Source organism: Danio aesculapii, chromosome 23 (assembly GCF_903798145.1).
Source record: "Danio aesculapii chromosome 23, fDanAes4.1, whole genome shotgun sequence".
In the NCBI taxonomy this organism is placed as follows: domain Eukaryota; kingdom Metazoa; phylum Chordata; class Actinopteri; order Cypriniformes; family Danionidae; genus Danio; species Danio aesculapii.
Genome location: NC_079457.1, coordinates 8,289,099 through 8,361,187, shown reverse-complemented (window position 1 = coordinate 8,361,187; position 72,089 = coordinate 8,289,099). Strand labels below are relative to the sequence as shown.

General features: G+C 34.3%; 3 protein-coding genes across 6 annotated transcripts; 2 read left to right on the top strand and 1 right to left on the bottom strand.

Annotated features, from left to right (window-relative positions):
* The first annotated feature begins 9,469 nt into the window (after nucleotides 1-9,469).
* g0s2 (G0/G1 switch 2) lies at nucleotides 9,470-11,166 on the top strand. The gene is given in 3 exon segments (XM_056449399.1): nucleotides 9,470-9,514; nucleotides 9,517-9,605; nucleotides 10,543-11,166. Coding segments are annotated over 3 exon segments (486 nt in total). The 3' UTR covers nucleotides 10,895-11,166.
* Nucleotides 11,167-12,362: 1,196 nt separating this feature from the next.
* Nucleotides 12,363-24,607, top strand: otud3 (OTU deubiquitinase 3). Of its 3 annotated transcripts, none has more exons than XM_056449964.1 (8): nucleotides 12,363-12,476; nucleotides 15,533-15,810; nucleotides 17,473-17,621; nucleotides 19,966-20,078; nucleotides 20,167-20,289; nucleotides 22,246-22,363; nucleotides 22,753-22,946; nucleotides 24,084-24,607. In XM_056449964.1, the coding sequence occupies exons 2-8, from the start codon at nucleotides 15,608-15,610 to the stop codon at nucleotides 24,255-24,257; spliced, it is 1,074 nt and encodes a 357-aa protein (XP_056305939.1). In that variant the 5' UTR covers nucleotides 12,363-12,476; nucleotides 15,533-15,607; the 3' UTR covers nucleotides 24,258-24,607. The 3 variants fall into 3 exon arrangements, with proteins under 3 accessions (XP_056305939.1, XP_056305940.1, XP_056305938.1); XM_056449965.1 differs by lacking the exon at nucleotides 12,363-12,476 and adding an exon at nucleotides 12,487-12,566; XM_056449963.1 differs by lacking the exon at nucleotides 12,363-12,476 and adding an exon at nucleotides 12,487-12,571.
* Nucleotides 24,608-30,795: 6,188 nt separating this feature from the next.
* On the bottom strand, nucleotides 30,796-58,376 carry vwa1 (von Willebrand factor A domain containing 1). Of its 2 annotated transcripts, none has more exons than XM_056449337.1 (6): nucleotides 57,993-58,376; nucleotides 42,730-43,287; nucleotides 38,943-39,263; nucleotides 36,802-37,095; nucleotides 34,301-34,558; nucleotides 30,796-31,283 (listed from the first exon to the last, which is right to left on the bottom strand). In XM_056449337.1, exons 1-5 carry the CDS (start codon nucleotides 58,078-58,080, stop codon nucleotides 34,305-34,307), a joined length of 1,515 nt encoding a protein of 504 aa, XP_056305312.1. In that variant the 5' UTR covers nucleotides 58,081-58,376; the 3' UTR covers nucleotides 30,796-31,283; nucleotides 34,301-34,304. The 2 variants fall into 2 exon arrangements, with proteins under 2 accessions (XP_056305312.1, XP_056305313.1); XM_056449338.1 differs by having other exon boundaries at nucleotides 30,796-31,280.
* Nucleotides 58,377-72,089: the final 13,713 nt, after the last annotated feature.

Below are 72,089 nucleotides of genomic sequence, written 5' to 3'. Positions count from 1 at the left end.
TGACTGTCTTTTTGGGAAGGTCAGTGGGGAGTCTATTAAAGTAATCCACCCTGCTGCTGATAAAAGCATGAACAAGTTTCTCGAAGTCCACACTGGAAACGAAGCATCTAATTCTTGCAATGTTTTTGAGATGATAGTATGCTGATTTACTAACTGCTTTGACATGATGCTGAAATTCAGATCTGACTCCATTTTAGGATATGCCTACTTGTTTATTTATTTTTTTAAAGATTGTCCCAGTTAACAAATTCTGACCGGCTGACCTGAATACAGCATCTGACCTGGACTGATGACCGGCGAGTGGACGCTATGCAGGTCAGTCACCTGAGCTCAGATTAACACCAGACTTATTAGTCATCATCACTACTGAGTGCTAATGCCTAAAGGATGTGGCTGATGATGTCATCATGAGAGTCACTTCCTGTTTACTCATCTTCTGACTCGTATCAATCATTATTGGTAAAGTCTAGAAGAAAGACATTTAACGACAGTTAAAGAGACATTATTGATATTATTACAACAATACACTTACTATACAACAATACGTTTTTCCATTACTGCGAGGGTTGGGTTTAGGGCTAGGGTAGGGGTAGATGGTAATAAAATACAATTAAAGGGTAATTAATTAAATAATATCAATAATCCTCTGTATAAGTCTTTTAAATTACTGTGATGGTTGGTTTAGGGTTGGGGTTAGGGTTAATAAAATACAATTAATGGGTAATTTAATAAATAATATCAATAATACTCTGTATAATTACTGTTTTTACATTACTGTGATGCTTGGTTTAGGGTTGAGGTATGGGGTAGATGTTAATAAAATACAAGTAGTGGGTAATTTATTAAATAATATCAATAATCCTCTGTATAAGTCTTTTACATTACTGTGATGGTTGGTTTAGGGTTGGGGTAGGGGTTAGAATTAATGAAATTGGGTTTATGGGTTAATGGGTTAAGTTAATGGGTAATTTAATAAATAATATGTATAATACTCTGTATAATTACTGTTTTTACATTACTGTGATGGTTGGTTTAGGGTTGGGGTTGACGTTAATAAAATCCAATTTAATGGGTAATTTATTAAATAATATCAATAATCCTCTGTATAATTACTGTTTTTACTACACTGTGAGGGTTGGTTTAGGGTTGGAGTAGGGGTTAGGATTAATAAAATACAGTTAATTGGTTATTTAATAAATAATATGATTAATACTCTGTATAATTACTGTTTTCATATTACTGTAAGGGTACTGTTGGGGTAGCGGTAGACATTAAAAAATACAATGAATTGGTGATTTTATAAATAATATCAATGATACTCAGTATAATAACTGTTTTTGCATTACTGCGAAGGTTGGATTTAGGGTTGGGGTGGGGTTAGGCATTAATAAAACACTGATGTTAATGGGTAATTTAATAAACAATATAAAGAATTCTTGTTAACTTCAGGCCACATCTGTATCCCTTCTAGCAACAACCCATATTATTTTGTGTTTGAATTCAAGTCTGGTTCAACACTAGCAAATGTTTAGGGTCTGTAAGATTTTGAACACTTCTGAGAGGAATTATTTTGCTCAAAACAGGCTGCATTTATTTGATAAAAAACAAATACAATAAAACATTTAAATTTCATATTTTAAGCTTTAATTTGTTGTAGCAAACAAAACAATTTTTAATATGAAATATTAAAAAAACAATAACAAAAAAGAAACGCATGAATAAAGTTGTTTCTGTTTTAAAATATTCCTGTGATGGAAAACTGTATTTTCAGCATCATTTCTCAGGTATACAGCCTGAGAACAAGTGTAAAATCATCATTGTAATACAATAATTTGAAATATTTCTTATTTTATTAATGTAAAACAATTGCATTTCAGAATGCTTTGAATATAGAGAGAGCTCAAAAGAACAGTGGGGAACATAATAAAAGTCTTCTTTGGATCACATTCAGAACATCCTTTACTGAATACTACAGACTAATACTAACATTATTGGCACAAAACACTTAGACAGACAGCAATTTAGCATTACACTTTTGTAGATTAAAGTCACCATTAAACGATATGTACTGATAATCTGCGATGTGACAAGTGTGTGTTATTGTTTAATGAGCTTCTTCCTGTGTACACAGTGAACTGTCATGTCTGATGCTCCAGACATAAACAATCCTTTATATACACGTTTGAAGACAGAATGATCCCTCATATGAACTCTTGTCTTTGCCATGATGTCAGTGCATAATATTTTATTTAATATTTATTTTTCAAAACACTAGTATTCGTGTTAAAGTGCAATGTAAAGACTTAATTGGGTTAATTAGGTTAGGCAAGGCATTGGAAAACAGTGGTTTGTTCTGTAGACAATTAAAACAAAATAATTCATAATAAATAATATAGACCTAAGCAGTTTTTATTATTTTTTAATGTAAAAAAAAAGGATTTTCTCCAAATGAAAAAGATAATAGTGAAAAACGTCCTTAATCTGTTAAACAGCACTTGCTATAATAATAATAATAATAATAATAATAATAATAATAATAATAATAATAATAATAATAATAATAATAATAATAATGTTTTCAACTGAATATATGTGTGAGTGTGTGTTTATGCATATTTTTTTGTGCAGGTGTTTTTTAATTTTTTTAAATCTTTTTTTATTATGATAATATGCAATACGATGAGAAATGTTACATATATCAATTAGGAAATTTTGCTTATGGTAATATCATTGCATATATATATATATATGTATATGTATATGTATATGTATGTGTATGTGTATATGTATATATATATATATATATATATATATATATATATATATATATATATATATATATATAAATGTGTGTGTGTGTGTGTGTGTGTGTGTATGAGCAATGTCACATGAGTAGCAGTGCGATATGGCTGTATATCAGCACTGGTGGGAGGCGTGCGTTGGCACAAGGCCGCAGGCTGAGTGCCTTAGTGTCCCACTAGTGCTTATATACAGCCACATTGCACTGCTACGAGTGTGATATTGTGTTTATACAACAGTTTGACGGCATAATCGTGTATATAAAAAAGAAAATCAAACACGGAGAGTCTAAAAACCCTTCTGAATTAGGAACACATCTGCAGCTGATGTCAGAACAGCAGAAACAGTTACTAATTTATCAACGTCACTTTAGAGCTAGTATTTGAATGATTCTCTAGCGTAATGTCTAAAGTGATGAAAAAAAACTGTGATTTTGCTCACATTTCAAGATTAACAGGCTGAACGTGACATGAAATGTCAGTCTACAGTATTTCTCTGTTGCAATCGGGAGATCACAATAATTAACCCTGAAAAAAAGCAGCGCAATCACTACCAGATTGCTGTTGTGTTTGCGATAAGGAAAAACGCTAATCACATGCGGGCATTTCTTCCTTTCTGCCAACACAACACACATTCCTGATATGCGAGTCCCATCTCAAACTCCATACACTACAATTATATGGTATAAATACAGCACTACAACACACAAAAGAGAGAGATCAACATAGAATATCACTTACCTGTTTTAAAATGATTTAATCAGCTGTTGTTTACACTGTTTTAATCTTCTAAGGGCTTATTATGCGGTCCTGTCGCCATCTTGTGGATGGACAACGCCAACCGTCTTTGGTCAGCTCAGTATGGCAGGCTAACGGTAGCCTAATATTTTAAAATAGGCACTATCCTAATAAATAAACTGCATAGTTGGAATCTAAACAATTACACTCTCACCTAAAAAAGCCTCAAAAGTACATTATGTTGCCCAAAAGGAGGAATATTTGTCAAACTGTAGAGTGTGCTCTGCTTGTTGCTGCATGTGGGCGGAGTAATAAACAAGGGTGAAGGGTTAAGAGGCTGGACCAGTGCTGTTATTGCAGAATATCCCACGGCTTTTTGCCAATCAGATTCAAGAACCAGACAGAACTGTTGTAAAATGATTCCTGACTCGCTCCTCCAAAACACCCCAAAGTGGCTTAATAATATTTAGAGCTGGTGACTGTTGAGGCCTTAGATGTTCAACTTCACTTTCATGTTCATCAAACCACTCTGTCACCAGTCTTGCTGTGTGTGTTAGTGCATTATCTTCCTGATACACAGCACCACCTTCAGAATACAATGTTTGAACCATTGGGCACGTGATCCTCCAGAACAGTTTGGTAGTCCTTGGCAGTAATGCGCCCATCTAGTACAAGTGTTGGGCCTAGGGAATGCCATGATATTGCAGCCCAAACATTACTGATCTACCCCATACTTCACTCTGGTCATGCAACAGTCTGGGTGATGCTCTTCATAGGGGCTTCTCCACACCATAACTCTCACAGGTGTGGGAAAGACAGTGAAGGTGCTCATCAGAGAACAATACATGTGTCACATTGTCCACAGCCCAAGATTTTTGCTGAAACCGACGTTTGCACAAGTGACCAAAGGTTTGGCTATAGCAGCCTGGCCATGTACTGTGTATTGACCCTGTGGAGAGCCTTGTGGAAACATTATTTATAATATTATTTGTAAATAATATAATTATATTATTATATAATTGGAAATATAATAGTCCTTTTTAAACTTTTGAATCTGAAAAAAACTTTGTATGAAATAAAACAATATTAATAAAATAATCACCAAAAAAAAAACTAGAAAAACACCTAAAAACAAACCATTTATTTATTAATTTTAGCTTATATATCATTATTAATATTATGTTATTGCATATTATATAATTATATTATTATGTCCTTGGAAAAAAATCCAAATAAAACTAATTAATTTACAAACAAAGCCAAAACAAGTCACCTAAGCTGTCTGGTGAGTATCTAGAGAGCAGTGCTAATGTGCAGTGTGCAGTTTATGTGATGACTGTGTGTGGTGTTCTTGTCTAATGAGAGTGTTCTGTGTACAGTGTGAACGGTCACGTCTGCTGCTCCAGCAGGCTTTCTCAACACTGTCTGTGCATGTAGAGAAAAGAGCATGAGGACTCACATCAGAGCAAAGCGGGTCAGAAGTCCTCAATCAGCAGCACTACAGCCTGTGAGTCTACAGTGAGTCCTTTAGCCAACATTCACCCGGCCTCTCACCTCATACGCAAACAGCCTCTCCAGAGATGCCGCAATCAGCCTTTTTACTCCAGATGAAGGATGTGCTGCTGCTGAATGGCTGCTAAAAGTGAAAGGTCAGCATGTTTGCTGTTTACAAACTCATTTAATGCACAATCACTGACTCATGCAATGCTTTTAACCTGCTGATGAAAAAGCGTCATATTGTCGATCATATTTTAGCATATACAGTCGAAGTCAGATTTATTAGCCCCTCTTTGAATTTTTTTTTTCTTTTTTTAAATATTTCTTAAATGATGTTTAACAGAGCAAGGAAATTTTCACAGTATGTCTGATAATATTTTTTATTCTAGAGAAAGTCTTATTTGGTTTATTTCAGCTAGAATAAAAAAAAGTTTTTAATTAAAAAATACAAATTTTAAGGTCAAAATTATTAGCCCCTTTAAGCTATATATTTTTTCAATAGTCGACAGAACAAACCATCGTTATACAATAACTTGCCTAATTACCCTAACCTGCCTAGTTAACCTAATTAACCTAGTTAAGCCTTTAAATGTCACTTTAAGCTGTATAGAAGTGTCTTGAAAAATATCTAGTCAAATATTATTTACTGTCATCATGACAAAGATAAAATAAATCAGTTATTAGAAATGAGTTTTTAAAACTATTATGTTTAGAAATGTGTTGAAAACAATCTTCTCTCCGTTAAACAGAAATTGGGGGGGAAATGAATAATTCATATTATTTTTCAAAGCTAATAATTCAGGGGGGCTAGTAATTCTAACTTCAACAGTATATGTACATTTAATTTTAAATATTTCATATAAGTTATACTTAAATTTATTACTTTATTAATATAATAAAATATTAATTAAATTATTATTTTTATTTGAAAGACTTATTTAATGTGAATGTGGTTAAATCCTTCTTGATGCAATGCTTTAATAGAATAATAAAATAATAATAATATAATATAAAATGTGTGTGTGTGCGTGTTTCATTTTTAAATGTATATTTTATATTATTATTATTATTACTATTATTATTATCATTATTATTATTATTATTATTATTATTATTATTATTATTATTATTATTATTATCATTAAGATTATTATTATTATTATTATTATTATTATTATTGTTTTTATTATTATTATTATCATTAAGATTATTATTAATATTATTATTATTATTATTATTATTATTATTATCATTAAGATTATTATTATTATTATTATAATCATTAAGATTATTATTATTATTATTAATATTATTATTATTATTATCATTAAGATTATTATTATTATTATTATTATTATTATTATTATTATTATTATTATCATTAAGATTATTATTATTATTATTATTATTATCATTAAGATTATTATTATTATTATTATTATTATTATTATTATTATTATTATTATTATCATTAAGATTATTATTATTATTATTATTATTATCATTAAGATTATTATTATTATTATTATTATTATTATTATTATTATTATAAATGTATGTGTAAGTGTACAAAAAGTCATCAACTTCTTTATTTGTAAGAGATACAAATATTTTAACGGTGATTAATATCTTAATGACAATTAATATAACATTAATATTGTATATAATACCAATTTTTGTTTTACTAACATTTTAAATTACCTTGAAGTATTATTATTTTTATTGTTATTATTAATTTTAATGTAAAAATGTACAGAACGTCATAAACTCCGTTTGTAAGAGATTTAGTATTCTTAAGTATAAAAATGGCAAATAATATAACATCATTCATTGATTTTTTTTTTCAGCTTAGTCCCTTTATTAATCTGGGGTCGCCACAGCAGAATGAACCGCCAACTTATCCACCATATGTTTTACGCAGTGGATGCCCATCCAGCTGCAACCCATCACTGGGAAACATCCACACACACTCATTCACACACATAAACAACGGACAATTTTAGCTTACCCAGTTCACCTGTCTTTTGACTTGTGGGGGAAACCGGAGCACCCGGAGGAAACCCACACGAACACGGGGAGAACATGCAAACTCCACACAGCCAACTGACCCAGCCGAGGCTCAAACCAGTGACCTTCTTGCTCTGAGGCAACAGCGCTACCGACTGCACCACCGCGTTGCCCATAATGTAACAATATTTTATATAATACCCAAAATATTTTTTTATTTTACTTACATTTTATATTAGCTTATAGTATTATTATTTATCATTATTATATCATTTTATATATTATTATTATTATCATTATTATTATTATTTATCATTATTATTATATAACATTATCTATTATTATATATTTTAATATAAACATTTACAAAAAGTCAAACTTCATTTGTGAGAGATTTAGTATTTATAAATCTAAAAATGGCAAATAATATAAAGTAAATATTTTATAATGCCAAATTGTATTTATTTTTTTATTTTATTAAAATGTAAAATGATCTCATTTTTTATTATTAATATTATTATTTATTTTTTAATAATATTTCACTTTACTTTTCACTGCTTTAGAGTAGAACAAACCTACAAAATGACATAATATTTGACGAGTGTTTTACATAATGTTTACTTTTTAAAAATATATTTTTAATTAAATATCTATTTAAGGAGTAAATAAAGTGCAGTAAAGATCTGCGGTGTGATTGGGTTTCTAATTCAGCAGGTTGATGATGAGCAGAGGCCAGTGGAGGAAAGGTCATCACAGCCAGTGATGTGGCAGAGTCTCCTGTCAGAGTCTCATTTCCTGTCTAAACAAAACAAACACTGGGAATTTCCCATACCGTAAAAAGAATATATATGTATATGTGTATGTATATATGTGTATGTATATATGTGTATGTATATATATATATATATATATATATATATATATATATATATATATATATATATATATATATATATATATATATATATATATATATACATACACACATAGATAATAAAAGAAAAATACAGTTAAAGTAAAAATTATTTGCCCTCCTGTGAATTTTCTTTTCTTTTTCAGATATTTCCCAAATAATGTTTAGCAGAACAAGGAATTTTTCACAGTATTTCTAGTAATATTGTTTCTTCTGGAGAAAATCTTATTTGTTTTATTTCGGCTAGAATAAAAGTAGATATTATTTTTTTTAAAAACATTTTAAGGTATTACAATTTTTAGCCCCTTAAGCTATTTTTTGACTGTCTACAGAACAAACCATCATTATATAATGATTTGACTAACTACCCTAACTTGCGTAATTAACCTAGTTAAGCCTTTAAATTGCACTTTAAGCTGATGTATGTACGTGTGTGATAAATATACATATTTTTCAAACTGTGAGATGCAATAACATATATAATTTAAAGCAAAAATATATTTGATTTCAACTCTTTTATACCAAAATATACTTTAAAATGTATTTCGGGGTAAATATATATTCATTTTCATTCAGCTTAGTCCCTTTATTCATCAGGGGTCGCCACAGCGGAATGAAGCGCCAACTTATCCAGCATATGTTTTACACAGCAGATGCCCTTCCAGCTGCAACCCAGCACTGGGAAACACCCGTACACTGACATATACTACAGCCAATTTAGTTTATTCAATTCACCTGTACCACATGTCTTTGGACTCTGGGGGAAACCGGAGCACCCGGAGGAAGCCCACGCCAACACGGGGAGAACATGCAAACTCCACACATAAATGCCAACTGACCCAGCCGGGACTCGAACCAGCGACCTTCTTGCTGTGAGGCAACAGTGCTAACCACTTAGCCACCATGTCACCCTAGGTAAATATATATAATCAATTTTATTTTAATAATACAATGTACCACAGTGTTGCTAATTTTATTTGACTATTAGCCTACACAATTGTGATTTTCTTTTGTTCTTCAACACCATGGTATTATTCTTTGAACTAGCCTAAGTCAACACTATGTACAGTATGTGGTTTATGAACACCATAGTACCACGACAGTATATTACTTCAGATGTTCCTCACGTCTTGTTTACATTTCATATCATATCATATCTGAATAAATCAGCATTTGTTGTTAAACACGGCACTGTAAAGTGTTTTACCTCTCCTCATCACGCCATAAAACTGATCGGTGAACTTTGAAGCTCTAGATTTAGTATTAACTATGTCGACTGTGTCATCGCGTCCTCAATAATAATAAAAATAATTATAATACACGCTCCTCACGTACGGTGCGTTTATGAAGTCACGTGATCATAACACTGATTTCTTCGGATTGTTGTTTTTTTTTTTTTTTTTTTTTGGCTGACAGAGATTTTAATTTCGCCAGCAGCCCTAAAACTGATCACTCGACGTTCACATGAAGCAAAAGGGACAAAAGTTGCGTCTGCTTTCCAGCCTCATTAATATTCATGAGGTATGGGCGGAGTCAGAAAATCTTCGCCTTTAAATAAGCAGAGAGTCTGAACGTTCGATACCCACAGAAACTCTGAGGATATCCGACAAACAAGGAATTATCATCCGAGCGGGTTCTTTAACCTTCAACAAGTGAGTATATATATTTTTTATATGTATATAAATGTGTCTATTAAACGTTTATGCTATTATGCTGTCTGACATTGTGCTTGACTTTCTTTATTCAAAGGTAAAATGATAGACTATAGGCTATTAGAAAGGGATTGATATTAAATTCTAACGTCTTTATTGTTATAAATAGGCCTCTTTTACTGTGACAGTTTATTATTTTTATTTTATTATTTTAGCCAGTATTTAATTCAAGGCTGAAAAAGGTTTCCCTGACGGATATATATTAATATTTATATCTTATCTTATGCATGGAGAGCCTTTTCTGTGTTTATGTTGAATTAATTTTCCACATAAACATATTTGCATGTGTTTAAAAAGAAAATTAATGATCAGATCTTCTCTATGTACTCAAATACAATATATAATATATAAATATAAATATATAATAACAAAGCGTAATACCGAAAACAGTTATTATACAAATAGATTATTATTATGATTCATAATATTTTTATGAATCATTTAATTATTTTAATTATCAAATTCTTTTTGTTATTAGTCTGATTATGTTGATTATTTCTGCTCATGTAAAGTAATAAGTGTTTAGTATTAATAATAATAATAAAAAAAAGTTTTAAGTATGTTACGTTATAAGTTATATATCCAAGTTTAAGTAATAAGTCATGAAATTCAGTTTTTCAAGTCAGGTTTTTGATCAAAAGCATTTGCTAAATGAATAAATGTAAAATCTAAAACATTGTTCATTATATAAATAAACATATAAATAAAGATAAATAAAATAAAATAATTCCGTTTCACTCAGAAACATGAAAATAAAGTTTTCTGAAAAGCACATAATTTTTGACTTCCTTTTATTTTTTTGCATCATACCAGAATAAATACGTGTACCTAATTTAGCTTTATCTATATCCTAATCTTTCCTTGCTTTCTCCCTCAGACGAAACTCCAGAATGGACACCATGCATGAGCTCATCCCTTTCGCCAAGGAAATGCTGAGCGCAGGTCCCTCAAAAGGCTCTCTGAAGGTCTACTTGGTGGGCGGCACGTTTGCGGTCCTGGGAATGGTGAGCGGAGTGGTCCAGGTGGCATCTTCCCTCTTCCCAGACCACGAGGAACCAGACTTTGACATGCTGAAGGTGCAGGAGGTCCTGCCGGTGAAGCAGCCGGTCCAGGAACCGCAGACCAGCATCCCTGAAGACGAAGAAATGGATGCTGTGATGGAAGCAAAAGCCAAGGAGCTTCCCTCAAACAGACAGCGGAGGATGAGCTTCAGAGCTCACGCTTCATAAAGCTGCTGTTCATGCATTTCTGAAGAAAGTTGAGCGCGAATGAAGGTCTGCTTGTGCACTGACTGGTGAAGCACGTCACTGAGGAACAGCTGATGAACTGAGATAAATGACTTGATCGATTAGGACTGTTACGTATGTCTGTTCTGATGGTGTAATGATGTATTTTTTGTATGATAATAAAACAGATGATGTATTATTTATAAAGGATGTATAGAGTCGTGTGTAGAGTGTGCTATCTTTCACTGCTGTGAAATAAAGTCATATTTGCTTGATCTGTGCGGTCTGGGGTGGTCGTTTACAATTTTTCTCAGTGGCTTTGGTGCATTTCTCACAACACAATTTACATTTGCACAACAGTTAATGCATTTCTCAAAACAATTAGTCATTTGTGCACATCATAGTAGCAGTTTCTCATTCCTTCCAACAAATTGTGAATGCTTTTGGACTATATCAACTGCTTTCATACATCTCTCTGCTGTTTTATAACATTATCATTTGCTCATGTCAAAATTAACCAAACTTGTGACTGCTGAATAGTCATTCCATATAAAACTAATAGTCCTCATTTCATTACCTGAGTCACTACATACAAAAATCTTGAACTGGTTGTCAAAATCTGTCAAGCAAATTTTGTTTAAAAAATCTTTATTGTTTTCCTGAAAATGTCTTCTAAATTGAACAATTTCATGACTGATTTACAGACCTGTGTATGTTGTAGGTTCAGTTCCAATATGTGCTGTAATATTTTTTACAGTTGTGCACAGCTCTACACAAAGATAGTTTATGTTTGTTGTAAAGGGTGTATTTACAGTTTTTCTAAGTCACTTTGGTGCATTTCTCACAACAATATTTACATTTGCACATATGCAATATATACATATGCATTTCTCAAAACAATTAGTACAAACTGCAAAACCTAGTTGATAACCTGCAAAAGTGTGTCACTTGCTCAAAATGAATAGCTCATTCCTCAAAAGTATTGAGTATTGATGTCAATGAAAGTGTCAGTGCCATCAAGATGAAAAGTCCTGACATCATTGTTTATGAACATGATAGTCAAATGGCTTTGTCCTGTTTTCAATATGTCAGTTAACTGTATACATCTTTTCCAATGCAAAAAGGTCAGATTTTGGTGACACGTTTTGAAACTGCTCAAGACAGCACTATATACTGTTTGCACAGCCATTTGAAAACTACAGTAAAGTTAGACATCACTGCATTTAGTGAGGTATCTAAGTATAAGACACTGATTATATGTGTTTCACATTTTTTACGGCATATGCTCTTTACAATTCTAATTTATTCACAGCATTGTGCAAAAGAATACAGTTTTTCTCAGTCACTTTGGTAACTAACTAACATTTTCTAAAAGAAAACCACTAATTTCAAACGTTCTCAACCTGACTGCGCGCGGCCGTGACTTTTATTTTGAACTCAACGCCGGAAGAGGAACTGTGGGCCGGGTTCTTTAGGGAAGTAAACAAACCCTGTCGAGTTTCTCAGACTGAATGAGACTCACCAGAGTGTGTGCTCAGATTGGCGTAACATACATTGTTCGTGTTTCTTACCGTCAGCAGAGAATGTGAGCTGACAGATTTGACAAACAGTTTATGACGAGGTTTCTGACACATCACGCAGCTGTTTTCTTATCACCGTCTGTCGGATGTTTACGGTAAGGTACGTTACTTTCAACCACGCACTTTTTATTACTGTATTTAAAAAGTGACCGACTGAAAGCAAACAGCGAGTTCACATTTGAAAACCTGATTCTATCTATCTATCTATCTATCTATCTATCTATCTATCTATCTATCTATCTATCTATCTATCTATCTATCTATCTATCTATCAAATTGGCTGAAAGGTGGGTGAAATATTGCTCGTTTGACATTAAGTTTAACTTGTGTTTCTGTAAAAACAAATATTGTAAATCATGAACCAGTTCATTTATTTACTTCTAAAGCACAAATAAACATTAATAGTTGGCCACTATATGATATACATGTATGGTAGAAACAGAAATGTATGTAAAATTAACATTATTATAAACAAATATTTATTGTCAGACCATGCTTATGATATATGCAGGTTTGTGAATGATCACAACCAAATTCTTCAGTGAATTTATAAAGTAATTAAGTTATTACTATAGTTGTCTGTTTACTGTGATTATCATTAGCAATAAAAAAGAATTGAAGACAAAAGCTATTCAAGTTACTTGGCTGATGGTATATTCACTGATCTTGCACTATGATCACAGATTTAACTGTATTAATTTTTAACCGTAATAATTGTAGGTTTATTATTTTGTTTGTTTTATTTGATTACTTTACAGAAATAGTAAGTAATACTATTATACAAATTTTTACCTTTTTTAATTTTATTTATTTATTTTTTTTTTCTGACTTGCTGCTTTTGTAATTAATTTTGTCAACTTTTTTGCCATACAGTAAACACTTATTTTAGTATAAAATGCTTGAATTGTCTGCACCCGTGAATTTTTGTCTTTGCTTCTATTTTATTTGTTTTTTCAAACATAAGTGCCCTTAAGATTTAATTTTTTTTGCCGTAGAGCTCTTGAGTTGCATGTGTATCAGTATATTAGGTCTGTGAAGCAACATCTCTTGAATACACACTACTAACGCCTAATTGACCGTTGGGTATTAATTGTGTAATTTTAACGATACTATAGAGTGTTTGTTATCAAAAGAAAACTCAGAGCTACAATCGAGGATATGCTTAGACTGAACACCCTCTTCGGTGGACTTTGTAACATTACATAATCAGCATTGCACACTTAAGGAAGCTGAAGGTGTAATAATCATAACAGAACCAATTTAAAGGCACAGTTCATGAAAAAAAGGAAAATTCTGTCATCATTAAGTCACCCTTCAGTTGTTCCAAACCTGTTTGACTTTCTTCTGTTGAACACAAAAGTAGATATTTTGAAGAATGCTGGAAACCTGTAACCATTGGAAAAGTGAATACTATGGAAGTCAATGGTTACAGGTGTCCAGCTTACTTCAAAATAGCCCCTTCACTTGTTCCAAACCTGTTTGACATATCTTCTTTTGAGCTTACAGATAAATTTTGAAGAAAGCTGGAAATCTGTAGCCATTGACTTCCATAGAATTTGCTTTTTCTTCAATGGAAGTCCAAACCTGTTTGACTTACTTTATTCCGTTGAACTCAAAAGTAGATATTTTGAAGAATGCTGGAAGTCTGTAGCCATTGACTTCATTAGTAGTAAAAAAAAAAAAAACCTCAATGGTTATAGGTTTCCAGGTTTCTTCAAAATATCTCCTTCACGTGTTCAAAACCTGTTTGACTTTCTTTTTTCTGTTTAACGTAAAAGAAGATATTTTGAAAAAATGCTGTAAACCTTTAACCATTGATTTCCATAGTAGTAAAAATACTATGGAAGTCAATGGTTACAGGTTTCCTGCTTCCTTCAAAATATCTCCTTCACTTGTTCCAAACCTGTTTGACTCTTTTTTTTTTTTTATTTTATTTTTTTTATTTTTTTTTTTTTAGTAAGCTCAAAAGAAGATATTTTGAAGAATCTTGGAAACCTGTAACCATTGACTTTCATAGTATTTGCAAACCTGTTTGACTTTTTTCCGTAAGCTCAAAAGAAGATATTTTAAAGAATCCTGGAAACCTGTAACCATTGACTGTCATAGTATTTGCAAACCTGTTTGACTTTCTTCTGTTGAACTCAAAAAAAGATATTTTAAGGAATGTTGGAAACCTGTAACCATTGACTTCCATAGTACGAAAATTACCATGGAAGTCGATGGATGGTTACTGGTTTCCAGCTTTCTTCAAAATATCTTCTTCGTTTGATCCAAACCTTTTTGACTTTCTTCTGTTGAACACAAAGAAGATATTTTATAGAATGCTGTAAACCTGTAACTACTGACTTTCTATATAGAAGGAAAAGCATATTATATAGAAGTCAATGGTTACAGGTTTTCAGCTTTTTTCAAAAAAATCTTCTTGTGTGTTCAACAGTTTTATGAGTTTCTTTCTTTTGTTAGAGAATGTTAGAAACCTGTAAACATTGACTTTCATAGTATTTGTTTTTCCTACCATAAAAGTCAATGGTTACAGGTTTCCAGCTTTCTTCAAAATATTTCTTTCACTTGTTCCAAATCTGTTTGACTTCTGTTGAACTCAAAAAACGATATTTTTTGAAGAATGCTGGAAGTCTGTAGCCATTGACTTCATTAGTAGGAAAAGCAAATACTATGGAAGTCAACGGTTACAGGTTTCCAGCTTACTTTAAAATATCTCCTTCGCTTGTTCCCAACCGTTTTGACTTTTTCATCTGTTGAACACAAAAGGAGATATTTTGAAGCATGCTGGAAACATGGAACCAACCATTGACTTCTGTAGTAGGAAAAACAAATACTATAGAAGTCAATGGTAACAGGTTTCTAGTTTTCTTCAAAATATCTACTTTTTGTGTTCAACAGAAGAATGAAAGTAAAACAGGTTTGGAACAAGTGAAGGTTGAAACTCGTAAAGATTTAGAACCCCTTGAAGGTGATTTAAAATAATAAGGTATATTTTTGGGTGAACTATCCCTTTAATCAGTTTCTCGTCATAACTAACTTGTGATGTTGTGTTTTTTAGGTTAGAGTTTCGCGTCTGTGAAAGATAATCGTATGAACGGTCACACTGCATCACCACCGAGTGTAAAACAGCAGCATGTCCAGGAAGCAGTCTGGGAAACCCATCAAGGGGAACAGGAAGTATGAACTAGAGAGGAAGAGGGATGAGAGAGCGGCCCGTCGAGCTCTGGCCAAAGACAAGAAGAACAGACCTCCAGGAGACGATGGAGAGGAGTTCGTAAGCTTCTCCAATCAGCTGCAGGCTCTGGGGCTCAAGCTGCGGGAAGTGCCTGGAGACGGGTATGGGCTTTAGATAATAATCTATTTATAAAGCATTTGTGTCAAAAGCAATATGTGTCAAAATAAGATTTGTCACCGAAAATCTTCTACAGGCATGAACTACTTTCCTTGAACAAAAATTCATTTCAGTAATAATTTGTGTATAAACTAGTGCTGTCAATCGATTAAAAAAAATTAACTAATTAATCACACTTTTACAATTAAAAGACTGAAACTTGTCATTTTGGCTATTCAAATGTAAAATTAATGTAAACTCAAGACAAAGAAACTATTTAAATTCAAAATATGATTGTTTATCAGAATTTTTGCTTAACTTGTAACACAGATTTCTTCATGTAAACGACATGCATGAAGAAATAAACCATCAAGATCCTCAAACTGTTGGCTTGACAGTCATATTTATTACAGAAATAAAAACACAGGCATGTAAATGCCATTTGAATTTCAAAACAATCAATGCCAATAAAAAACAAAAAGGATTTCCATCTTGGATTCTAAGTGGACTGCAAAAAAATCCAAAATTCAGGCATTGCAAATATGGAAATTGGAAAATTATAATAATTAAGTATTGAATACAAACAATTGTACTCATTGAAATGTTGTATTGCTGATAGTTGAGAACGTTAATTATAAAGTAGAAACAATTTTGCTTAGTCCTCTTTTATGTTCAGCCAGTTGCTAAGACAGTCCAGTCTGTTGACATTATGATACATTGACTGGTGAAAATCCGATCTAACTGCTTACCTTGCAGACGCAAGGACACAGATCCGAATCATATCGGATAAATGTCCACATATGAACAAGGCCTGAATCTGATTTGAGTAAATCGGAATCCATATGATTTTTCTTCCTGCTTATACGTACATGGGCTATATCCGATCTGTGCCACATGGGAGAAAAAAATCAGAATTGAGTCACTTGAACCATGCAGTGTAAATGCAAAAGTGAAAAACCAAACATGCATTCAAAAGTAACAGTACGTCAAATACACAAATGTTTAAAAATTTATATTCATTCATTCATTTTCCTTTCAGCTTAGTCCCTTTATTAATCTGGGGTCGCCACAGCAGAATGAACCGCCAACTTATCCAGCATATGTTTTACGCAGCGGATGCCCTTTCAGCTGCAACCTATCACTGGAAAACATCCATACACACTCATTCACACAAACACATACACTACGGCAATTTAGCCTACCCAATTCACCTGTAGCGCTTGTCTTAGGACGTGTGGGGGAAACCGGAGCACCCGGAAGCAACCCACATAAACACAGGGAGAACATGCAAACTCCACACAGAAATGCCAACTGACCCAGTCGAGGCTCGAACCAGCGACCTTCTTGCTGTGAGGCAATTGTGCTACCCACTGCGCCACCGTGTTGCCTAAAAATGAATATATTAAAGTTATTGCTTAATTACAATTTACTAAGCAGTTTTATTTTTTGCTGGTTCCATGTCATGTGCAGTAGCCGATCTTAGAAAAAAAAGGTTCTATGAGGACATATTTATCTTTTATAAATAAGGGACTAAAGCCGAAGAAAATTGAATAAATACAATTATCAAAACAAAGCAAAGTAATGTATATAAATACAAACCAATTTGAACTCCTACATGTCCAGAAAGTTAGGCTGATAGTTTACCGCTTTGTCCTTTTCTCCCTCAGGAACTGTTTGTTTCGGGCTCTTGGAGATCAGCTGGAGGGTCATTCACGGGGTCATCTGCATCTGCGGCAGGAGACCGTACACTACATGAGGACTCACAGGAACGACTTCGAGCCTTTCGTTGAAGATGATGTGCCTTTCGAGAAGCATTGTAAGAGAAAGCTCTGAAGGGCCATAAATACACTTCTGGTGAAAATCAGCTGGACTAAAAGATGATGATGTTGATGTATTTTTATTTAATGTCAGCAACAAAGGCTATTTTCATGTCCAAAACTTTTCATTAATAAATATGCAATTAAAAACGACAAACAAATGAATACGTAAATTATATAGAATTTTTAAAGTTAATACATGAAAAAAATGATTCTTGTATGTCCTGAATTGGACTAAAATATACTGCAAACTGAAATGTAATTATTTTATTTTATTCCACCCTATTTTTTTCCCTTGCAAATGATTGATATTCACTGCACTTGTGTGTTTAATTCCCATTAAACATGCTTAAAAAATTAGTAAAACTTAAACTAAAATGTAGCACTGTGCAAAGATTAATCACATCCAAAATAAAAGTTTGTTTTAAAATAAGATATGTGTCTAATATATATATTTATTATGTATATGTGACACACACATAAAAAGAAACAAAACTATTTTGTTACATATGTATATAAATTTATATATAATTTGTGTCATATACATATGTATTTTAAATCTAAATATAAATAAACTTTTTTTTTTTTTTTTTTTTTTTTTTTATATAACTTTCTTTATTGTTTTTTGATTTTATAACACAACAACTTACATCTTTGGACTAACAAACACAAACATTCACACCACAATTGACAATGAAGCGTGTAATATACAAACAATCTGTATATAAATATGGTAATAATAGATTAATACAAAAAATAGTAATAATAAAAAATAAATAAATAATAAAAAAAAAAGATTTTGAAATGAAATTTAAATTACAAAAAGAAAACAAAAATACAACATTAAATAATAATTAAGAGTAAAGAAAATTTAAAATAAAATAATAATACTCTTCTGTTTTTAAACTAAATTGGTCTAATCCTCTTCAATTTGACTATTTCCTGTCGAATTTATGTCTTTAAAGTAAGCCATGAAAGGTTGCCAGATTTTATAGAATTTGTCTTCTTTCTTTTTTAGGGAGAATCTGATTTTCTCTAGTTCCATATGTTTCATTACATCCCTCATTAGATGTGTATATGTAGGAGCGGCTTTCTGTTTCCAGTGTAATAATATTAATCTTCGTGCTAAATATAAATAAACTTTTGCTCAAATATATGCATGTATGTTTGTATTTTATATACAGAAAGATTGCCATACCATGTAAGGCAAGGCAAGGCAAGTTTATTTATATAGCACATTTCATACACAGTGGCAATTCAAAGTGCTTTACACAAACAGGAATAAAAGAAACAATTATAAGAGAAATAAAAACAAATAATAAAAATGGTTAAAATAAAATAAATAAAAATAAAAGCAGATAAAATGTGTTAAAAAAGAATAAAAAAGAAGAGAAAAACATAATAGTGCGATCTGTCGGACATAGCACAGTGCTCATTCAGTAAAGGCACAGCTAAACAGATGTGTTTTCAGTCTTGATTTGAATGTGCCTAATGTTGGAGCACATCTGATCATTTCTGGAAGCTGATTCCAGCAGCGAGGGGCGTAGTAGCTGAAAGCAGATTCACCCTGCTTTGACTGAACTCTTGGGATTTCTAATTTATTTGGTCCTAAAGATCTGAGTGATCTGTTAGATAGATAGATATGTAGATAGACCATACCTGATAACACTTTCAAATACAGCTTGATAAAATAAGTACGTTTTTCTTATCAACACCATAAAACCATAACCTTTGTAGAAAATACAGTCTTTGGTGAAGCTTTTTTACAGATCCAGTTTACGTGAGTGTCCCATGTTAGGGACCTGTCTATGTAAACTCCCAAGTGTGTAGAACACGTGATTACATAAAGTATAATATATTAACATATCTTTGCGCTTAGCCAAAGCACGTCACCTGAGAACAAGTAATAGATTCAAAAGACCAAAGAGTTGTTGGATAGAGACAAGATGAATTTCTTATCACATTTAACAATTATAGGGAGTTGAAATCCAGCGGAAGATCCTTGGTGAACTGTCCGACCTGCACTGCTCTCATCTGGAGGTTTTCGCAGAGCACCTGCTGAATGCCTGGAGCTCAGACATGCGCATACGCAGCAGCGCATGCCAGAGTGTGTGTGTGGTCACGTGATGTGCATTTTCAGCGGTATAGTGTGGATGGAGAGCTGTTCAGAAACGCTAGTTGAAACACCAGTATGGATCGTTTTCATTCTAAAACGCAGTTTTAAAACTAAAACATATTCGTGTAAACGTGGCCTAATTTAACATATTGTAAAAAGGGGCATAATAGGTTCCCTTTAAATGATTATCTCGTCATTTACAGAAGATTGTGTTTTTGATTTCTCAGTGACGAACCTCTCACAGCAGGGCACGTTTGCCGGAAATGACGCCATCGTGGCATTCGCTCGCAGCCAGCAGCTGAAAGTGGTTATTCATCAGCTGAACGCTCCTTTGTGGGAGGTGATGGAGCATTTGTTCATTTCTTATGCATGCGAGTCTGAAGTGCTTTTTTTTTATTCATGGCTTATTTTTGTTGTTGCTATTTTAGATTAACGGTACAGAGAAGCCATCATGTCGAGAGCTACACATCGCATATCGATATGGAGACCATTATGACAGCGTACGCAAAACTGGCGACAATTCAGAGAATCCAGCACATCTACGCATTGAGGTACAAGATACATCTGAAAAATCACACTGATTTTCTGGAATCCTCTATAGGAGTTTTTGGAGAATGTGTATTGAAAGACAATTTTTTTTTAATTTTACCTTTCACAAAAGATTTGAATTGCTAACTAATGGAAGATTGGATTGTGCACTACCTGACAAAAGTCTTGTTGTCGATCCCAGTTGTAAGAGTAACAAATAATAACTTGACGTCTAGTTGATCATTTAGAAAAGTAGCAGAAGGAAGATTTTTCTAATGAATCATCTGTTGAACTGCATCCCAATCATCACAAATACTGCAGAAGACCTATTTCAACCCGCATGAACCCGCATGAAGATTGGTGAAGGTAAAATCATGGTTTGGGGTTACATTCAGAATTGGGGGCGTGTGAGAGATCTGCAGGGTGGATGACAACATCAACAGCCTATCAAGACATTTGTGCTGGCCATTACATTACAAGCCACAGAAGAGGGCAAATTCTTTAGCAGGATAGCGCTCCTTCTCATACTTCAGCCTCCACATCAAAGTTCCAAAGCAAAAAGAAAGCAAAGAAGGATTGGCCAGCCCAGTCACCAGGCATGAACATTATTGAGGTTGTCTGGGGTAAGATGGAGGAGGCATTTCCACTGCAGCATGACTTTATATTCTATACTGTAAAATATTTCTGTTAAGTGACAAGACTTTCATCTAAGTAAAGTCAGACCTTACTGTCCTAATTAAATCATTAAAAATCAAGGCATGATCATATTTTATTTTGGTAAATAAGCATAATCTAGAGGCCTTTGCCTTTCATATAAGCCACATCTGATACCAAATGATCAATTAGAAGTCAAATTATTATTTGTTGTTTCTAAAACTTGGATAAGCAACAAGACTTGTGTCAGGTAGGGTAAAATAGCTGGCTCTATCATTGTATATGTGAGCATGAGACACCTATACCACTATTTTGTCATAGTAAATCTTTAAATAAGTGTTAAAAATAAATGAATAACTACAAAAAAACACAGATTGTAATGATAAATGTTCTTTAAAATTGTTTTTCTTTTACCTGTATTCAATTAAAGGCACATTTTGAAGATTTTTTAAAATTAAATTAAATATATGCCTTTGTTTGTAGTGAATACACGCCCTCCAGTGGTGGAAATTATATACTATGTCTAAGTCAGCAAGACACTGTATGTGAAAAGGTTTATATTTCACTGTTTTACTCCAGTTGATTGATTTAAAATACAAATTTTGCTTTTTTTTTTTTTTGCAATGTTACAGTTTTTTAAAAATAAAAATGTTATCTTATGAAATATGCATTTGCGTACAATACCAGCACAAAAATGTAAACACTGGAAGAAGTGAGGTTCAAAATTCCATTGTAAAAAGTCTGCAAATTAAGTACTTTGGCATATGTAAGAGCTGCTGAAGATATTTATTGCTCAGTGCAAGAGAAAGAAAAACACATTTTGAGAATACAGCCTATGTATTGCAATTGAAACCTAGAGACACCTTTAATCTCTTTAAGATCTTTAATCTACTCATTTGTACCAAGTTCACTTAGGCTGTAGATAATTCCAACATTATAATGTCCTGAAGTTGTACCAACCACTTGTACGTGTATAAATTATGTGGAGGCAGCCAATGTTGGGGCTAGTAGTTTTTTTGCAGAAGTTAAGCCAGCCAGCCGAACAGCTTTTTGTAATAGAATGGAAGGATTCACTGTTACAGGATACTACAGATAACACAGACCTCATTCCAAAACCTTTGTATTTTTCCACATTCCCACATCATATGGAGAAAAGATCCAAATTCCTGGTCAGGCCATTTATCACAGAAAGGACTAAAGGAGGCATTGATGTTTTTTGAGTGGGGTCAAGTAGGTTGACCAAAGTTATAGTGAATGAGTTGGTGATTGGGATTTTTAGATGAAGTAAAATAGTTTGCATTTAAGGTTTCTCCTGTTTTCAACAGAGTCTGAATAATTCCAGGCGATTTGGCGAGGATCAGAAGGAACGGTCGAGAGGCGCTTCTCCGTCACGCTCTCTGTCTGAAGATGAAGAGCTGATCTTGAGTGTTCTCTGCGCTGACAGTTAGTCTGATTTTAATGTCATTCATTCATTTTCCTTTGACTTAGTCTCTTTATTCATCAGGGGTCGCCACAGCGGAATGAACCGCCAACTTATCCTGCATATGTTTTATGCAGCGGATACCCTTTCAGCTGCAACCCATCACTGGGAAACACCAATACCCAAACAGTCACACTCATACACTACGGGCAATTTAGTTTATTCAGTTCACCTATACTGCATGTCTTTGGACTGTGAGGGAAACCGGAGCACCCGGGGGAAACCCATGTCAAAAACAAAACATGCAAACTCCCAACTCCCAAAGCCATGTCGCCCTGCCTTTATTATCTCTCTTTTATAAATGTTTAAACTCTCTCAACTTGCTCTAACCAGTTGTTTTGTGTGTGCGCAGGTCTGTCAGACAGTTTATGTCAATCAAGTGCCACATCAGAAACGGCCCACAGTGATTGGCTGGAGCCTGAACTCAACAACCAATCATCAGAGGGAGATTCGGCTGCTGGAACACATGCTTTGTGTCAAGGCCTGCAGGCTGAATGTAGTGAAAACATGCCGTCAGCAGAGGGCGCCATCTCACATAAAACAAAGGTAACTTATTTTCAATGATGAAATGTTTTATGTTTGATTTCAGAGTTATAGTATTTGTTATGCATTGTTATTTATATATTATTTTATGGTTTATAATTTATTTTGAACTGCATTTGTAGTTGTTTTGTTTTGTTTTATTAGAATTAGTTGTTTTTAAGCAAAAAAAAAAAACTTGGAAAAACTCAAATAAAATAAGAAATAGTTAATTGGCAGCTTTTTTGTATTTGTTTTATATAAAGTTTTATTTTAAAATAGTGATTTTTTTTTTTGGTGATTGTAATGTATAGAAGAATCCTGTACGTTTTTTTTCTTACTTTCTCTCAGATTTCACTCTCCAGAGCATCTGACGTCATGTACCTCTCTCAGGACATGCGTTAGGGCTTCCCCTACAGTAATACACCTAAAACATGGGTTGTGGTTTAACTTGTCAATGGCAGGGCATCATAATACCAGCCATACATGTAAAGCAAAAATAATATCCTTCAATTCAGTCATGTCCAGCGACCGTCATCCATGAACCAATCTCCATCATGGTAAACTGCTTGCTGTTCCGTCTGTTCCATAGATCTGTTTGTTAGATGTTTGCTCCCACTTTTTTTGCAGTCTGAAGTGCGCCAAATGCACAAACGTCCAATTCGCACCACAGGATGTCTAATCAAATCTTTTCATTGACTTCGTGTAAATTACTCGCACTTCATTTGCATCTGCTTACTGTAAAGGCTGCAAAACAATCCCGCGGCTCTCATGTAATGTAATGATTGTGAGGGCGCAGGTGAGACTTGATTTTTCGAGAGACACTCAAATACATCACATGCGCTGCGTATGCAATGTCTATAAGTCATTAAAACAATCAATTGCAAACTGAAATAAATATAATGTGAGTATATGGTTTGGAATCTGATGTTTTTGAGATTATTTAAATTTTTTGTGATTTATTTTGCATTTTAAATCAAGTATTTTGCAGGTTTACAAAAATTAGCGGTACAACTTTAGCAATCTGTTTAAATCAGCAAATGCTTTCAAGTAACAGAACCTTTTTTGATGTGTTTGTTTGATTTTGTTCAAGTATAATAACACTAAATGAGAATGAAAGAATGAAGACTGAAACTAAAAGTTACTGTTTATTGTGTTTTCTAGCTCTCTACTAAACAAAGGAAAGAGCAGCAGCGGCTGGAGAAGAAGAAGCGTCAGGAGGAGAGACACAGACAGAAGGTTTTACAGGGCAGAGGGTCAGAACCAAAACACGATCAGAATCAAAACACAGCCGACACGGTCACTATTGTGCCAGCGCTCAACACACTGAGCATCTGAACACACACTTAAACAAACCCGCAGACTCTCTCCTCTAACTCTACAGGAGCCGTAGCGTGTTTTTCTTTAGCATGGACATGATGCCAGGATCAAGTCGCACATTAATCCTGCTTCATTTCAGTCTAACCGTCTGCACTCTGCCAAAGATCTCTGGGAAAGGGAACTAAAATATTCGAGAAAGGTTTAATTAATGATGGACCGCCCCCACCCCGGGGCTTCGTTTTATTTGTTTATGAAGCGTTCAGTACTCTCCTCTCCTAAGGAAATAATCATGCTTTCACTTTTCACGTTCAGACGGCTGGGTATATTCGTGTTCGTTGAAAGTCTCGAAATAAACCTTTCAAATGGGATTTCAGTTGTTTGTTAAATGTTGTTTGCTGAAACTCAGGAAAACTGGTGGTAACAATTATGCATTGTTTAATATATATACAGTTGAAGTCAGAATTATTAGCCCCCCTGTTTATTTTTTTCCACAATTTGTTTAAAAGAGAAGATTTTTTTCCAACACATTTTTAAACATAATAGTTTTTAATATATATATATTTTAGATTAGATTCAATTTATTGTCATCACACATGTACAAGTACAAGGCAACGAAATGCAGGTAAATGGAACCCCCCGACCGTGCACAGACATCACAACTCCAGGGAAGACAGGTCACAGGAGGTGGAACAGGAAATAAGATACATTCAGGAGAGAGAGGCAAAAAAAACTCCCTCTCACCTTGCTCTTAAGTTAGAGCAACGTGAGATCAGGGAGAAAGAAAAAGCCCCAGCAATCTAGCACAAAAACACACCGACAAGACATAACATTGCCACAGGGGATGGGAACAGGGGGTGTGGATATAGTCCAGTAAGGGCAGGCAGCCATCAGGTCCTGCAGCCATGGAGGCGCTGGTCACAGACCCGCCTACCCCCTCCAGTGGGTGAAAGCATACGAAGGCGTATGATATATATATATATATATATATATATATATATATATATATATATATATATATATATATATATATATATATATATATATATATATATATATATATATATATATTTATTTATTTATTTATTTATTTATTTATTTATATATATATATATATATATATATATATATATATATATATATATATATATATATATATATAAATAATAGATATAGATAGATATATGCATATAGTTTTTAAAAGTATTATGTTTAAAATGTGTTTAAAAAAACATCTCTTTGTTAAACAGCACTTTCGAATTATTAGAAAAAGAATAAAGATTTCACAGAAGGGCTAATAATTTTACCTTCGATTTGTATTAGAAGCTAATTGGACTTTTAAATAATGTTAAAATACATGTAAAAGAATAAAACAAAATAAATCTAAATAATAATTCCACAGAAATGCACTTATTTTTGTGCTAAATATCCTTAATTGGTGCAAAAGCTCTCTATATTAATGAAAAAAAATGGATTTAACCCTTTCGTATCCTGTGTCTGTTTTAGTGCACATCACATGTCAGGTCAGTTTTTTTTTTTTTTTTAATGGTTTCTGGAAAATTTAACCAAATGTAAAGTCTGTTGTCCATGATAGTGGACTTTTTTTTTCATCAATCCAACAGCAGTAAAGCTCTGTTTGTTGTAATTTGAGAAATATCCACTACACTACACTTTACAGTTATTAACTGGAAAAATGGCCAGTAAAATACCGCATACATTCTTTACAGTTCCCTACTGTAATATGCACTGCACTGTGGGTCATTTTAAAACTTGTGCAGTGAATTACTGCATATTAGGAATTTGCGGTATTCTACTGTAATCAAAGGAATCAAGTACTGCTACTGTAGTTGAGGACAAAAATAAGACCGTTATTGAAAAAATTAGTCACTTGTTTGAAATTTATTTAATTCAATAGTAAATACTAAAACTAAAGGTTTTGTACTGCTAGTGCAAGTAAATGTAAATCATTGACCATAAAAGTACTGTAAAAATTGTCATTCTGTAAGCTTTAAATGTGGTAAAGGGTATTTTACCTTTAAAAGAAAGTTGTGGTAAGGCTATTTTACTGTAAAATGAACCTTTACAGGTAAGTTACTTTAGTTGCAGTAACCTGCTGGCAACAATGTTTCCAGTAAGTTACCGCAAAAATACAATAAAATGTCTAACAGTGTTGGGTGAAAAGAGGCATGGCAGCACTTAGGTCCAAACACAGAAATAAGCAACATTTTGAATGATTTAATTCACATTTATGGATATGTTTGGCAATATTTCATAGATTGAACGTGCAGTCTATGAAACAAAAACCTGAAAAGAAAAGTTGTAAAGTGTTCTATAACCCTCAGAAGAAACCTCAAGTAAAGATCAACAGATTGTATTATATTATTTCTGATTTCATGTTGGTATATTGTTTTTGATATACAGCTGTTTTGACCTGATCTCCATTGAAATGAACAAACAAAAAATCAATCAAAGGTTGTTGAAATTTTTATTATTTTATTTGGTTTCACTTATGAAAGCCTTAAGAACAGGGGAAAGGGGTTTAAAAACCTGGGAAATGAAAAACTACTCCTACTAAATAAATGTTACTCAGAGACATGGACTTAGTTCCTGTTTATTTAGTAACTAAACTCATTAAATCAGTAACATGTGAGACGTGCAGCTGGAAGTCAAAACAAGCAGCTTTTTATACTGCAAAAAGCCCAACCTGCCATAATGTTGCAATAAACAGACACACGAGATATCAGAAGCTGAGTTTTTGGAATAGCTTAAGCGAAGAAAAGAAAAATCATGACACATTCTTGCAAAATGTCCTTGAAATATGGACAGATGAAGCTTTTTCTGATATGTCTTGATTAATAATTTTACAGTTATTTACTGGAAAAAATGGCCAGTAAAATACCACGTACATTCTATACAGTTCACTACTGTAATATGTACAGCATTGTGGGTCATTTCAAAACTTTTACAGTAAATAACTGCATAATGGGAATTTGCGGTATTTTACTGTAATCAAAGGAATCAAGTACTGCTACTGTAGTTGAGGACAAAAATGAGACCGTTTTTTAAAAAATCAGTCACTTGTTTGGAATTTATTTAATTCAATAGTAAATACTAAAACTAAAGGTTTTGTACTGCTAGTGCAAGTAAATGTAAATCATTGACCATAAAAGTACTGTAAAAATTGTCATTCTGTAAGATTTAAATATGGTAAAGGGTATTTTACCATTAAATAAAGTTGTGGTAAGGCTATTTTACTGTAAAATGAACCTTTACAGGTAAGTTACTTTAGTTGCAGTAACCTGCTGGCAACAATGCTTCCAGACAGTTAAATAGCTTTTATATTTGAATGAATAATTTGCAGATAATGATTCACATTAAAAAGTCTGTAAGAACAACATGTAGATTCACTATTTGTAGAAACCTGATTTTTAAAGTAAAAACAAACATCCAAGTGCTTCTAAACTTTGATAAATGTCTTCTGTTGAAAACAAAACAATATACTCTTAAGAATGTTGGAGGAAAAAACAACCACTGACATCTATAGTAGGAGAAAATACTATGGAAGTCAATGGCTGTTTTTTCCAACATTTTTCAAAATATCTTCTTTTGTGTTTAACAAAAGAAAGAATTCAAACATGTTTGGAACAAGTGAAAGATGAGTAAATGATGACAGAATTTTCATTTTTGGGAGCTTTCAATTTACGTTTTTTGGATAAACTGGATGTTTTTAAGACCTTAAAAACACCTGCCTGCGATCAAATATGCTAAATGACCCTGAAATATGGACAGATGAAGCTTTTTCGGGTATGTCTTGATGAATAATGTGCACCAAACATATCAGGAAAAGAGCGTTGATTTATATTTGATACTTGAAGTGCTTCTAGACTTTTATAAATCTTTCTTCTGTTGAAAACAAAACAAATATGCTCTTAAGAATGTTTGAGGGTAAACAGCCATTGACATCTATAGTAGGAGAAAATACTATGGAAGTCAATGGCTGTTTTTTCTAACATTTTTCAAAGTATCTTCTTTTGTGTTCAACAGAAGAAAGAAACTGAAGCATGTTTGGAACAAGTGATCGATGAGTAAACCATACCTGCTAACACTCCCGTTTTTCCCGGGAGTCGACCGTATTTCAGATCTTCCGTTTTAATATTTCTCCCAGAAACTCCCATAAACCCCCCCCCTGCCTCAGCTTTTCTGTACAATCTGTAACACCCCCAGATTCCAGCACTTTACACCCCTCTGCATAGTACTGGTACAGACACCTAGACACCCCCACCACTACGCCATACCTCAATCCACCCCCGCATGCCCCCCCTGTCTCCTGCATTTACAGAGACAAATGTTGGCAGGTATGGAGTAAACGATGACAGAGTTTTCCTTTTTTTAACCTGTCTCTTTAAGATCTTTAAAAAAATCCTGCCTGTGAGTGTGAACAAATATTTGCTTGTTAATACCATAGACTGTAAAAGAGAGGTTAATACACAACTACAGAGGAAATCTTTAATCCTATGAATGACAAATCCAAGCCTGACCCATGAAAGAGTCGCTGGTTCTTCAAACCAACCAACTGTGGCCCTTTTGAACCACAAAACATCTGCAGCCAACATCTGCAAAGTCTTAATTCTTTAGCCACAGTGATTAAGATCCATGCCAGAGTTTCAGGATCTGCAGTTATGGAAACGGCTGTAACTTAAACTGAGTTATAAAGCGCTGACCTTAAAGAAAACACAGTGACAGAGCTCGTTCAGATTTCTCTTAAAACAGCTTAAGCAGGGTGCGAATTATACAATTTATCCAGCATATGTTTTACACAGCGGATGCCCGTCCAGCTGCAACCCAGCACTATATATATATATATATATATATATATATATATATATATATATATATATATATATATATATATATATATATATATATATAATTTATTATTATAATTTTTTTTATTATTATAATTTTTTTTTTTTTAATTTGGAAGAAATCTTATCAGACCTTTATAGAATAAAATAATAAATATAAACATTCAATGCATTACATTTTACATTTAACACTTTAAACATTTTAAAGGTCAAAATTATTAGCCCCTTTCAGCTCATTTTTTTACCGAAAGTCTACAGAACAAACCATCGTTCTACAATAACTTGCCTAATTACCCTAACCTGCCTAGTTAACCTAATTAACCTATTTAAGCCCTTAAATGTCACTTTGAGCTGAATACTAGTATCTTGAACAATATCTAGTCAAATAATATTTACTGTCATCATGGCAGAGAAAAAATATATCAGTTAATAGAAATGAGTTATTAAAACTATTATGTTTAGAAATGTGTTGAAAAAATCTGCTCTCCGTTAAACAGAAATTGGGGAAAAAAATAAACATGGGCACTTCAACTGTATATATATATATATATATATATATATATATATATATATATATATATATATATATATATATAAGGTATAAACAGTATATATATAAATATATACATATAAAATTATCAATTATTTATTATCATTTTCTATTTAATTTGTTTTTTATTATTTGTAAGTAATCATATCAGACCTTTATAGAATAAAATATCAAATATAAACATTCAATGCAAATGAATCTCTAATAAATCCAGACTGAGATGTACATTCTAAATTGCCCATACATATTTTTTGCCATAGATGTACAGTAACCAACTATGTCCTTTGATAAATATAAAGAGGATCTATTATGTCCCTTTTTACAATTTGTAAAATAGATGTATATGGAAAAAAATATTAATTAATTAATAAAAATAAATAAATAGTAAAATAATTAAATAAAAAATAGATACTCTTTTAGTTAAAGTATAAACAGTTGAAGTCAAAATTATTAGCTCCCCTTTGAATATTTTTTTTCTTTTAAAAATATTTCCCATAAGGAAATTTTCACAGTATGTCTGATAATATTTTTTCTTCTGGAGAAAGTCTTATTAGTTTTATTTCAGCTAGAATAAAAGCAGTTAAAAAAAAAATAAAAAAATTTTAAGGTCAAAATTATTAGCCCCTTTAAGCTATATATTTTTTCGAAAGTCTACAGAACAAACCATCATTATACAAGAACTTGCCTAATTACCCTAACCTGCCTAGTTCACCTAATTAACCTAGTGAAGCCTTTAAATGTCACGGTTATAGAAATGAGTTATTAAAACTATTATGTTTAGAAATGTGTTTTAAAATAATCTGCTCTCCGTAAAACAGAAATTGGGAAAAAAATAAATAAACGGGGGCTAATAATTCAGGGGGGCTAAAAATTCTGACTTCAACTGTATGTATGTGTCTATATATATATATATATATAATTTTAATAAATTTTTTTTTTTTTGTTGGAAGAAATCATATCAGACCTTTATAGAATAAAATAACAAATATAAACATTCAATGCAAATGAATCCCTAATAAATCCAGACTGAGAATTACATTATAAATTGCCCATACATATTTTTTCCATAGATGTTCAGTAACCAACTATGTCCTTTAATAAATATATATTTTTTTAAAAGTCACAAATGATTGAAGACTCAGGATAAAATCAATAAAATCTCCTTTTATCATCCAATTCAAACCATTTCAGACCTTTTACATTCACAAACAGCTAAATTACACACATAATATATATGAATAAGCAGATTAAAGCCACTGTAAGCTCTCGACCCAAAGACTTCTGCTATAAGTCCAATACTGTAATGTGCATTTTATCTTTTACTTGTTTACAAACTGAGTCAATATGGTGTGCGGTAATGGACAGTGGTGCGGTCAATAGCGCTGAACTCAAACTGAACCCCAAACATTCCTTTAAAAGTCTCCTTCTTCAGATATCCTCAAGTTCAGACTCATTTAGTGTGGTTTTGCGGTTTGTGTGTCAGTGCATGTTGTGTTGCTGTGTTTTAAAGATCACCATCTATGGGTGACGAGTGTTCAAACAGCTCCATCTGTCCATTTGTGGAAAGTTTCTGCTGTTGTTCATCGCTCTGTCCTGCGTGTTTGCCAGATCCACAGCTCCAAGTCAACACTGCTGTGGGGTAAAGCAAATAAAAGGTGAGTATGTTTAAACTTTTATTTAGTGTAAAAGCATTCAACTGTTTTTGTCTGCTCCATTAATGGATTCAAGGTAATCACACACTTTAAACCCATACAGTTAAATATATATAGAGTTGAAGTGAAAATGATTAGCCCTTCTTTATAAGTCAGATGGTTTGAGGAGTCATATCTTCAGCTAAATGTATTAAAGACAAAAGATATGATAATCGATTTTGGGAAGGTGAACACTTCCGTTAAAAATCAGTCAGTCGAATGTGTGCAATCATGAATACCTTAGCTCAATTATTGACTCAATTATTGAGTGAGAATTGTGAGGCAGTGTGTAAAAAGAGGCACCAGCGACTATTCTGTTGATGATAAACACATGATGATTTTATTTTACCATGCTTTTCTCGAATCCGTTTTATCATTTACTTTGGTGTCATGGTTGGCAACATTTCTGTTAAGAATAAACACACGCTAAATCATATAGTTAAGTGATCCAGTAAGCTGACTGGGGTGTCACTAGCCAATCTGGAGGCTGTGTACACCAGGCACCTAAAGAGAATTACTAATTCCATTTTAAGTGACACTGCTCTTCCCCTACACTCATAGTTTCAGCTCCCTCCTTCTGGTCGCAGGTTTTTAGTATCAAACTAAACGATACACAAATAGTTTTGTACCAGCAGCCATTAGACATTTAAAAACGGCATCGAGTAAAGCAGAGGTCTTCTGTGACTTGTATATTTGACATTTTATAGATTGTTGTAAACACTTATTTATTTAAGGGGGGCACTTGAAGGGATTATTTATTTATTCTTTATTATATTTTATTTATTTTTGGTTTGTAAGAGAGTTTTGTATGTTTACGTTTTATGTCTTTGTCCATTTGTTGTTGTCACCGTGAGTTTTTGTGTGGCACTGTTATGAAATGACTGCTTTTGACTGCAAATCAAATTTACATTCAGGTATAAATAACCAGGGCTTGACAATAACTTTTTTGATGCCCAGCCACTGTGGCTAGTAGTGTTCCAATATTACTAGCCACTCTGTATTTTCACTAGCCACAATTTTGTTGTTGGGAAAATATATTTTATATGGATAAATATGACTTTGACATGCTGAAATTACTGATTTAGTGTTATGTCCACATGCCTCCTCATTCATTTCACTTTTTGTGTGTGGTGTATGAGCTTGCTCAACGTGCATGAGCAAATGGGTCATGGTTTCATAGTGTCATATTATAATTAGTTTTTATTTCACAAGACTTTTTAGGGCTCAAAATTAAGGATTTACCAAATGTATCTCTGACCACACCAAACATAAATAAATAATTATTTCTTATCCACAAATTTTAAATGTCAAAATATAGCTGTATACTTTCTATTTAACTAAACATTTCATAAAAAAACAAAATAAACAATTGACATTTAAATAATAATTGTTATCATGTATCTAAAACTATGCACAGTAATCTGTCCTTACTAAAAGTTCCAGATCACCAGTTAACTACACATAAATGGGGAGTAAATCTCCCATTTAAGCGATGTAATTGTAAAAAATTATGATTAAAACATATTAACAAAAATAACTGTAAGCAAAAGAAAGCAGCAGAAAAACGATGATCTCACGTACAGGGTAACGTTAGGCCAATTAATATTCTGATTAAATAATGATTAAAGCGAAAGCAACTGGCGCTGCATACAAAAAGACAAATCTGGAGCTCTTGAAAGCAGCAAGACTGTGGGTGCACGAGCATAACTTGTTGTCTAGTCTATTTGAAAGCGGACTGATTACACCGGTTGCGTTTATAGGCACGGTTGCTTCACGCAAGGAAATGGGAGCGCGCATCATATGCTGTTATTAGTATTCACCTGCTTTCTTTTGCGTCACCGCACTATCCACATTTCCTTCAGAGTTTCATGTAAATTTCAAGTGTTTCATTTTTAATTAGTCGACTTTAACTGCAGTTTGGCACTTTCATTCAGGAACATTTCATGCATGCCCCCCCGTGCCAAACGAGATATTGCATGCAACTATGAACTGCTGGAAGAGTGTAGTTTAAATGAAAGTTCATACCGCATGGTGAATGGAAAAAAAAACCTCCACATTTCACGATGCAGGTGTCTGTGGTCTGCACTGACTCGGTAGGTGCAAAGAATAGTAAAATGTGGACTATCCTGTCGGAAAACGGGGCAAAAAGTCCTACATGATGGTAATAGGTTGATTGCGGTGTTTACATGTCTGTACTGCACTTCAATAATGCGACTTAAATCGGCATACTCCACATGTCTTAATTTGATTTCAGTTTAGCTCGATTATGACTTTAGTCAGATTAAGCTAATCAAAAATCGCTGTTTACATGATTAATCAGGATTAACTCTTAATCAGAGTATTGTCTTAATCGCATTAAAATTGGTGTCCATGTAAACGTACTCAGTGACTGCAGGATAAAGAACATTACGCTGGATGCCAATATTATCCACATAGAAGCTAAAAAGCTTTATGAACCTTTTGTTAACAGTGATGAATGTTTGCGCCTGACAACAGGTTTTGATCTTTGGTTTCATTCTATAATACTGGACTTATTTTTCTACGAAAGTTTGAACTTTGAGAGTTTTAAACAAGAGAGAAAAGTGTCAAACAGTTAATGCCTGTCTGAGAAAAGTGTATAAAGTGTGTAGTGAGGTGTTTTACAGCCTTAAAACAGCCTTAACCTATAATAATTGTAAAAAATAAAGCTGCCTACTTTGTGAATTTTACCTATTATAGGTTATTTTTAGAACGTAACTCCTGCGAATAACAAGGGACCACTGTATCTTGAAAAATATCTAGTAAAATATTATTTACTGTCATCATGGCAAAGATAAAATAAATCAGTTCAAAAAAAGAATACATATTAAACTGGAGGGCTAATAAATCTATATATTTTTATCAATAAATATGCAGTGATCAACTGTATCTCTGATAAGTCAAAAAGCATAAATAGGATTCAATGTTTTTCAGACAGACCGTCTCAAGCCGTGCAGCAGAGTCCCTCTCCGCGGGCCGTCCTGTACACAGGCGAAACACAGACTCGGGCTCTGGAGGGCACGTGGTTGAGAGTGGTGGACAGGCGGTTGGGTGGTAAGTACAGGGTGGAGCGCTGGCTGTGTCCTCGCTCCCACGTGACCCAGTATCCACGGAGCCCATCGAAACTTCCCTTCCAGCGCAGCTGCACTGCCTCGTCGCCCATTGAGGTGAGCTGCAGATCGGACAGAGCCGGCAACACTGACAGAGAAACAGGACAGAGGTCAAGCTTCCCGCTTCTTGCTGGGAATCAGAGGGAGGTGAGAGGATGTGCTGGAAAACACTCAATTCTGTGGTCTGACTGGAAAAGAGCATTTCTGACTAATGTTCCTGTGACATTCAGTTCCTAATGAATTAAAGGAGACCTATTATGTCCTGTTTTACAAGATAAAATACATTTCTAATGTCCCTTGAGTGTGTATGTCAAGTTTCAGCTCAAAATACCCCACAAATAATGTTTATATTGATCCTAATTGTCATGTTTTGGTGACTGTCACTCTAAAGGGCACCTATTTTACCCCCTTTTCCAAGATTTAATACAAGTCTTTTGTGTCTTCAGAATGTGTCTGTAAAGTTTTAGCTTTAAACACCCATCAGATTATTTATTAGACCTTTCAGAATATTGGCTTTTCTGCTCTGAACACACTGTAGCTGTTTTTGTTGCCTGTGCCTTTAATGCTAGTGCCTCAATCTCTGGCTGCATCAGATAAACAACACAGTGACAGACATAAAGGAAACAGATGTAACGTAACTAGAAATACTACAGTGATGCTGTGTTCACACCAGACGCGGAACGCGCAGATAAATTGTGCGCAAATAGATGTGTGAACATTTGAGTTTACTCGCTTCATTCGCATGTCAAAATCCGTTTCATTCGTACGTCAAATCCGCTTAATTCGTGAGTCAAATCTGCTTCAGAACAGACGCGGATTCACATCATGGGCGGGGCTTCTGTCTGCCCGGTGACTCTAGCTTCGTTGCTAAATGGCTAACATGGATTTTATTGAGAAAATAACTGTGTTTATGTGCTTTATGGAGGCTGAGAAACAGCGTTGATTAGTTTGGAGTCGTGTCTGAGTCCACTAGGTCCTTTTAGAGGTGCACCCAGCTCTGTGAGCTCATAAACTCCTCCAGAAATTTAACCTGGATGATGGAAGCTTTTAGCGGTGCTTCTGACTGACCTGAGCCCAGTTTGATGAACTGTTGTCGGTGTAGGCAGGAGGATTTTCCCCCGGGACACCAACAACAGGCGCTACGTCATAATCACGCCCCCACAAGCGCAAGCTCCTGATTGGTTAACGCGGCGCAAATGTCCGCTGAAGTTCAGATTTCGATGCGCGTCAAATGCGCAAAACGCTCAATTCGCGCCGCGCCATTTGCGCTGCAGGCTGTCTATTCGTGTCTTTGCATTGACTTAACATGTAAATTACTCGCGCTTGACGCTTCTTTCCCATCTGGTGTGAACACAGCATAAGAACTTTCCCAATGATTATCTGATGTATTTGTTGTGGAGTTAATTCAAGCCTTTCTGCAACGATGAGTCACACACAATATTGTTACGAAGTTCACACACACACACACACACACATACACACACACACACACACAGCGTTTAACTTTACACTGTTTTTGCATGCAAATGTGACAGGATACACGTTAATATCCACTGCTGTATGGATCTGCGTTATATTAATGTACAAAATAAACCTGATTTAACATCCACAAATCAGGATTGAAGCTTTTTTAATTGTACTGACATGTGGCTGTGCTGATGAAGTAAAGACGGTAAAATTGCTGTAATTCATTAACATGCACGGTTTTAAAAAGGTTTTAAACTTGTAAAACTTCTTCTTGATCATATTTGATGATGATTGATGATCAGAGAGAGCTGAACAGATCTTTTAATCTCAGTAGCTTTGTGCACGTCCTGTCTTGTTGATATGATTATACACGGCTGACAATCAAACCGGTAGGTGGGAAAACCACACTCATACGTCACGTTGCGGTCAAAATGGGAGGATTTGGATATATATATATATATATATATATATATATATATATATATATATATATATATATATATATATATATATATATATATATAATTTAATTTTTTTTTTTTAATTAATTAATTTATTTTTTACTTATAAGGAGCTGAGCCCCCCAAAATAAAAAAATCCCTTCTCACTCAGGCCTTTTCGTGCTAATGAGGGAGAGATGGTCCCTAATGGGTAGGGCTTTCCCCTCTGATGACACGTACAAAGGGAGAATGTCAATCAAAGTGTTTCTGCAGACTGTTTTTATCAAGTGTGATTATAAAAAATGCAATTAAATCATTTTTAATATTAGAGACTAGCTATTTTCACTATAAACGGGATTTGTTTTTGCATAATAGGTCCCTTTTAAATTGAACTAATAAGTGTATAAATGTGAGCTGTCCTCACCCTCTTGTGTGCAGACTTTGACCGTCATGGCTCTCTCTTTGCCCGAGGGCTGTTTTGCGCTGACGGTGAGCAGATACTGTGTGTCAGGCAGCAGATTGGTGAGGACGGTGGAGTTGTGCGTGTTGCTGACTCGGAGCACTCGGAGCGGGCCGCTGGGAAGAGCCGAGTACTCCAGCTGGTACTCCTGGATGAGCCGCGGCAGAAGTGGAGCCCAGCTGACACGCACACTGTTGGAGCTCGACTCCGACACGGACACAGAGGACAACAGCTGGATCTGCGGCTCTGGAGGATTCACTGAAATGCAACACAGAGGTGCACATACGGGAGAATATGAGCACAGTTACATCTTCATTGTTGTCCCTTAAAATACATGAAAATACATGATATCAAAGCTAACCACATTGATTAGGTTAGCTCACATTGCTAGTTTTGACGATTGACGATTCATCTGTGCACTTAATTTAAGAAAAATAAATTGTTTGCCCTTGTAATCTTTACTTGAAATCTGAAAATGCACTTGTTTGTTTTCAGTTAATTTGTCAGATGACGTTTGTCTGAGGTATTGGGCATGGCTAACATTCTTGACCACGCCCCTCCAATCTGTCAGTTTTGACAACAAACAGTAATGGTTAGGAGGAGGAGTCTGATAGGTGGTAATAACTCTCCTGAAACACTTTTCCTGATCTTTCAGAATGAAATGCCTACTTTATTACATCCAATCAGCTCACAGTAGAAAAAATAGGCCACGCCCACTGTTTTCTCATTTAATATTCCTTTCTCTAGGAAGTGTGTCACAGTTCACAGTCACAGTTTCTGGTTCATGCGGATTTTAAATGTATTTTTTTATTAAGTCAAGAGACTGTTATTTAAATGTAATTTTTATTTATTTATATTTAGCTGATTAATTGTAATGATAATAACAATCGTTATTATGTCAACAATCATTTCATAATAATATTTTTATTATGATTGTTATGAGTGAGTTATCAATGAGTTAACTGCACAACAAACTAGTATCAGTCAAAAATGATCAAACCGTTTAGTATAATTTTTATTTGTTATTATTATTACATTTATTACTCCTGTTAATAATAATGATATTATTATTAGTAATAATAACGATAATGCATTTAATATTCATATTTAATTAGATATGCTTAATTGTTAATAATTAAACGAGTTTCCATAAATAAATAATAAATGCATTTTTAATAATAATAATAATAATAATAATAATACTGCATTTAATATGTATAATTAATAAGGCCCATTTTATTAATATCATCAACAACTATAAAATCAATGCATGTGTTCATCATCAATATCCATGCATTTTTTATAATAAAAATAATAATTATAATAATAATAAAACTAATATTGCATTTAATATTGTTTAATGCATTTTTAAAAAATAATATAATATTGCTATTGTTTCAATAAATGAATATTAAATACATTTTTAATAATAATAATAATAATAATAATGATAATAATAATGAATTTAATATTTATGTTTAATAAGACCCATTTCAATATTAATATCATCAACAACAATAACATCAATGCATTTTATTAATAATTATAATAATAATGCATTTAATATTCATATTAAACTTGTTTAATTGTTAATAATTAAAGGAGTCCTATTAAATGAATGTTAAATGTATCTTTTAAATAATAATAATAATAATAATGCATAAAATATTCATATTTAGTTAGGCTTATTTAGCTGTTAATAATGAAAAGAGTGCCAATAAATCAAGATTAAATCGATTTTTATGAAAAAAATAATGCATTTAATATTCCTATTTAACTAGACTTGTTTAATTATTAATAATCAAATAATAATAATCAATACAAAATTTTATAAAAATAATAATAATTATACAATAATAATAATACATCTCACAAATGAATATTAAATGCATTTTTAAATAATGATATTAATAATGCGTTTAATATTTATATTTAGTAAGACTTTTTAATTGTTAATAATTAAACAAGTTTCATTAAATAAATATTAAATGCATCTTTATATAATAATAATAATAATAATAATAATAATAATAATAATAATAATGCATCAGCAACAATAACATCAATGCATGTGCTGTGCAGTGTGTGTTGTGTGTGCTGTTCACCTGTGTGTGTGGTGAAGCTGGTCTGCAGTTTGTTGATGGTCTGCTGGTTGTTTTTGGCAGTGAGTGTGACGTTGTATGTGGTGTCAGGACGCAGGCCGCTCAGCTGAGCAGAACTGGAGTGTGCGGGTCTTGTGATCCTCTGAAATGACTCTGAGCCTGTGCCTGCACTGCCAGGGACTCCGGGTATCTGTCCGGTTCGCACGGGGCCGAATATAATGTCGTAGTATCCGGAGCTGGAGCCGGACAGCACAGGCCTCCATTCCAGCTGAGCCGAGGTGGAGGAGACCGACTTCACCTGCAGTCTCTCAGCGCGGATGATCTCTGCGTTTCAGGAGACACAAGTTAGCAGAAAATTCAGTTTTTTTTTTAATTATTATTTATTAATTAATTTGTCTCTCAGCACAGATGACCTCTGGGTGACAGAAGACAGATGATGATGTCAGAGATTTACAGTATACAAAAGCAAAACACCACCTGGTAAGAATGACTCTGTGTGTGATTTAGATGTTTATGTATAGTACAGTGAAAAATTATTAGCCCCCCTTTTGGTTTTTTTTTCTTTATTAAATATTTCCCAAATGATGTTTAACAGAGCAAGAAAATTTTCACAGTATGTCTGATAATATTTTTTCTTCTGGAGAAAGTTTTATTTGTTTAATTTTGGCTAAAATAAAAGCAGTTTTTAATTTTTTAAAAAACATTTCAAGGTCAAAATTATTAACCCCTTTAAGCTATATATTTTTCGATAGTCTACAGAACAAATAACTTGCCTAATTACCCTAACCTGCCTAGTTAACCTAATTAACCTAGTTAAGCCTTTAAATGTCACTTTAAGCTGTATAGAAGTGTCTTGAAAAATATCTAGTCAAATATTATTTACTGTCATCATGGCAAAGATAAAATAAATCAGGTATTAGAAATGAGTTATTAAAACTATTATGTTTAGAAAGTGTTGAAAAAATCTTCTCTTCATAAACAGAAATTGGGGGGAAAATAAACAGAGGGGGTAATAATTCTGACTTCCAACTGTATATATATATTTTTTTAAGATTTATTTTTCATCTTCTTGCCTTTATTAAGTTGATAGGACAGTATTTCAGACAGGAAGCAAAATGGGGGGAGGGACTGGAAATGTCCTCGAGCCGGGATTCGATCTCGGGACGCCCTGAAGTGCTACTGCACCTTATGTCAGCGTGCTAACCACTAGGCTATTGCGCCGACAATTTCAAGTGCATTTGTCTTGTCTACACAGAGGCTTTCTCCAGAAGAAAAAATATTATCAGACATACTGTGAAAATGTCCTTGCTCTGTTAAACATCATTTGGGAAATATTTAAAGAAGAAAAAAAATTCAAAGGGGGGCTAATAATTCTGACTTCAACTGTATACTGAATTTCTGTCATTTCCAGAGTAACCTCTGTATTTGATTATCCAGTAAGAGAAATAATCAGAGATGGCAGAAATTAAATTAGACCCTAAATCCACCCTTAGGATCAGTTTCTAAAATGACCCAGCAGCAGCACCTGGTCTGAGTTACTGCATGCCATCAATGCGTTTGTTTATGTAAGTGTCTGGAAGTTGCACATATGTAACTCCTTATATATGTGTGTGAAGGAACGTCCACTAATAATAACCGCGTCTAGAGCTGCGGGCACCCTGCCGGGGGTCGAAAAGGGTCCTAAATAATTTGTATATATAAATAGCGCTCATCTCTCATTACAGTGTCTGCCTGCTTCCTCCTGGCTCTTCTTTTCTTTGGATCCGCCTCAGGCTATTTGTGTCTATTCGAGATTGGAGATATGAGATTCACACCCACATCAGATCACAATCCGCATTTAGAAAACACACTCAATAGACTGAGTGTGTTTCCATTTGATTCACATGTAGTTCAGATTAAATGCAGTTTTTTTGCAACTTTTGAGAACATTTAAGTGTTTCTTTTGTTGCACTTTATTAATTTGTGTGTGTAGATTTCAATTACAATACATATTATAAAAGGCTGTTTTATTTAAAGGGGACCTACTATGCAATAATCATGTTTATAAGGGGTTTAAACAGTTGTGTGGCATCAGTGTGTAAATATAGCCAGCCTATAAATGTAAAAATTTATTAATTTTTTAAAATTATTATCAGACTTGATAAAAACAGTCTGCAGAAACACTTTGATTGACATTTGTCTCTTTGTACGTGTCATCAGAGGGGGAAAGCCCCGCCCATTAGTGACCATCTCTCCCTCATTAGCATAGGACGTTAATCTTGTTTATGAATCTGCCACTATGCTGACACACAGGCATCTGTAGCTCCGCCTACTTTTAAAAAGAACACAATCTGGATTTAAAGCGACAGTCACCAAAACGGCACAATTTATGATCAAAGCCTAACAGGGTCAGTTTCAAACAGTTGTAAAACATTATCTGTGCTGTATTTTGAGCTGAAACTTCACATACAAACTCTAGGCACATCCGAGACTTATTTTACATCTTGTAAAAAGGGGCATATTAGGTCCACTTTAAATGTGTTTCCTATATATTGTAATATTATGTGCCTGATTTATATTCAACATTTAATTCTACAAAAGAAATGCATTTATTTCTGACTGTTGCAGTATTTTCTGAATTATACAATGATGATCAAAACAATTTCTCTGTTATGTCCTAAATTTTGAACTTCATAAAGCAGGGGTGTCCAAACTCAGTCCTGGAGGGCCGGTGTCCTGCAGATTTTAGCTCCAACTTGCCTCAACACACCTGCAACGATGTTTCTAGAAATCCTAGTACGAGCTTGATTAGCTGGCCCAGGTGTGTCTGATTGGGGTTGGAACTAAACTTTGCAGGACACCGGCAATCCAGGACTGAGTTTGGACACCCCTCTCATACAGTGTTCAGATTTTTGTGCCAGAAATAAAAGATAAATAGTGCATATTTAATTAAGTAATGCATCATATGCACATTTAAATATAACGTTTTTGAAAGTTTGCAATACAAAAAAATGTTAGCACTTCTTACTGTAATCAATAAACTTGATCGCCTTGAAAATGATCATTTTGATCTAATTTTTAAAATGCATAATTTAAAATGAAATATACAGTATAAGCTACAGAACAAGGCAGCAGTTTCAGTCATTATAGTCCTGTCCTGTCTGCATAAATCCATCATATGACTTCTGAAGAATATGAAATGTCTACAGTTGTCATGTGGATCACTTTTATGGCATTTCAATCGTGTCTTTGCCATTTATATTTATTTACTATTTTATTTTCTAAATGTATGATAAATATGTGATATGATATAAGGCATGAATACATTAAGATAAAAAAAGACTGAAAAAATATTCATTAGAATCCTATTATTAATGGTTTATTTTTTGTATGTGTATGTATGTTAAATTATATAATAATAATAGTAATAATAATAATAATAACAAGGATTTTTAGTTATTTTCTGCCCTTATTCGTTCAAAAGTAACGATTATTATTAATTAATTAATTAATTAATTAATTTTAAAAAATGATTATTTGTCCTTTTCTGACCTTATTTATTCATTAGTAGAGGATAATATATTTATAAAATTACTTTATCCATAGTCAATATTTGTTTTACTTGTTAAAATATTTAACTAGTAATATTTTAAGGAAGACAGAGTTAAGATAGAGGTAAAACTACTTAAATTACTAGTTAGAACATACAATCAAGCGCTTCTAAACATAATTTGAAATCTTCATCAGTCAATAAATCATAATTTGTCATTAGATTCCCATTAGTAATTTTTCATCTCAGTTAACCACCCACCAATGATTGCATTTCTCAGGTCTTCGGCGATGATGCTGATGTCGTCGATGTCCACGAAGAACAGATGCTCCTCAGTAGGCGGACTCACGACTTCCCTCAGCACCTGATAGTTTCCATGTCCAGTGGAGACGACCAGCACAGCGACACCCTCGTCCCTCAGCCTGGCCATGGGCTCCTGCACGTCTCCTGGATCCACTCCATCCGTCAGCCACACCAGAACGCGAGGCAGATCCGGCCTCGCTCCTCCCGGGACACCGGCCCTCAAAACCCGCGCCCTGGCCATCAGAAGAGCCTCCACAGTGTTGGTGTCGCCCTTCAGCTGTTTAGTCCTCTCCAGCGCCGCCTGCAGGCCTTGCTGGGAGCTGTAGGCATCAAAGCCAAACTCCAGATGGGGCTCGGTCCCAACCTGCAACAGGCCCACCCTCACCTGATCTGGGCCCAGGGAGAACGGCAGGAGGAGTTCGGAGAGGAAATCCACCATGCGGGAAAACTCATAGGAGGCCACGCTGCCGGAGGAGTCCAGGAGGAAGAGGACATCGCCCTCACAGCAATTCAACACTGCAGGTGGAACAACAACACTACATTTAGAGTCACCTTTATACACATTATACTTTCACACAGTAAAGCCAATGTTACGCTCTACTGTTAAAATTGTTGCTGCTTTACATTTATTTAGTTGAATCAAATTAACATTTCTAGCCATGTCAACTTCAGTGGTGTAAAGTAACTAATTACAAATACTTAAATTACTGTAATTGAGTAGCTTTTCTCAGGAATTGTAATTTACTAAGTAGTTTTAAAAACATGTACTTTTACTTTCTCTTGAGTACATATTTAGTGCTGTATTGGTACTTTTACTCCACTAATTTCCTTCAACCTGCAGTCACTACTTTATTTTTTCTTGTCTATGAGTATTAGAAAAATTAGTCCTGTCCAATCAAATCACACATAGAAGTAAAGAGGTAAATTGCTTCATAATAAACTACCCCAAGACATGGGCGATTTATAACTGCAGCAAACCTTTTGGAAGCATTAAAAGTGTCCAAGAAGATGTCCAAAATCTTTACACGCATTGACGCAGAGACTGTTTAGATACATGTCGCTGATGGGAAGATGACGGATGTTTACTTTATGAAGTTGAAGTCAGAATTATTAGCCCCCCTGTTTATTTTTTTCCAATGTATGTTTAACAGAGAAAAAAATTTACATTTCTAAACATAATAGTTTTAATAACTCATTTGTAATAACTGATTTATTTTATCTTTGCCATGATGACAGTACATAATCTTTTAAGAAACTTCTACAGCTTAAAGTGACATTTAAAGGCTTAACTAGGTTAAATAAACAAGACAGGTTAGGGTATTTAGGCAAGTTATTGTATAATGATAGTTTGTTATGTAGACAGTCGAAAATAAATTTGCTTAAAGGGGCTAATAATTTTGGCCATTAATGGTTCATAAAAAATTGAAAATAGCTTTTATTCTAGCCGAAATAAAGCAAATAAGACTTTCTCCAGAAGAAAAAATATTATCAGACATACTGTGAAAATTTCCTTCCTCTGTTAAACATCCTTTAGGAAATATTTAAAAAAGGAGGGGCTAATAATTCTGACTTCAACTGCATATCGTGATATGACTTTTTTTGATTCATTGGATTTACTACATTTCTTTACGGTAACTGGTTGCAAATAATTTATTTGGGTTATTTTAAACACAAATTAAGTCGAACGTTACTGCATTTAACTTGTTTGCTTTAAGTCAGCCCATATAATTAGTTTGCCACCAGTTAAATTGAAAAATGTTGTAAATCCAATGAATAATTCTTTTTCAGTGTAGCGCAGTCCAAACTTTCGAAGCACAGACAATTTAATTACATTTTGAGCTGAGCCATTACAGTTTTAGCCTCAGCTACTCCGTCAACAACAAACAAAACATCTGAATCCATTTTAAAACCTGGTCAGTCTAAACTCTTGATACGTTTTCTTTCTGAACGCACTGACAAAAAACTATGCCAGCTATTATAAATGCTACATTGCTCTACACTGTGACTACTTTATATGTCACAAAATACTGTACAAAACTCAGCCGTAAAGGAGCAGCTCATTTGCATTTAAAGAGACACATACAAAACAGTGTGTTTTCCACCAAATAGGGACATTTTATTTAAAAATAATAAATAGGTTATTTTAAATGCTTTCACACATATCGTGTAATAATAAAACCACTTATATTCGTAATATAAAAGTCATTGTAATACTTAATGCAAATAATTTGCTCCAATGATGACTTGAGCGAAGCATCCAGTCAATTCCCATTGGACAAAATCAAGTCCTGGCTTATATTTGTTCTCCTTCCAGAAGCCTTTTCACTTTATCTCTGGTTTAGGATCTCAAGAGAGGGTCAGAAGAGTGTTTATTTAGCACACAGCAGCACTAAAACATCCCAGATTTTCTCAAAACTCGAGGAGAAAGAGTCCATGTGAGTATATACGCACACTACTTGAGATCCCTTTGGCCGTATAATATCTGCTCATGGGATTTCTTTATTTTGGTTGCCCATTTTATTGTCCACCAGCTGGAAATCGTAATTCAATTGGTTAAGCAAGTACAAATACAGAGGTGACTGTCTTACAGGGATGCACAATGTTTTTTTAAACAAAACCAAAATTTGTTTGCAATCATAATAATTTTATTTTAATTAATACATTTGTTTAGTAGAGGGCAACAGTGGCACAGTGGTTAGCCCTATCGCCTCACATCATGAAGGTCGCTGTTTCGAGTTCCAGGTGAATCAGTTGGCATTTCTACATGGAGTTTGCATGTTCTCCCCGTGTTGACGTGGGATTCCTATGGGTGCTCCAGTTTCCCCCCACAGTCCAAACACATGTGCTGTAGGTGAATTGGGTAAACAGAATTGGCCGTAGTGTATGAATGTGAGTGTATGAGTGTTTCCCAGTACTGGGTTGCGGCTGGAAAGGCATCCACTGCAAAAAAAATATGCTGGAATAGTTGTGGTTCACTCCACTGTGGTGATCCATAGTAAATAGGGGACTAAGCTGAAGGAAAGTGAATGAATTTGTTTAGTATTAGGGTTGTGTTTATTTGCAGGGCTGCACAATTTGGCCAATATTTGCAACATTATATTTTGCACTAACAATATATGTGACCCTGGACCACAAAATAATCTCATGCTAAATGGATATTTTTTTGGCAATAGCCAAAATTGCATTGTATGGGTTTACAATTTTCTTTTATGTGAAAAATCATTAGAATAAACAAAAATATCATGTTCTATGAAGATATTTAGTACTGTAAGTATATCAGTCTATCTCTCTTTTTTTTTATTTATTTATTTATTTTTTTTTTTTATTTAAAGATTTACAATGACAGAACAGTGGTATAGGTGTCTCATGTCATCATATACAACAATATAGCAATCTATTATACAATTGTCCATCTGCTAATAATTCAAGTCTTTTGTGAAGGGTAAAATTAACAAAAAATTCATAAATTAAAATAAAAATTAAATAAAAATCAAGATACATTCTCCAAAAACTCCCATAGAGGATTCCAGATATGCCAGAAATCATCAGATTTCTGACGCAAGTCATAAGTCAGTTTTTCCAAGGGTAAGAAAATGGCAACCTGATTTATCCACATATTGACAGAAGGAATGTTAGGAGAGGACCACAGCAAAAGAATACATTTTCTTGCAAGATATGTACAAAAGTGTAACACAGATTCTAGTCCATGACTTAGTTGTAGAGCAGTTTTACAATTCAGAAGATAAACAGCTGGAGAAAGAGCAAAAGGTTTACCTATAATCTTATGAACAAATTTGTGAATTTCTTTCCATGTCTATCTCTTTTTAATTAGTACATTTTCATTTGGATAACTTTTAAGGTGATTTTTCTCAGTATTTCTTTTTAACCCTCATATTCAATGTATTAAAATAGTTGTATAAAACTTGACACGTATTACTGCTTTTGTGGTCCATGGTCATACATAATAGCAGTTATTACAATTTTAGGCTAAATTATGCCCTACAAAACAAGCACTGCAAAAACCGAACTCTTTTATTTTGCTGTGAAATATCAATATAATTTACCTCACACATTTTAAAAACAAAACATTTATTTAAAAAAGAAAATGCAACCCTCGGGGGTAATAGTTCAACTGAGCAACTTCAGATGTTTGTTATGAAAGTTGACATTCAAGTCTTTACAAGTTTGGATGCCATGTAGATGCTCTACCACTTAAACTCATTAAATGTCTATAGTGAATTGGATATCCCCCAAAAACACTTTTTAAAAATATCTACAGGTAAGAAGTTTTATACATTATGAAATTAAAACTCATTCAAAAATCTCATTGTCTTTCATAAAAGATCACACTTTAATACTTAAGAGATGGGGTAATTCATCAATGTATTATGATATTCTTTTAGAGAGATTGAAAGATAACTCCTTATCCTACTTATCAGCATGGAAAAACTGTCTTGAAATAGAAATATCCAAAGAAGTATGTATGGAATCTTGTTTATTTGGCCAAAATAGCAATGGGAGTAACACAAGTTGTAAATGACTGCCATATAAAAGGCTCCGAACTTACATTAGTTAAACTGCATAGATTTAATCTAAACATTCCTGACAGTTGTACAAAAAGAAGTGGGTACTCTTTATCACTGTGCAGTGCAATGAAATCCAAAAGTCTTGCAAAGACATCCTTATCATGATTGATAAATAAATGAAAATAATTTACCATTGATTCCTAAATTATGCTTACTTCATACTGTATATACCCTGTAAATCTTGATGTGAACACAACACAAGCGAGCACAAACTAGTAGATGTTAGCTTATTCCAAGCTAAGTGTGTTATTGCTTTAATTTAAAGGCCGTCTTGTAACGAGTAGATTAAAGAAATGGCCAGCAATCTTGCTTTGGGGAAGCTGACAAACATTGTTAAAGGAAAATTAAGTAACACTTTACCTGAAGGGGTGTTCATAAGACTGTCATTAAACATACATCATTTTAAATGCAAAGATGACATTGTTTGTTAAGACTACTTGGCATAAATGCATTACAACCGGTTTTTGTCTTTGTCGTGACAACTTGACATTATCCCAAGAAGTGTTGTTATGATACTGGAATTCGATACCAATTTGTACTGAAATAAAAAAAAAAAATGTCCGTTTCCCGCTAACATTTGAGCACTGTGGAGCGCTGATTTGCCATTGTGTTCACGTGCTCAACAGAAATGACTGTGATTGGCCGTGAAGGTCATCAGTTCACCGAACTCACCACTGTTTACTGAGTTTAAACACAAATACAGGAACACTTGAGTGTTTTAAAGCCACAAAGATCAGCCGGTCTGTTTATAAGCTGACATACAAGCAAGCCGCTGATGAATCAACTGATCTTTTTTTGATCTTTTTACCTCAACTACAGTGGAACAAGCTAAAATTGTTATTGAAATGTTATTAAATATTAATGATGCTGTTAAATATGACTTGACAGAGTAATAACACTTTTAATAAGACATTTTAATGACTGTTCCACTGAAAACGTGATCAGAAAAATATTTATGACACAATTATCATGCCTCATGACAATCATGTCCCAATCGCCCACTGAAGTCCTGTTAAAAAGATCTGGAGGCGGCGACTGTGATCAAACTATAGAAGAATCTTTGTTGCATCTTCTGTAGTTTTACAAGTGCAACCAATGAGCATTTGATAGTTCCACGATCACGCTTAAAATGTCGAGGTGATAGAGCTTTCTCAGTAGCAGCTCCAAGACTCTGGAACGATCTTCCATTCTCCTTAAGAACAGCTCCAACTTTTGAGTCTTTTCAGAGGTCACTGAAAACACACTTATTTTCTTTAGCTTTTAATCATGTGATGTGAGTTGATGTATTTTAGTTTTTGTGTATGTTTGCATGCGTTTTATGTGTTTTTTGTACAGCACTTTGGTACCCTTTGTGGTTTGTTGAAAGTGCTTTAGAAATAAATTGAGTTGAGTTGAGAGTTTACAGGTAAAGGTTTTTATTTTATTTGATCTAGTTTTAGATGTTGAAAAAACTAAACTCAAGTGGTTTTTCAAATTGTACAAATACTTCAATTTGTTCTTTCAAAAATAGGATTTTATTTTAGAAATTAGTTTTGCTTTTCGTTTAATGCAAGGAAGAATTTAGTGTCTGCAACTTTTATTATTATTATTATTTTATTGGTTTTTTTGTATTTTTGACTATGGAGATGTAGTGTATAGCTCCTTATATTCTTTCCTCCCTGGATGCTATGTATTATGGTGCCTCAAGATTTATTGGAGACTGTAAGTTATACACACTTTACTGTGCATTGCATAATAGAGTTGCTTGGTCTGAAGAAAAATGCAGTGGTACAAGCTAAATTTGTCATTGAAATGTCATTAAATATTAATGATGCTGTTGACAGAGTAATGACACTTTTAATAAGACATTTTAATGACTGTTCTACTGAAAACGTGATCAGAAAAATATTTATGACACAATTATCATGCCTCATGACAATCATGTCTCAATCGCCCACTGAAGTCTTGTTACAAAGATCTGGAGGCGGCGACTGTGATCAAATTATAGAAGAATCTTTGTTGCATCTTTTGTAGTTTTACAACTGCAACCAATGAGCATTTGATAGTTTACAGGTAAAGATTTTTATTTTATTTGATCTAGTTTTAGATGTTGAAAAATCTAAATTCAAGTGGTTTTGCAAATTGTACAAATACTTCAATTTGTTCTTTCAAAAATAGGATTTTATTTTAGAAATAAGTTTTGCTTTTCGTTTAATGCAAGGAAGAATTTAGTGTCTGCAACTTTTATTATTATTATTTTATTGGTATTCTTTTTTGTATTTTTGACTATGGAGATGTAGTGTATAGCTCCTTATCTTCTTTCCTCCCTGAATGCTGTGTATTATGGTGCCTCAAGATTTATTGGAGACTGTAAATTATACACACTTTACTGTGCATTGCATAATATAGTTGCTTGGTCTGAAGAAAAATGCAGTGGTACAAGCTAAATTTGTCATTGAAATGTCATTAAATATTAATGATGGTGTTACAAATGATTTGAAAAGAGTAATACCACTTTTATCGAGACATTTTGATGACAAATACAAATAAATAGTCAAATAAATAAAAATAAATAGTTTGATCCACTGAAATCCTGATCAGAAAAATGTTTATGACACAATTATAATGCCTTATGACAGTCATGTTTATGACAGATTTATGACATGCTGTCTTGGTGATGTCATGACAAAGATGAAGACCAGTTGTAATGTATTTGTTTACAGTATGTTGAGTTTCCATAACAAACAATGTCATCTTTGCATTAAAATGACATAACTGAGCCAATGAAACTTAATGAAAGTTGTTATAAGCATGCATCAAATCTCATTCACATTCATTATGTGTGTCATGTCATGATAATAAAGGTTTCATGACAGTCTTATGAACACCCCTTCAAGTAAAGTGTTACCAAAAAGTCATTCATTCATTCATTTTCCTTCAGCGTAGTCTCCATTTCAGAGGTCGCCACAGCGGAATAAACCACCAACTATTCCAACACATGTTTTATGCAACAGATGCACTTCCAGCCGCAACCCAGTACTGTGAAACACCCAAAAACACTCATTCACACATACATTCATTCATTCATTCATTTTCTTTTCGGCTTAGTCCCTTTATTAATCTGGGGTCGCCACAGCGGAATGAACCGCCAACTCATTCAGCATTTGTTTTATGCAGCGGATGCCCTTCCAGCTGCAACCCATCACTGGGAAACACATACACACTTATTCACACACTCATACACTATGGACAATTTAGCCTACCCAATTCACCTATAGCGCATGTGTTTGGACTATGGGGGAAACATACATGAATACAGAAATGCCAACTGACCCAGCCGGGACTCGAACCTGCAACCTTCTTGCTGTGAGGCGACCAAAAATTTAGTATTTTTTTCTTTATATTCTGAAGTTCAAACAAAATCCATTGAATATATTTGGAAAAACATACAAGATAAAATAGGGAGAGCCCCTGAGAACAAAAAGGAGATAAGTGTGACAGCGAGTGAGGAAATTAGTCATTTGCCAGGGAAGTAGGGTGGAACGGTAGATGCTAAAAATAAGGATATTTATTGGGATAAGGAAGAACTGTATTTTCTAAGAGATGGAACATTTGATTTGGCCGTTGCAGGAATTTCCTGGCAGAGGAGCCTCTAACCTGGAGCTGCGTGATAAACATAAACAGATGGGGGAAGAACTGCGCTGCTACTGGATGCTGGAGGACAAACGGACGGACGGCATGGAAGAAAGAAGGGGGAGGTGAGAATGGCCTGTTCCATATGAAGTAAAAGCAGGAATGCAGAGGCCTTTCCAGGAGCCCCTGAAGAGGCAGAAATAGTGTAAGCAATGAGCAAAAGAGAGAGTAGGAGAAACTAAAGAATGCTGCCAACTGTTTTGCCACCCATTACAATACAAAATCGCCCACTGAAGTCCTGTTGAAAAGATCTGGAGGCGGCAACCGTGATCAAATTATAGAAGAATCTTTGAAATCTGGATGCTGCATCTTCAGTTTTGCAACTGGAACCAATGAGCATTTGATAGTTTGCAGGCCAAGGTTTTTATTTTATTTGATCTGGTTTTAAATGTTGAGAAAACTAAATTCAAGTGGTTTTCAAATCCTTCATATTGGGGCTGTGCAATTAATCAAAATTCAGTTTCGATTTCGGCTTCCAACAATTACAAAAAAACATTGACCGAGATTAAATGATTATTGCGGCGCTCATTAATTACATTAACCCTGTTTGTTATGAAGCAATAACTGAAAATAAAGAGCATGTGCAAATGAAAACATAAACAAAACTGCAGCTCTTAAAGTGATAGTACACTATATTTTTTTTCCTTCCGCTTAGTCTCCTTTATGGAGCGGATGCCCTTCCAGCTGCAACCCAGCACTGGTAAACAGCCATACACTCTCACATTCACACACACACACACACACACACACACACACACACACACACACACACACACACACACACACACACTACTGCCAATTTACTTTCACCTAAAGCGCATGTCTTTGGACTGTTGGGGAAACCGGAGCACTCGGTGGAAACCCACGCCAACATGAGGAGAACATGCAAACTCCACCACGCCTCCTGACTTAATCATTTTAAATAATCGGGATTATGATTTTTCCCATAATCGAGCAGCCCTACTTTAAATTGTTCCTTCAAAATAGAATTTAATTTTAGAAATTTAGCTTTTCATTTAATTCAAGGAAGAATTTGTGTCTGCAACCTATTTTATTTTTCACAAATTTTGGATTATGGGGATGTAGTGTATTGGAATGCTCCTTATCTTCCAACCCAGGCTCATTCTGATTACGCCAAATACGTCCCTGGAGGACTTTTCTTTTGCAGTTTTTGTTTTCATGAATCCGCTAGATGCCGCTGTGTACACTTTTTCAAATTTCTCTCGCGAGAGCCATTCGTGCCTGCTGTTCTCATATAAACCCACCAGAGGCCGCTGTCGACTCACTGACTTGCTGACTGACCAACCAACCGATACCCCCACCCTCTCGGTTCCCTAAACTCAACCAATAGTATTTTAAAAGCACCGATTGACCCGCCCACCCCCTTCCCTAAACCCAACCGTTGCAATCCAGCAATCCCTGTTGTAGCAGTCAACACAGCTCTGCGTCTCAAGTCCGCTGACGAATGTGTCGAGCTACTGGACAAACTGGTAACAGCGGAAAAGCCGTCTAGACTGAGGTAAGCGGTCAACTGCGAGAAAAGGAACGGCATCATACCTCCCCGTAGCATTCGTTTTAAAGATGAAATGCAGCCATGCATTCCTTTGACTACATAATTCGTGATCTCCAGAAATGTATATAGGGCTACATTTTCAGAATGAGTCTGTGTTGCTATCTTCTTTGTACCCTGGATGCTGTGTATCATGGTGCCTCAAGATTTACTGCAGACTGTAAATTGTTCACACATTACTGTGCATAATAGAGCTGCTTCGTCTTCTCATTTCTGGTAGAAGATAAATGGATTGGTACTGCTTGAGCTACAAAAAATGTTGTGGTTGTTACCACGTTGAGTCAACAAAAAATAGCTGGTAACTCTTCATTATGATCTCAGTCATATAATAATACCTCAAATTAGAGCTCATTTGGGTAAACTGCTTTTGAATATGCTGAACAAGATTGGAACGATCTCCGAGTATAACTGTGGTTGGATTGGTTGGTGCCTTGAAGTAATTTTAAAGACACAGTATGTAATTTCCCCCACTAGAGGGCGTGTATTTTGATGACGAAGAGACTTGAATGTGGAATCATGGGAGTTGTGGTCTTCATTGCATCCTACGGGACTCCTGCGGATATCATGTTGGTGGATGAGCTAAAGTATTCAATACTTATTATCATGGTAGTATGAAGCAGGGTAAAGCTGGATGCTGTGTGGTGAAATGAGAGAAATGCTAAATTGATTGCTGATGAGAAATGAGCACGAAAACAGCAGAGCTTTTATTATGCCACAGTCCACCGCAGGTGATTCTTCGGTTCGTGATTATGTGGAGAAGAAGCAGCGCCACTTTATCAGACTAAATATATTTTAGGCTTTGTTTTAGAACACAGAAACGCCAACTGACCCAGCCTGGACTCGAACCGGCGACCTTCTTGCTGTGAGGCTACAGCACTATCTATTGCGCCACTGCATCACCAAGTCAGCAAAATATATAACACTATTCTAGTGGTTACTTGAAAAAATTGTACATATTGTGCCTTTATGGTTCTTGGGTGCATTACAGAGGATGATTTGATGACTAGTGGTGCATTTTAATTTGGCTTTTTATTGTTGGGATGTGCTTTTGTTAGTCGTGTGTATAACTGGGCCACCTATATTGGACAAGACGATCCTTTAAAAGAAATGTATCTTCCCTGATTAATTATAGACTTATATATAATAAGTCTATTATATATATATATATAAGTCAATATTATATATATAATTATTATATAATAATAATGGTCACACTTTACAATAAGGTTTCATCAGTTAATGTAAATTACTAGCATGAACAATACTTGTACAGCATTTATTAATCATAGTGTTATTAAAATCCAAATTCATTGACTGTGAGTTAGCATAAACTAACAATGAACGACTGAATTTTCATGTTAACTAACATAAACAAATACAGTAATAAATCTAATGTTCATTGTTTGTTCATGTTAGTAAATGCATTAACTAACGATAACTAATGCAACCATATTGTAAAGCGGTACCATAACAATCATAAACTCTAAACACATCATAGTGCTCATACGATAGTTGTCATAGTTTGCTATAAGAAAAGAGCCCATTGGGTCATTTGAACCAGTGAGTGCTATGTTGATGCCCTTTACCAGACCGCTTGGATCAGGGTGCGGTGGCACTTTGCACAGACACTCCTGTAATCAAAGCCAAAACGCTCAAGGCTCTTCCAGATTTACTCCCTGTGAGTCACTGTCGGTGTCTCTATGGTTTTGTTCAGACTGGCAGCAAAAATTAATACCAGCATACAAGATTCAGATCTTAATTATTGTAGTCTGAACCGCCCCAAAAATCTGAGGATAATAATAAATAATGGTTGATGTTTGCAAATCAGCACATCCATAATGTAGTTTGTTTTGATCTGTAGTCTGAATCACAGAATCAGATTTAAATCACATAGTGTATTGGGCTGAACAATATATGGTTTGATCTTTGAAATTGCAATGTGTGTATCCACAATAGTCACATCGCAGGATTTAGATTATTTGTTAAAGATTAAAAAAAAAGATATTACTGAATATATATATATATATATATATATATATATATATATATATATATATATATATATATATATATATACTGTATATATATATATATATATATATATATATATATATATATATATTTTTTTTTTTTTTTTTAATAATGCAATGATGCATGTATTATTTTATGTTTGATTGTTGTATTTCTGAACTTGAATACCTATAGACTCCCCAGAAAACCATAAAGCACTGTTTATTTAACTTTTTTTTTGCTCTGTTGCTCTTTTATGTTTAGTCTGTATGGGGAAGAAATGTGATTTAAGTGCCAGACGGGCTGGTCTAAGTGTTTCAGAAACTACTGATCTACTAAGATTTTCACGCACAACCATCTCTAGGGTTTACAAAGAGAATGGTCTGGAAAAAATGAAAATATCCAGTGAGCGGCAGTTCTGTGTGCGCAAATTCCTTGTTGATGTCAGTGGAGAATGGCCAGACTGGTTCCAGCTGATAGAAAGGCGAAAGTAACTCAAATCTTCTCAGACTGGTTTCTTGAACATGACAATCAGTTCACTGTACTCAAATGGCCTCCACAGTCACCAGAACTCAATCCAATAGAGCACCTTCAGGATGTAGTGTAAACAGAGATTGGCATCATGGATGTGCAGCCGACAAATCTGCAGCATCTGTGTGATGCTATCATGTCAATTTGGACCAAAATTACTGAGGAATATTTCCAGTACCTTGTTGAATCTATGCCACGAAGGATTAAGGCAGTTCGGAAGGCAAAAGGGGGTCCAACCCGGTACTAGTAAGGTGTACCTAATATAGTGGCCGGTGAGTCTATATTAACAAATATAGTCTTTTTTTTTTTTTTATACAATGTAATCTCATGCAAAGTGTTCAAATACACTCTTATTCCTCACATAGCAAACTATATGACCCTCACTTACTATGTAGTGAATGAGTCAGTGGTTGTTGAATACAGTGCACGCATGAATGCCTCTGTTGCTTATCTATCTTGTGCTTCAGTGAGATGTCATGACAGGCATCAGATGACAGGCGAAATGTACACAATACCCCTACTCTCCCCTAGTTAATTGGTATTTCACAATGCAAGAGCGATCGGTATCCTTACATTATTGAGTGACAGAAAAAATCCTTTCATTCACTCGCATGCGATGTGCTGACAACGAGTTATTTCTATTCTATTCATACAGCAAATACTCCCTGTCAGATGTAAATCCTGACAATTTATGGCAGTCAGCTCAGTTATAAAATTGTTATGCCAGGCCTAATTGTGTATGGATATAATTATTTTTAACATATTGAAATAGTTCTGCCATGAAAAGCAGACTCTTCTGATAAAACGAAATACTTTTAGACACATGTTTTCCTTCTAGCTCACATGTTTATAATGCATTTCTTCTGGTGCTCCTTTGTGTTTATCAGATTTCATTCAGATGCCTTGTTGTCCTAAGGGCTTTGAGATCTTCATGATCTAGAATACAATAAAAAAGTATAGAAAAGAAAAGAATAGAAATGGAGATGAGATTACAGTTATCTAAGTGTAAGAGTAACTCGGGAGTCGTCTGTGATTTACATTAGTAATGATTATTTTGAGACCTTAAACTCACATGCATGTCTGTTTTGACTAATTAAAACACTTTAGGGTTCTATATTATTAGTATTATCATTAATTATGATTTATTAGTTGTTTGGTTCATCCAATTAATTATTAATGTTCAATCTACTTCATATTAAGCCCCTCAAACACATAACGTTCCCCTAATGTTCCCAATTGGTTATTTTTGGGGAGAACTAATCTATAAAACGTTCTGGGAACATTGCCTGTTGGTTTTTTCCTTTCCAAAAAAATCTAAAAGAGAACGTGGGCTGCTAATGTTCTACATACGTTCGTGAATAACCAACAGAGAACATTCTGGGAAACAAAAATAGTTATCTGGGACTATCCATTTAATGCAGTTTATTGCTAGCCAATGTGAAGTTATTTGAGTTTTGCCTAATAATTGAATATCTTTTTGAATCAGCTATTTACTGAAATTATGTTCTGACCCTCATGACTCACCTGACACATAACTAAACCAAATCAAATAGAGTCCTGCATTTAGCAGTGTGATTCCTAAATCAGGTAGGCTTTTGAGCTGTAATTTATCCAAATCACGTACAGTCTTCAATATGTTAATGCTTGACCATTATACGCACAAGAACAGGTCGTTTGGAGTCCTGAAAAGATTCTTGACTCAAATGACTCGGTTGAATCGAGAGGGGTCTGGATGCAGACCTGGTGCAGTGCAATCTGAGCTGCATCCAATGCTTTTTAATGCACAGAGTTCGTGATTCGTCAAAATCTCACAGTGAGCTCCGAATTAAAACATGACCAAAACGACTCACCTGAATTGACTCGCATGTACTGACCCTATGACTGTCCTGAGACATAACTCAACCAAATCAAATAGATTCCTAAATCAGGTAGGCTTATGTACCTGAATAATTTATCCAAATCCAAACAGTCTTCAATACATGACTCAAATGACTCGGTTGAATCACAGTTCCCATTTAAAACATGATTCGTATGAATTACTGTATATAGTATACCGAGTCCTGAATTATAGAACATGATTCGTCAAACTGAGCTCCGAATTGAAACATGACCAAAACGACTCACCTGAATCATGTACTGACCCTAATCATGACTCACCTGTTCTAAGACATAACTTAATCAAATTAAATATAGTCCTGCATTTAGCAATGTGATTCCTGAATCAGGTAGGCTTTTAACCCATAATTTATGCAAACCACGTACAGTCTTCCATGTGTTAATGTTATGTTGGTGCTTGACCATTATTCTCACACAAGAACAGATCGATTTGCAAAGATTCTTGACTCAAATGACTCGGTTGTATCACGCACAGAGTTCCTAATATGATTCGTATGAATTACTGTATAGCCTACCGAGTCCAAAATTACAGAACATTCGTCAAAATCTCACGCTCACCTCCGAATTGAAACATGACCAAAACGACTCACCTGAATCATGTACTGACCCTCATGACTCACCTGTCCTGAGACATAACTAATTAAACTCATTAAAGTCCTGCATTTAGCAATTTGATTCCTGAATCAGGTAGGCATTTGAATCGTAATAACTTACCCAAATCACGAACAGTCTTCAATGTGTTAATGTTATGTTGATTCTTGACCATAATTTACACACAAGTACAGATCGATTTGAAAAGATTCTTGACTCAAATGACTCGGTTGAATCATGCACAGAGTTCCCAATTAAAACTTGATTCCCATGAATTATATAGCGTGTCGAATCCTTAATTCTAGAACACGATTCGTCAAATCTCACGCTGAGCTCCGAATTAAAACATGACCAAAACGACTCACCTGAATCAGGTACCGAGTCCTGAGCGTCTCCTCCAGAACACAGAAACACGGTGAGCAAAACACACGTGAGCGCCTTTCGGACCTCCATGACGGCACTAAATTACAGTCAATTCCTCCAGTTTTACCGCTTCTACATCGCCTAGCACAATTTCTGTCAAAATATCTTCTCTACAAAACGCAGGCTTCACTTTAAAAGTCGCATTAAAGTTACTGAATCTCTTTATATAACTGCAATAAAATAGCAGCTGCAGCACCTGCGCGCCTTCTCTACATGATTTACACGCTGGGAACGAAATAAACTCGAAACGCTTTGCTCTCTCGTAAAGTGCTCGGTGTTGGGCAGAAACAGCCACGGATTAAAAGTGTTTCTCGGCTACTGAATACAGCAGGTTCCCTCCCGCCCCTCTGCTCTGCACGCCTCCTTCATTACTTTAGACGGGTACCAGCGTCACCATCTTGAACCTGTGCCCGGTTTCTGGTCCTTCTGATCTTTATGTTACACTTATATTCTTGTTAGGGAACTGGGCATTTATTATGTATCATTATGGGTAACTAGAAGTGGCGTCTTGGGTCAGTATTTAGTCAGTAGGCGTTTTGGGTCAGTATTTTTTTTTTTAATATTTCTTTCTAGTATAATGGCACTTTTGTTTTGTTTTTACATATACCAAGGTTATATTATGTTTTATTTTCATGCCGTTTGTGACATATTTATTACGAATACATAACATTTTAATATCATCCAATCAAATCACATAGAAAAATCCTTTATAAAATGCTTCAAGCATGTACAGTTTGTAGCTAAATTTTTTAATTTAAATAAAATTATTCAAACATTACTGGAGTTTTTTTTTTTTTTTGTTCATTTTCTTTTTTTGTACCATCATTCACAATAACTCAGGCAATATAACACTTTAAACTATTAAAAACTATTTAAAAATGTCAACTTCATGAAAATGTACCAGCGTCACCATCTTGAACCTGTGTTTCTGGTCCTTCTGAACTTTATTACACGTAAATTCTTGTTAGTGCATTTATTATGTATCATTATAGGGAACTAGAACTGGCGTCTTGGGTCAGTAGTTTTAGTCAGTAGTAGTCAGTAGGCACCTTAAGTCAGTAGTTTGATTTCTTTCTACCATAATAAAATAGCATTTTTGGTTTTACATATTCAAAGGTTATGTATTCAATGACGTTTGTGTCGATGTCATATTTATTACGAATGCATAAGAATCAATACTACATTTTAATGTCATCAAGTTAACATCAAGATGACTTAAGATTATCTATAATGTATGAATCTGATTTTAAAGAATGTTTGAAGCCATTTTAAAGTGATAGATCACCCCCAAAAATAATTTACTCGCTATTTACTCACCCTCAAGTGGTTGCAAACTCTTAAGAGTTCCTTTTTAATTCACCCAAAATGAATAAAAGTTCTGTCACCATTTAGGCGTGAATCATCTCAGACTGGTTTCTTGAACATGACAATGAGTTCACTGTTCTCAAATGGCCTCCACAGTCACCAGAGCTCAATCCAATTGAGCACATTTGGGATGTGGTGGAATGGGAAATTCGCATCATGGATGTGCAGCCGACAAATCTGCAGCAACTGCGTGATGCTATCACGTCAATATTGACCAAAATCTCAGGAATATTTCCAGTCCCTTGTTGAATCTATGCCACGAAGGATTAAGGCAGTTCTAAAGGCAAAAGTGGGTCCAACCCGGTACTAGTAAGGTGTACCTAATAAAGTGGCCGGTGAGTGCATGTGTGTATTTTATATATATATATATATATATATATATATATATATATATATATAAGAGGTTATTTTTATATATATAAGAGGTTGAACAACTTTAGATTTTTAGAAGTTGACTTTTATTCTGTCACAGTCGACATCGACTAGTCGCTGGTGACTTCATCAGTAAAACAAATGCAAATGTTTTGCAACATCTCGCAATTTGCGATTTATTTGCAGAAAATATATACACATGCTGTTTGACAGCTCATAACTCATTGCAAAAACAATGCAACATTACCACTGACAAATTTTAATGCAAAACAAATGCACCTTCAACGCTTTTTTTTCCATTGCATTAATAATGCAACATTAGCACCCGGGCTAATTTTACAGCTAAATAAATGCAGTCAACACATTGATCACTACACGTTCTCGTAAGAAGGTAACAATAACATACAGTTGAAGTCAGAATTATTAGCCCCCCTGTTTATTTTTCCCCCAATTTCTGTTCCCCAAAAACTGCTTTCATTCTAGCCGAAATAAAGCAAATAAGACTTTCTCCAGAAGAAAAAATATTATCAGGCATACTGTGACAATTTCCTTGCTCTGTTAAACATCATCTGGGAAATATTAAAAAAAATAAAAAAAATTCAAAGGGGGGCTAATAATTCTGACTTCAACTGTATATTTTAGCGCAGATGTAATGCATACATCGTCAGCACACAGATTCTTGTGAAGTTATTTCATAACAACTTAACGCACGAAAGACAAAGGCCAGGCTATAACATTAAACCTTATTACACAGTCAGAGACTTGCTCAGATGCATATTGATGCATATTGATGCACTATGATGGTGCGCAGGGGCGGACTGGCCATAGGGAGCACCAGGATATATATTATGTGATACACACACATACATACATAAAAACAAAACTAAACATTTATGTTACACAGATGTTTAAATTGATGCATAATTTGTATCTGTATTTGTATCTAAATATAAATATTTTCTCAAACATATGCATTCATGGGTGTATTTATTGTATAGACCATTTTGAGGGATGTGAACCATAACAGTGGTCATAATGTATTTCCTGTATTATGTTTTTAATTTCCATACCTTCCAAAAACCACATATCGATAAATAATGCTATGGCAGCCATTTTAACATAAGATGTGGTTAAATTGCCTCTTGTTACAGTAATGAAGCTTGACAACAAGCAGGAAATGTTCATGGGCCAGTCACATTGCCACATTGAAATGGTCTATATATACATTAAATATTAAATATACACGGTACACACACACACACACCTATATTATGTTAATACAAACCTTTATTTTGGACGTGTTTAATCATGATTAATTTTTGCCCAGCAACTATTTTTTTCATCATCAAATCAGTATTTTAGAGTTATTTCTAAAGCATCATGTGAGAATAACTTGAGTATTAATGATATTGATTTATGATTAATGACATTTCAGCTTTGAATCACAGAAAAAAAAACACCTAAATTACATTTTAATGGCATTTGTTTTACATGTATATTCTATATTTTGCATACTTGTAACGAATACAACTAATAATAATAATAATAATAATCATAACCGTAATAATAATAACCGTAATAAAATAATTATTTTTATTCTATCTATAGGGCGACACAGTGGCTCAGTGGTTAGCACTCACACCAGGAAGGTTGGTGGTTTGAGTCCTGGCTGGGTGAGTTGGCATTTCTGTGTGGAGTTTGCATGTTCTTCCCGTGTTGGTGTGGGTTTCCCCCACAGTCCAAAGACATGCGGTGCAGGTGAGTTGGATAAACTAAATTTTCCCTAGTGTTTGAGTGTGTGTGAATGTGAGTGTATAAGTGTTTTCCAATACTGGGTTGCAGCTGGAATGGCATCCGCTGCATAAAACATGTGCTGGAATAGTTGGCGGTTCATTCCACTGTGACGAACTCTGAAATAAAGACTAAGCCGAAGGAATGGTATTTGCTTTTTTACATTTTGAATAATACTAACATTTCATAATATTGCTGTCTTTAAAATCCTCCTGAGACACAATTTTTTTTTCTTCTTTTTTTTTGTGATTTCCTACATCTTTTGGGTTAAAAAAAAATTACATTTTGCTTTTATTTTTAATTTTACAGCATGTCCACTAGTGGACCACAGGACCATTTTAGTTCGAAACGACAGCCAACCTCAGACAACAAAACTCTACAGGATATGGCTGTAAAGGGATATTAATCCAACATTAATGTTACAAAAGCAAAACAATAGTCATTTTTTCCTTTTGTATTGAAATTCCTGAAACAGTTTAGTCTGAAAGAGAGCCGAACTCAAAAAAACAAAAGAAAAAAGAAGTGAAGTTAATCCAAAACAAACTTAACATAAAGTCAATTTAAAACTGACAGTCACTCTGAACTGTTTCAGTTGTTTAACGGTGATACTCCTGGAAGCCTTTTCTCTTTTTGGTAATGCAAAGAAACATCGGTAACACTATGCTATAATAACAACACTATGAATCATTTTTTAAGCATTAGCAAAAAGTTATTCATTATCTCTTAAGCATTAACTCTACATTAATAAACGTTAGTAAGCAGTTTATAACTGCAGCTACAAATGCTGTATTCTTGACTCATAACCACATTTATAATGTGCCTAATGATTGTGTTTTCATACTTTGTTAATGATTCATTTTTCATTACTAAATTAAGTATCGCATTATTTACAAACCAGTTATTTAAGAATAGTTGGTGGTTTTTAAAGATCATTTAGAATGCATGAGTAAATGATTAATAAACTATTCAAATTAACATTTATAATTCTTATTATTCAGGCATATATTAATAGTTAATTTCTATGCTCTCTCCTCATCTGACAGATGAGGAGTCAGAGTCTCCCTCAACTAGAGAATCCTCTCTACTTCAGTTCTGCCTCTTACAACATGCAGTCATTAATTACATTAAGATGGTCCTGGTATCCACTATAGTTGACATTTAAAAAAGCATGATATTTTGAAACATAAACATGTTAACAGCTTTGAAAGCTAGATGGATTGTTCCTGACGCTTTAATAAAGAAATATATATGTGATAATAATAGTAAAAAAAACATTTAAAAACTTTTACACGCATATCTCCTTTTTATACAATGTGCTAGCTTGTATGCCAGCCATTTTGGATGCAGTGTAACAAGTGGTTCCTAGCATGCCAGCCAATCAAATGACATCACTAGAAAGCCCAGGATGTCCTCTGAACAGTCAAACAGGACTCGACAAGAGTAGCTCAAAAAATTCTAAGAAAATTCATGAAAACACAATGTTCACTACAGAAGACACAAGTCAATGGGCGGGGTCTCAGGAGGAAATATCTTTATTACATAAATGCAGTCTTTGTATTCATAAGACCAGTGGTGTAGTCCTAAAAAAATAGGTGGTGTACTATTACCCACCCAATCCAAATTTTAAAAGTAGGCAAAGAAACGACAAATGTCAATGTTTCTTTGATTCATTAGCTATATACATACATATCAGTGGTGTAGTCCTTGCTATACGCACGTATACTCAGTATGCCTACTTTTTTCCACGAGCTGTTTGGGTATTAAGACTTCTGAGGATCATACTCTCGGTATACTCACTTGTTTTGGTGATTAGACTTCCCTAATTTTTGTACAGTGAGTATTTGAGTTTTCGAAGATCACAATAAATCAGCTGAATGAAGTCTTGCTGGAACGTTCAAGTAAAATTATAAAACAGCATGGGATTTAGCCCTCCTATATTTCCCTTCAGCCCCCCTAACACTTTTGCGATTACCTGTACACTACTAAATGACCGCCTCAGTCCCCTTAAAATTTGATATAAAACGGCGGCAAAATCCTGCTCCTGAACTCGTTTTTTAGTTAGTCAGCAAACCACAGCTGTGCAGTGTGTATATATATATATATATATATATATATATATATATATATATATATATATATATATATATATATATATATATATATATATATATATATATATATATATATATATATATATATACATATATATATATATACATATATACATATATATATATATACATATATACATATATATATATACATATATATATATATATATATATATATTATATACATATATATATATATATATATATATATATATATATATATATATATATGAATCAAAGATACATTGACTTTCGTTGTTTCTTTGCCTACTTTTAAAATTTGGATTGGGTTGATAATAGTACACCACCAATTTTTTTAGGACTGCACCACTGATACATATATATATATATATATATATATATATATATATATATATATATATATATATATATATATATATATATATCAGAGGCGCAAAAAGGGGGTATGCAGTATATGCGGCGCATAGGGGCGCCACACATGGAGGGGCGCCATTGTGTCAAAACTATTTTTGAAATTATCCTTACTAAAAGTTTCAAATAATCAAAATAAATAAATATTTTTTGTTTAAAATATTTATTTTGCGTTCGTTTTATACAAGTATATAATTGTATTTTATTAAATAAAGAAAATCATACTTCCCCTCCCCCTCTGTTGACCATTTGATTGATTCATTGCAGCTGGATAAAAAAATTGAAACTAATATTTGGGGTAAAAAATTCCCCTATATAAATTATATATTATATTATATTCCCCTATATATTATAAAATCCATAATTTTACAGTTTATTTCCGGCAGCTGGGGTGCCAGAAAAAAAGTAAAATAATAGCCGTTAAATTACAGAAATATACCGTAAAATAACGAATATTAAATTGCAGAATTTTGCTTAAGTTAAAATTTTTGGTACATTTCTGTATAACATGAAAAACATGGGGGCGCAAAACATGAACCCGCATACCCCTCACTAAAATTGCAGTTGCGCCCCTGATATATATATATATATATATATATATATATATATATATATATATATATATATATATATATATATATATATATTCCAAAAAACGTCAATGGTTACAGGTTTCCAGCTTTCTTCGAAATATCTTCTTTTGTGTTCAACAGAATAAAAAAGACAAACCGGTTTGGAATGAGTAAAGATTGAGTAAATGATGACAATTTTCATTTTTTTGGGTGAACTATTTATTTAAAAAGGACAAATGTTTAAACAAATTTATTCATTTTATTCATTCAAATTGATTCCATGCTGTTTTATAATTTGACTTGACTGTTTCAATGAGACATCATTCAGCTGATTTGTTGTGATCTTCGAAAAACGAAATGTTCTCACAGTTGCTGCTGTCGCCAGGGGGCGGGGAATGGCGCAAGTTGAACAAAAATGCACCAACTGCAACAAATTAAGATGCAAGTTAAAAAACATTTGGTATACCGTTAAAGAAGATGCGAATACACATAAATTAGGGACGCTTAATCACCAAAACAAGTGAATATACCGAGGGTATGATCCTCAGAAGTCGTAATACCCAAACAGCTTGTGGAAAAAAGTAGGCATACTGAGTATACGCGAGTATAGCAAGGACTATGTCACGATCACCAGCGATCATAACTCCCAGATCGCTGGATCTCACACACATGGACTACAAATCCGCCATTCATGGACTACATATTCATACATGCACTCCGTTCACACACACACACACACACACACACACACACGCACACACGCTTCCCCATTTCCACTGATTAGACTCCCACAGCTGTTGCAGCTTCTAGACTGATTACAAACACCATTTAAACCACACACACTCTCACTTCCATTGCCGAGTCTTGTTAGCTGTATAGTGACATTACAACGAGTTTCTCCAGGTCTTGTTTCTCCGTGTTTTGGTCTTTGCTTTGTTTCCTTTTCTCATTGTCTGCCGCCTGCCTTCTGACCTCTCGCCTGTTACATTTGACCACGATTCTGGATTGCCTTTATACATCTGTTTGCACCTGTGTTGACCATTGATTCCCTGACTTCGAATAAACCTGCAAGTGGATCCTAAACCTCAGTTGTCTCTGTCACTCCCGTGTTACAGACTACACCACTGCATAAGACAGCATATAAACATATATACATATTTTCAGTTTCTTTATTGCAACCAATGCAAAGGTTGATGGGTTTGTTATCTAGAGAACAGTCTCTGCATGTTTTCATTTATTTTGTTTGCCTTACAGGTATGCATTTCCAGCACCACCTAATAATAGGCACACGTGAGTGACTTCAAGCACGTGAGAAGCTGAGATAAAGACTTACACAGACTGTGAGTATATAAGGAAGTAGTAAAGGCAGATTTTGACCAATGATTGTATTGAACCGCTTGTGACACATTTCCTATAGAGATCCCTAAAGCTTGCGTTCACCATTACACACCTACTAAAGCAAACAGATATGATACACTGTCTGTGATGTTGAATTGACATTCAGTAACTTAACCGCAGTTTCCCCTTTGAACGATCCCTCTGCAAACCCTGTGGAGAGTTCAGAAACTGCAGAGATTGTAAAATCAGTGAGTGTATATTACTGTTGCATTATATATAAACATGATTGTGCGAAACACTGGTGTGTGCGTTGCTAAATCCAACCTGTCTAGACACGCAGTGCACCAGCCCTCATATTGTATGACCTCATTCATATACAGTGCTGTAAATAACAAATCACAAATACTTAGATTACTGTAATCGAGTAGTTGTTTACAGGAACTGTACTTTATTAAGTAGTTTTATCAAGTAGACTTGACTTGCAGTAAGTAGTCAAAATGCAGTCAACCTGCAGTCGCTAAATTATGTTGGTGATTGACTAAGTAGAATAACCAGTCCCATGATTCCAATATACAATCAAATCACAGATAAAAAATCCTATATAGATGCAGCAAGCATGTGTGAAGGTAAATTATTTTCATCTCAATTTATTTCTAGAGCACTTTCAACCAACCACAATGAGTACCAAAGTGCTGTACATACACAAACATAATGCATGCAAAGATACAAGGAAGCAAAGTACTTAAACTCACAACTCATGATTTAAAGCCAAAGACAATAAGTGTGTTCGGTGACCTCTGAAAAGACTCAAAAGTTGGAGAAGTTCTTATGGAGAGTGGAAGATCGTTCCAAAATCTGGGAGCTGCTACTGAAAAAGCTCTATCACCTCAGCATTTCAAGCGTGATTGTGGAACTTGCAAATAGGGAAGAGCGGGGCACAAATTAATACTTTTTGGTTTTGGCCAAATAATGAACACAGTAATGGGGTTAGATAAACTATAATCAGCAACACACAAGCCTCTCCTACAAATGAGCACTGAAAGTATGACCGCTGGACCTATGGTTTCTTAGAAGTATTGCCAAAAGTGCTAGGAGTAAAGAAGTTACTGTTTACCTCACCTGCGGGGCAAGTTGTAACAGAGAGTTAGTTGTAACACATGCTTAAAAAGGCAGATTTCACACAATTAATTTAAATTCTGTTTACTTTAATTCTATTTTTAATTCTACATAGCACAGCATGTTTATTTATGTAATTATCTATTGGATAAACACATTTGGATTTATTTGCATTATTATCCATTATAATACGATGGATTTATTGGCATATTAGCAATTAAAAAAAATTATATGAAAAATATTTTTCATTAAAAAACCATCCAAATCATCAATCATCCAAATTTCGCCCAACTTCTTCGCTAATTGGCAGGAAGACGTCTGCCGACACTGTGGTGAAAAAGCATGGAAGCATGCCATGGTTAACCCTGAGCAAATATCTTAAAACTGTTACATTTTACCCCACGCTACTTTGTGCCCCACACTCCAATAGAGTCGATCCTTAGAGCGAAGAGATCTCACGGGTTGGTGTATATTAATTAGCTTAGAAATATACTCAGGGCCCAGGCCATGAAGGAATTTAAATACATACAGCATTAGTTTGTCCTGAATTCTAAACTGGATTGGTAGCCAGTGTAGGGAAACCAGTACAAGTGTGATGTGCTGTCGTTTTTTGTGCCTGTTAAAAGCCTGGCAGCTGAGTTCTCGACCAGCTGCAGTCGCGCGAGAGAGGCCTCACTCACACCCAGAAAAAATGCATTGCAATAGTCCAGATGAGAGGAGATAAAGGCATGAACAACCTTTTCTAAATCACTGAAAGAGAGGACATTTTATTTAAATTTTTACTGCAATTTTTTTCCAGGTTTTTGTACCATAATTTACAACAACTCAGGCAATATATAACTTTAAGTTATTAAAAAAATGGAAATAATAGTCACTTTTTCCAACTTTCCAAAAATTGTTTAGAGGAAAGATCAAGAGACCTTTTATACTCCTGGTGCAATGAGGCGCAAGACATGTTTGCCTCGATTTGTTGCTATTTTCAGACTAGCGCAACCCTAATTTTCACGTTTTGCGCCACGTTGTTTAAATGGCAAGTCTCTTTGCGCCACTTTGTGGACTCATGGGTGTGCTGGTCTATAAAGGAGATGTGTTATGGCACATTGTTGGCACGTTGCTATTTTGAGAAACTGAAATAGATCACGTCATTGACTAACTAAAAGCTGGTCTAAAGTCCAGCGCAGATCGCGTTAGTTATGTGCCTATGCGGGTTCAAATGCTTACACATTGCTTAATACACACAGGATGTACAGCAACACACAAATATCTTTACATATGAAACAAATTAAAGGATTAAAATGTTACAAAAATTATTATTTTCTACATAAATATTAAAAAACACTGCCTCCATGCTTTCTTGTTAGGGGGTTTATGTTTTCATGTTTTTTCAGTTTATTCATGACGATTTGCTTTTGTATAATGTTATTATTATTAGCAGTATTATTTATTATATGACTGTTTATATTTGTTTTAATTAAAAATAATTTTAGATTTGTCCGCTTGTCAGGTTTTTGAGACATTTGCATCACCATATGGGGCATAAGAATATTTTTTTCCATTATTATTGTTCATTTATTCTTTTGCTGGAAATTAGAACTGAATTTAGAAATAGTTTTGAAACAAATCTTTGCTCTTAACAAACAAAATTGAATAGGTAGGCTAATGGATGTCTTCAGTGGAGTGAGTACAACACCGTTTCCTTATCCACGAAAGTAAAGGAGTAAAGAGTAAAAGTAAAGTAAAGAGAAAGTAAAAAGGCCGAATGGAGGAGGCTCGTTCTTTATCCTGGCGCTGCAAATGCTCTGTCTAACTGTTTTTTTCACTAGTGAAGCGTTTAATTTTTCCACTTACAAAGGCTTCGTTAACACTGTCAGGTCTTGATGCCTGATTCCGATTTGTTGTCTATATCTGATTTTTTTTTGTCTCTCCGTTTACACATTATTTTAATTGTGACCAATATCTGATTCATGTGTTTACACTTGGTATACAATTTACCATTTCAATTTTCCATTCTTAAAATAGCGAAAGTGCATTCGGACACGATCTTACTGATTTTGCACCATGCTCTTTAGACTTTGTGCCTAAGTTTTATTATCCACAATAATAAAATAAATTTAAAAAAACACCATTAAATAACAAGAAACATTTGATTTTTAATAATAATCATAGGTCTAATAAAAAAAACATGCAAATGATCAACTTTCACTTCATTATAAAGAAAACAAATCACAAACTATTGTACCTGATCAACTATAATCATAACTGGACATTGTGCATGCAACAATGTGACTATTGCGCATGTGTATATTGTGATATCGATTCTAAAATGATATATTGTGCAGCCCTAATAGAGATACTTATAAAACCTCAGAATATTTTTTAATCAACCACGTGTCAATAACAATTCGATTCATCTTTTTTTCTGTAGCGCTATTACAGTGTCGATTGTGTCAAAACCGCTTAACATAGATGTTTTAGTAAAGTTCAGTTTTCAGAGTTGAAGTTCAGTTTAGTTCAGTTCAGTGTGGTTTAATTTTTACTGCTATAACTCCAAACACTGAAGAGATGCGCAGCTCCACAGGTCCCAATCCAAGCAAGCCAGTGGCAAGGAAAAAAAAACTTGACCAATTGACGAAAGTGAAGGGAAAAAACAAACAAACATATAACATGATTTCAACTACCCTATAATTTTACTTGCACTACATTTTTTTTTGGAATAGTACTTTTTCCAGTACTCTTTCCACCACTGTTCATACATTGTCAAGCATTGTCTTTCAAGCCATTCATCCGAGAACTCAGCTGCACCTGGAAAAATGTTGATATGGAATGTGTGCGAATGGCTTTTATATTCCCACGCAAAGCAAATAGCACAGCGACACTCTGCTATGCTCATTGACCATGAGGTAATATCATTCCAGAGAGTCTCAAAGTGGAAATAAAGTGGCAAGAGAGTGATTTGAATATCAAATAGCACTGTATAATGCTTTTTTAAGCAATGAGTTAAAAAAAAAGCATGGACTTTGTACTTGGTGTGTTGAATTTCAAGAAGGCTTCATGAAAACTGAAATAGGTGTCTGACTTCTCTGCCAAAATGGTTAATAGCATGTCGAAGCGAGAGTGGTTTTGGGAATTGCGTGGTCATGTGATCTCCGTAGGGCTTATATTAGGTGTATTGTGAGTCAGTGGATGTGAGTGGGTATGAGGGAAGGGTACAGGCATGGCACTCAGAAATAGTGGAGATGTGAGCACGCATATAGGAGCTCCTCTGAGACGGATCTGCTTTCAGAAAACAGCCAACTGGACCAACAACAACAACAACATATGCTGTTGTCACTATCAAGCTTCACAAATTGACTTCACTGATTAACTAGATAAACTATATGTTAGCCATTAGGTTTTACCATTTTGGAATCATTTCTGTATGTTATAGTGCTGTATTCATATCATAGTAATCTGCTAGTGTTTGCTTTGCTATGGCTTTTACAGGGTTAATTATTGTGATATCCACTGGGAAATCTCTGTAGACTGATGGCATTTCATGCTGTTCAGCCTTATAATCTTAATCTGAGCAAAATCACCTGTTTTGGCATCACTTCGTTTTTAATCTATTTTGATTTGTACTGTGCAGCACATTGGTCAACCTGGTTGTATTAAATAGTGCTATAGAAATAAAATTGACATTGACATTGACACTTCAAGTAGTTCCTTAAAGTGGACTCTCCGTGTTTGATTTTCTTTTTATATACATGATTATGCTGTTGACATCACACTCGTAGCAGTGTGATATGGCTGCATATCATCGCCACCAGTGCCGATATACATTGTTATTGCACTGCTACTCTTGTGATATTGCTCATTAATATATGAATCAATTTATATAAAATAATAAATCAATCATAATACATGAAATTAGGGCTGCACGTTATTGGACAAAAACTGATATTGCGATACCTGGTTTGTACTGTGATATATATCGCACCTGTTAAGCTTCCACGTGTGGACACCTGATTCACCACACCTGTGCACTCATAATGAAACCTGTCGGAAAGATAGCGGGTAGAGGCAGAGAGAAGAGAACCACAACAAATAGAGACACATACAACAACACAAAGAAAAACTCAGTACTTTAAATAAAATAACTTTTTTTGTATTCTTGTTTTAATAAATAAAAAAAATACATAACAGTAATATTTATATTATTTGCTAATTAATAACCTCATGTGTAATTCTGAATCTGCGTCTCATTTTGGAGTCTGCTACTGTCCACTGGATGTCGCATTTAGGTTGCGGACACATACTTTGAGAGCCTTCCTAACTCAAATGAATGAAATACCAGCCTGATCTCACGAGAAAACATAAGTATTTTACATTTTGTCAGTTTAGTGGCTAATTCGTACGAATTCGTACGAGTTCAGTCATACGAAATTGTATGAATTTAGAAAGGAGGCGTGGCACCTAACCCCACCCCTAAACCCAACCGTCATTGGGGGATGAGCAAATCGTACTAAATTATACGAATTAGATCGTACGAATTCATACGAATTAGCCACTAAATGAAAAAGTTACAAATTGCCATGAGATTGTGTTGGAAATACGCGGGTTTTTACCAAGGCAACCCGGGGTGCTGTAATATAATTGGCTAAACTGGCAGTGGGTGGGTTAAAGGGACTAAAACAAGGGCTGTTTCTCAATATGCGTTCTTCAGTGGTCTTGCGTCCTCGTGTTCTCGTGTAACGTCATCATTAGCTGCCAAAGTTCAGTTCCAATACTCAAGACCTCAAGAACAGAGGATGCGTGAAACTTCCCGGATGTGTTCTTGATATCGAGGAAGCACTGATGCAGACTTGAGTGCCGAACTTGCTCTAGAAGTCCCAGAAGTCATTGCGACTGGAGGTGGGAAGCGCAGCATTTTATATAGGTCTATTATTAATGTTCAGAGATATAACTGATTTACCTCAGGAGTTTCCCTATATGAAACGGTGAA

What these genes read in the sequence shown, in the direction of transcription:
- otud3 (XM_056449964.1), top strand. Translation starts at nt 15,608, where the DNA reads ATGTCCAGGAAGCAGTCTGGGAAACCCATCAAGGGGAACAGGAAGTAT. An exon ending in CGGGAAGTGCCTGGAGACGG is followed by an intron (nt 15,811 to 17,472) that starts GTATGGGCTTTA and finishes TTTCTCCCTCAG; the next exon opens with GAACTGTTTGTTTCGGGCTC. An exon ending in TGAACGCTCCTTTGTGGGAG is followed by an intron (nt 20,079 to 20,166) that starts GTGATGGAGCAT and finishes TTGCTATTTTAG; the next exon opens with ATTAACGGTACAGAGAAGCC.
- vwa1 (XM_056449337.1), bottom strand. Translation starts at nt 58,080, where the DNA reads ATGGAGGTCCGAAAGGCGCTCACGTGTGTTTTGCTCACCGTGTTTCTG. An exon ending in GGACTCGGTACCTGATTCAG is followed by an intron (nt 43,288 to 57,992) that starts GTGAGTCGTTTT and finishes TTCCACCTGCAG; the next exon opens with TGTTGAATTGCTGTGAGGGC. An exon ending in CAAAGTCTGCACACAAGAGG is followed by an intron (nt 34,559 to 36,801) that starts GTGAGGACAGCT and finishes TTTCTCTGTCAG; the next exon opens with TGTTGCCGGCTCTGTCCGAT.